Source organism: Dromaius novaehollandiae, unplaced genomic scaffold (genome assembly GCF_036370855.1).
Source record: "Dromaius novaehollandiae isolate bDroNov1 unplaced genomic scaffold, bDroNov1.hap1 HAP1_SCAFFOLD_69, whole genome shotgun sequence".
Taxonomy (NCBI): domain Eukaryota; kingdom Metazoa; phylum Chordata; class Aves; order Casuariiformes; family Dromaiidae; genus Dromaius; species Dromaius novaehollandiae.
Genome location: NW_026991326.1, coordinates 141,525 through 213,613, shown reverse-complemented (window position 1 = coordinate 213,613; position 72,089 = coordinate 141,525). Strand labels below are relative to the sequence as shown.

Below are 72,089 nucleotides of genomic sequence, written 5' to 3'. Positions count from 1 at the left end.
TAGGACCCTTTTGGAGGAAGCTCCCAGCACAAAGGGGCAGGGCACTCGGGGACGGTCACAGCGGTGGTGGGTACCCAAGGTAGGTAGGAGATCCTGGGGACAAGCGGAGCTGGAGGCAGCAGCGTGACCCGGCAGCACGGCCGGCCCCGCACCCCAGCTGTGTTAGCAGAGGGCAGCCAGCAGGGCGAGGGAAGGCATTGCTCCCCTTGGCTCGGCCTGGGAGAGACCATGTGTGGGAACAGGGTCCAGTTTGGGCTACCCAGCCCCAGACAGACACAGACACACTGGCGCGAGCCCAGCGGAGGCCCCTGAGCCGGTGGGGAGCTGGAGCATGGGACGTATGAGGCGAGGCCAAGGGCACTGGGTGTGTTCAGCTGGGAGAAGGGAAGGTGCAGGGGGATCTGGCTGCTGCCTGCAGCTGCCAAGGGCAGGGTGGGGAGAGGATGGAGCCAGAGGATGGAGCCAGCGCATCCGCGAGGTGCCTGGGGCCAGGACGAGGGGCAAGGACACAAGGGGCAGCAGAGAAAATTCCCATCTGAGAGTGCCAAAAGCCTTTGAAGCCTAAGGGTGCTCCAACAGAGAGAGTCCGAGCTCTGCCAGGCCCTGGGAAACCCCCTCTGGCTGCCACCCCTTGCGGCAGGAGCTTGGAGCAGAGACCTCCAGAAGCCCCTTCCCACCCCAGCTGCTCTGGGACTCTTTGACTGCTTGAATGGGTTTCCCTCCAGACCTGACTGGCTTCATTGGCGTTGCCTGCACTAGTTTTCCTCTGGAGATGTGCCCAACACCAAGTAACATGGGCAGAAAAAGCTTCCCAGGGTTTTTTATTCGAAGCAGGCAATGGCTGTCACCGGCTAGGGCTTGTGAGAGCTGTGGCAGCATTTCTGTAGCACCCAGGACAGAGTCTCCAGAGTCTCCGTCGCTCTTGCTCTCTGCTCTGCGCCAGCCCCGATCTCAGGGGACCTGCCCGGCACTTGCACCCGCACGCCGTTCCTCTCGCTGCCCCGTGACACAGCGGCAGCAGAAAGCTCTGCGCAGAGCCCGAAGTGCTGTGCTGAGCCGTGAGGGCCATCGCCTGGGCGCTGCAGCATGCGGGAGGGTGGCGTTGCCTGTGGCGGGAAGGAGAGCCGCGTGTGAGGGGCAGCGAGGGCGCAGGACCGGCACCTGCCTGTCCCCTGCCACCAAGGGCTTTCCCGCGGGGTCGTGGCCTCGGCACAGCCAGCTCCCGAGGGCTTCCTGCTGCCGGCCTCGGTGCCCCTTGCTGTGCCGGCACAGGCCCCCCGTCCCCAGAAGGGCTCTTGACTTGGGTACGTACCTGGGTCAGCCTCTGGTGTGTGCCTGAAGGAAGAGGATGACTTCTGCTCGCCTTTGGGCTCAGAGGCAACCTGCATGGGCAGAGCAAGAACACACACCCGCGTGCCATCAGCTGGCGATGCTCAGGATACTGGTGCCCCGGGATGGACGGGGGAAAGGGCTTGGGGTCGGGGGATGCTGCCACCAGCTGCGAGTCCCAAGGGGAGGGAGCTGCGGCTGGCACAGCAATGGCACAAGGCCGTAGCAGCAGGGCTGGGCTGGCTGGGGGCTGCGATGGGCAGGAGCAAATGGAGGTGGCCGGGTGCATGGCAGAAGTGGGGGTCGCTCACCGGGTGTGGGAGGGGGCTGCTGCTGGGGCCGCCCCTCCCCTCCTTGCTCAGCATCCATGCCCCAGGGCCGAATGCAGCACAAGGGGTGGAGGGCACGTCAGCCCTGTGCCTTTGGCACTTTGAAACAGAGAGGAGCAGGCATCTCCCCCATGGGAGACATTGCAGAGGGTAAATGGCTGGGGGTGACCGCTTGGCACCATGGCCGGGGGGTGCCACGCGATGGGGCAGCTCTCTGCCCCCACCCTGCACACCACAGACACAGCTCACACAGCAGCTCCCTCTCATCATGGGTGCCAATGGCGTGCTCGTTGCTCACCTGGTGAGGAGGGCCTCCAGCCAAGGCAGAGGTCGCTGGTGGTGTTTCCTTGGGCAATGGCTGTTGGAGAGGCAGGCTGTTGCTCTCAGCCCAAGTGCCTGCGGCCAAGGGAGAGGCCTGTGGCACAGCTTCTGCAGGAACTGATGGAGTCAGAGGTGCATTTTCCCCCACATCCGGAGGGATGCTGGGTGCAGGGGAGGCCTCCTCCGGCTTCGTTCCTGCGCTCAGAAATGCTGATGGGGCGAGAGACGCGCTGTCCCCCGCGTCCTGAAAGCCATCGGCCAAAGCAGGTGCCGCTGCCTCGGCTCCTCTGGGCACTGCTGGGGCGAGAGGCGTGCTCTGCAGGTCGCCCGTTGCCTCCCCGGTAGCGTCTCTGGCCTTGCCGTTGGGAGAGCAGGGCACCTTCTGGGGGCACGTCTCTGTGTCTGTGAAGAGGCTCCTGAGGCTAGGTCTGACCCAGGTCATGCACAAGGAGGGCTTTCCCTCCAGCTCCTCCCCTTCGCCAGCGGCAGGAACAGCATCGGTAAAATGCCTCTGAGGTCACTTCAGCCTGGTCAGCTGTTTGTAGCAGGAACACGGCTGTGAAATTGCTTGTGAGGATGCTTCTGATTGATAGTCCAGAAACGCGCTGGACTTGCAGGGTGTTCGCTGCTGGGCTGGGGCACTCCAAGGAGGCCTGAGCCGCCCCCAGGCTGCCTTGGGCAGGGGGGGTTGTGCCAGGCCCCCACACAGCAGGTGCCTGGAGTCCACTGAATAGACTCATCACTCAGTTCATGCAAGGAGGAATTTGGTAGGTTTGCTTGGGATTTTTTCTGCACACTGAAATAGAGACTGCTGTTGCATTTAGAAACAAAGACTTATCAGCTGGTACCAATGAACCACATACCACACAGAACTCTGAAAACACAGTTCGTGCAATTGTGTGGGGACTCTGTTGTTCTACGCAAGTGCTCCGTTATGAAACATATGTATATATGCATATACGCATATATACGTATACACCTATCTCTGTGTATTGTTTGGGTATCTAGGAACTACAGAAGGTGTTCCTGGTGATCGGCTATCTTTATTCTTAGGAGAATAGGTGTGTTCACCACTGCAGAAACAGGCAAATCGTGGTATTCAGGAGTGCTCTGTAGAGACTGGTACAGTCTCCTTAGATGCTTGGTAGGATGAAGTTCTAAGCAAATAGTGTGTTCCCATTAAATCAAGAAATGCAAGATGATGTATTTCAGCACTGATTTAGAAGCTGTACTAATGCAAGTGAGGGATATGGACTATTCAGAGAAGTGAACAAAGATCTCTGGTCTTTCAGATAGTATAAATGCTACCATAAAAGAAGAGGCAATGGATAGTGATGAGGAGTCACCTTCAGGCTTTGAAGATGAGTTATCTCATCAAACGCCTAGTAGACAAAAGGAAACATCCCCTGACTGCAACAGGTAAATGTCTGTGTCCTTTTGAGTCAAATTCTTCAGAGTGCTGGGTCTTTCTCAACAGTCTTGGCTGTTGTAAGTGTGAGGGGACGTAGAGGAGGGAGTAAAGAAAAGATTTTCAGGGAGGGAGGGTTATATCAATACATGCAAGAAGTAAGCAAGCACAAAGATAAAACTAGGTATTAAAGTTCCAGTAAAGTACATTGTTATTACTGATCAAATTGAAGGACCCAGCCTTCTTTTCCTGCACATAAAAGATCCACAGACTCTTTGGGTGTGTTGATTTAAAACACGGTATGCCTTAAAAGATTAAGGACCAAAGAAATATGTTGTCTATCCTTTTAGATAGAAGAACCTATATGGGCTTGTCTAGCCATCTTTGCCCTTCCATTTCCAGGATTGTTAGAACAGCAGTGAATTGTGTAGTGGGCATAAAACTGAGCAAGGGTTTGTTAAAACAGCATAAGAAAAAACACAACGTCGGCATTTGTTACTGTGAACGCAAGGCGGGCAAGAGACGGTCGGACGCTGGCCGAGAGAGCCACTCAAAGTTCATGAGGGGTTAAACAGGACAGATTTAATCAAAGACTTGCACTCCAAGCTGCACAGGGAGCCCAGGGAGCCACGCAGAGGGGTCACTGAGAGGGGGATGCTGGACACACGGGTTGGACGCCCAGGCAGGACTCCCCCTGTGTAACCCAAGGGCCCCCTTTTATCTACTAGAACTATTTCCTTACCTCAGCTGTGCTAACCTTGAGTAGCGACTGTCTGGGAAGCACCAGACATTGCTGACAAAACAGAACACGCCTGGCCCTGAGGGGAACTTGGTCCGTGTGTAGTTTCACACACTGGGCCTGCTACCACCTACTCTGCCAGTCACTGACTCCTTGCCAGATCTTCCACAGGTGTTCTCACTACATTGACCTTTCAGCCAGCTTATGTTAATCTCTTGCTCTTTCAGTGTGAAAATCATGTAAACCCACAGATGAAAAGTGAGGTTAGGTTGTCCCAGTTGGGTCAGTCACTTTTCTCAATTCCTGTTCCTGTGTTGGTCAGGAAATCTCCTGAACTACTAAACTCAGTTATGGCACTAGGATCTTTGGCTTGAGGCAGTATATAAGGTACTGCAGTGCTGTGGTGGCAAAAAGAAATGGTGTCCGCAGATGTATTTCCTAATACTAGAGCAGGATAACTAGAAAGTTTATTTGCAGTCTAGGTTAGTAATCAACTCACAAGGAAAGATAAAATCAGTGGGATGGCTGAACAAAATAAGTATCTCACATGCACTTATGGTACTGCTGTAACTTCACCCATCCAATTTGCACTTCTTTAGATACAGCTCCTGTGTTTCAAAGTTCATGTTTTTTTCTAAAAATGTTATTCTGCTCCTTCTTCCCTTCCCACCTTCTTTGATAACTGCTGACCAGTTCCAGCGGAACATGACAAATGTAGAGCTCTCAGTGTTTCGGAAGTCCTGGCATCACAAAAATTAGTGCCTGTATGGCGAGGAGAACATGTCACATGTATGCTGAGAGAGAAAGCTGCAATGCTACCCCATATCAGCTAACTGACACCTTGCCCTGCGTGCATTTGGCTGGCCAGTGCCCATGTGTGATGTGAGACCCATCACTTGCCCAGCCAACATGGTGGGGACCAGCAGGCATGGTGGGGATCAGCAGGATTGCTTAGGGGAGGTATGGTACGAGTCATCAAGAACATGGGCTTTGGTAGTCATCCTGACCGCAGAACAGCTTATTCCTTGCTGGAGAATGGAGGGTTTTAAGCAATTAAAATAAATAAATAAATAAAGTGGTGAGAAGGGGGAAAGAAAGAAAAAAACCGTTAACATCTTTGTCTTTCTTGGTAATTTTATTTTTAAAATTCTTACTTTTGAATTATTGTTGTAGAAATGCTTATTATCAGCCACCATAGTACAGGCCGGGGCTCTAAACAGCTGCAGAGCCACGATACAGGCAAAGGCCTCCCTTGGAGCCTGCAGGAATACATGCTCGGGAAAAGTTTGCAGTTCATACCCCGGGCCTGTCAGGTCTATTTGTTAGCACCACATCCCCTGAAGAAAGATGCAGTTACCTTCTTCCTTCTTTAATCTCATAGGATGAATAGACTCAAATGAGGTAGGTGGAACTCATTGTTATGGAGGTGGCCTGGTTTGGTGCGCTTCCTATTATTTCTGTCTGGATATCCACATTTCTTCTAGATTGAATGACATCAAATGACAATGTTGTACATGATCATATCTTCCACTCCAAATTAAACAGTCAGGATGTTGCTGGCAGCTCAGGGAGCTGGAAGATGCTGCTCATAAACCTCTCTCAGTGGCAAGAACTCCTGCTGACCTCAGTGGGATTCAGACCGTGGTTTTCATCACCTCTTAAGATTCTGTAGCTCCTGGTAGAGCTCCATCAGTCTGATGGCATGTCATGCGCTTTTTCTAGCTTCTTTTATTTTTATAATGGTGTATTGCAACAAAGGATTTTTTGAGCAAACATCTGGGGTTTTTTCCTGTTGTTGTACTGAGGAGGAAATATTATAACACACTTGGTTAATATAAACATTTCCTGTAGCTGAGTACATTTACCAAGTGTAGACAACACCACAGCCTGTAATGCTGCATTGTAGGCACTAAAAGCATTTCAACTCTCAGAATACTTCTATCTGCAAATGTGTGTCTTTTTCTGAATGCGAAAAAGCATAAACAGACTCAGTGCTGTTTTGTTCCTTTCTACTTTTGGGCAGGAAATCCATTCTGTTGTTTGGCATCCCTATATTACAGCATCTGGAGCTTTAGTAGAAGCATTTGAGAGCTGTGACAGTATGGGCAGACACGTTACATGGCTGAGTGCTCATCTGTCCCATAAGAGGAAGATCTGCATTTGGGTTGTTTGATGGTTGCCTCTGTGGTCATCTACCAATAATGTCTAGTCAGTGCCCACATGTACCGACAGCATGTACTAATGTGCCTGAGGCACCACGTACAGGCAATGGCTTGTGATGTTCCTGAGCAAGAAACTTGGTCTGAAGGAACCTCTGGAAATGAGGCAGCAGGCTGTGAGCTGGGGAGCTCTTCAGACAGGTTGAAGGCTGGTCACCTCTTACAAAATGACCTTCTGTGATTCAAAACCAGGCTTCTAGGACAGTGCCTGCCCTCAGTTTTCCTGCCTATGTCGTGCTACTTGTGCTCCAGACTGACTTGGGCACAAGCCCATCCTGAACTGAAACCTCTGCAGTCACATGACCACATGAATCCAGCTGTGAGGCTTCTTAGGAGTGATCTTACATCTCAGTAGCTCTGAAGTCAGGCAGAGATTAAGGTCTAATTCTGTCTGTGGAGCTAGGTCTGTAATGTAATCAAAGTAGATTTTTTTCACCTACCAAGACAAACAAATATCTTAATGGAAGGGGTTTTCTGACACTTAGTACTATCTGGCTGATAAACAGTTTGCAGTTTACATCCTGTTTACATGTGTTAGTTCGCATAGATACATAGTTACTAGCTACATAGCAGCCCATTCTACCTGGCTCAATATTCTCTTGATATGTATTCAACTTCCTTTTCACTAGCAGGCGGGAAGAGCAGAGGACAGCACCAACTATCATTTATATTCCACATGTCCGTGTATGGTGGGAGGCTGTTGGAGTCTCACTGGAAGCTACATTAACCACATTATTACAGAAGGGTCCAGCATCTGCACCAGCTGTTTTGCTTGCATGATACATGGATGGATGGATACATGTATTTTCCAGTTTCATTTCATTATCCTTTTCCAGTTTCATTTTCATTTATGTGCCCTTGAAGCCCCTGAATGCTGTGCTTTCCCAAGCAACTGGATACTGTTATCACGAGGGCACCCTACCTGAAGCTCTTTAGACTGAAAACATTTGTCTAAAGCCTTCTCTGAGTCAAGAGATTCACTTGGACCCAGCCTTCCCCACGTTCTCACAACCATAGGGTTATTAGACAGATCTGTAAGTGTAAGTTTGCCTAGGAGAATAACTCCAGTGACTCTGAGATGACTGTTTATATCTTGAGTCAAGTGTATGCAATGCACTCAATGTAAAAGGCAATCAAGATGTGTTCACTAAACGCATACCTTCCGACAGTCTGCCATTGAACAGTATGGTTGTTGCATTGTTCATAAGAGAAATCAATTGAGCATTTCAATAACTTAACTGCAAGGTCAGTTCTTTCTTCATAAAGGCCAAAGCTTGAAAAATTAGGAAGCTAAATCCCATCTTGTTCTTCAGTGACTTTAGGACGACAACTACCTCGATTTCCAGCAGCAGACTTCCGTTAGGAGTACAGCCTTCACTTTCCAGACTTCTGAGAGCTGGCATTAAAAGAAGGTGTTTAAAAGATGAAACAAGTTGCTCTCCAGTGGATAATGTTTTCCTGAATATGGAAACAAAAATCTTGACTACGTGTGTTTACCACCAAGTGCTTTCAAACTACATGACTTGGATAGTGTTGGTAAATCCCTTCTAAAACTGAATACTGAAATTCCAGCATGTCAACTGTTTCTGGCATCAAGGCAGGTCCCTTTTCCGACAGAAGGCTCCAGTAGCTCAGAGCTAAGCCCCCAGCTCAGGGGTCAGCGCTGGCCCTAGAAACAATCCTCCATTTCCTCAGGATCAGGGTAGCCACGTCAGGCTCTGATGTCCAGTAGCCATGGTGCAGAGATTCAACCTTATCTTTCCAAAGAGGATGAGAAAAAATGGATTTAAGATGTAATAGTTAACACAGGCCTTGTCAGAGAGTTCAAAGCCCTTCACACCAAGTAGCAGTACCTCAAACACTGATATGTTTGAGTCTCTGCCTGAAGCCATTTTTGCAGTTCCTTCAAATGATATCATAATATATGCTGTCCTGCTGTCTAAAGCCTCGCAGCTTCTCCCCAAACTTTTGCTGCTTCCCCATACTCCTTCTGCCTCCTCCCATTTCCATTTCATATCTTTAGCAGTTCACAAGAACTCAGTCCACTGGTCCATGGATTTGATCTATCTCCAGATAAACAGGCAGGACTTGATAGTAAAGCCTTTCATTCCTTCTTAAAAAGTTGTAACTTATTGGATTTTGTCTCTCAGAATTGGTCGGCAGTAGCTGAGGAGAAAGTCTAAAGCTGGGAGGAAGAAAAAGGTATTCTGTATTTCCAGATAATACTTAAATATCAAGTAGAAAGGCTAAGCTACCATTGTTTAGAAGAGAATGCCAATGAATAAAGCAGCAAAACATTTGAAGGTTTTTCTTATTTGCAGTACTTTTAACCTTCTTGAAAGAGAAGAATTTAAAGTTCTATTTCCTCATGCTGTGAACTGAGTTTTGCTGATAGGGAATATATACAGCTAACTATTAAATCTACAGACATTGCGCCCATAAAGGGAAATGCCTGGTCTTTCAAGCAAACAATTGCAATTGACTTCCAACAGACAAACCTCTCCAGCTTATAAAGTAATCAGGTTCTCAGGTATGTAAAAAAAATCATAGATGACAAAACTCCCAAACCACCTTTTTAAACCAGGACATGTTTTGAGTATACTTTCCGCTTATCACACAAGACACTAAGCCTTTAACTATGGCAAGCAATCCCCTATACTTTGAATCTATGTATATTCTGGATTTCATCTGTTCTTAAGAAATTACTTTTTACTGCTACTATAAAAGCTCAGTAATGGCAGAAGCTTTTCAAGCACACAAATGTATTGATGTCTCAGTTTACCTAAAGATAAATCCAACAGAACCCATGTCCTGGGTTTAAGAAAGGCAAAGAAACCCCATCGCTGCCTCTATTTATAAATTTTCTGTTGGGGGGGGGGGGGGTTCTTTCTGAATAGCCTACTGTAAAGCAGAGGGGCAGTAGAATTTTACATTAAAATATTTAGAGTTTATGCCTAACACCTTCAAAGAAATCCAATTGCTTTTAAAAAGTCTAAAAATCCAATTGCAGAGAGCCCCCTTAGAGCCACCAGTGCCAGTAAGTTACATACTATGCTAATGGATTAAATATTGCCACCGTTTAGAGTCTGCATAGGAGCAGGGAGGAGAACACTTCACACCAAAAATCAAGTGAAGCCTCCTCCAGAATGTACTGTGAGAGCTAAGAAGTTTCCAGCCCATTATCTGTATTCCTCGTGCATCTGATTTCAAACTGCATTACACGTTTCCCCTTGTGAGAGCAAAATTCAGTCTTTGCTGGGAAGGTAAAATGTTTAACCAGTTTACAATCAAAATTCAGCTACAAGTTGTTCAAATCTGTAATCAGACACACAGAGCACCCAGTTTCACTGAGCATTAAGTATCCACTCTGTAAAACATAAGCCCTTTGCATGTATTGAATCATCGCTCTTCCAAAACTGAGGCCCCCTCTTCTTTCCTAAACTGACTGCTCTAAAGAATGTCAAAGTGTTCTTATCAAGCAATAGATAGCTTTCTCCAAGCTCCAAGTGCTTACAGCATCCAAAACAACCTTTCTCACCACAATCGCCATTAACACTTCTTTATGGAATTTTTCTTGTTTAAGAGTACTTCTACAGAGAAATAATCCAAGAGGAAATTAGTATTGCCATCTGAGTGATTAGAAAAGCACCCGGTACTTACATGCACCTTGACTTTGGCACACAGTATGCCAGAGCCTTGCAAAGTAACTGTATTTGTGAATCTATTCCCCCTGATTTCCTCTGAACTTCATGTTCACAGATGTGACCAAAACAGCAGGACAGATCAAGAAGGGCGCTCCTGAGAGAGCTTCAATTAATTATGATGCATGCAGGAAGATAATTATGAGGCACACATAATTATGAGGCACACCTCCTTTGGCTTGAAGCTTTTTATACATTTTTATTCTCCTTGTTCAAGTCTTGCACAGGCTGCGGAACATGGGCGAGGTACTGCCTTCACGAGCTATTGCATAATTACATCTCTTCCTCAAGGCATGATCAGCTCAACTACTGCAACATCCTCTTCCGTCCTGAAATACAGCCTTACCCCACTCAGATCCATTCAGAAAGTGGCTCTAAAGATCATATGCTGAACTTATTCCCTTAATCACAAAGAGCATTCTCCTGAAAGCCGTCAAGTTTCTTCCCTCACAGCAAACAAAGTTGCTAGAGCCTTTCACCAATTACCCTCATTCCCACATTATTTCCCACTGAGTGCCCAGAGGAGAGCTCTGAATTCCAGGCCGGCACTGACAGCAGCACCTACTGACTAACTCCTCAGTACAAAAATGCAGCAGCACAAGAATTTCTGCTCTAAACCAAGGCTCAGTAAATGTGGAGGTTGCTGCAAATTCTTATCCAGATACAAAATGGAGCGTATCAGCTAATCAACTACTAATCCACCAGTAGAATCATGAAAAAAGCAATAGTTCCTCAGCAGCCACAGAACTGTTCATACTGTCACTTGAGAGATATCATACAAAATAGCGTGAGCAAATCTGGTCTCATTTGAAAAAAGGGAACTGAGATTCAAACGAAAAGTGACAAAGGCAAGCTATGAAGATGCTCCAAAAATGAAGTGCCAATCATTCAAAAGCACACTAGGAGAATGTAATTTGACATAGCAAAACTAAGACAGAGGAAATATGATTGTTACATATAATAGAAGTTGCTCTAGGGACAGAGAACCAGTTACACCCACAAGTAATGCTGGTACAAGAACAAATACTCATAAACTTGCCCCCAGTTGTGGTGGTCTGATTCACGGACTCCGATGTGCTGGATCAGAATCAACTGTATTCAAGCAAGCAAGCCCTATATATAAGCTCTAGCCCGGATTGGTACTTTCCCACAGTGATTTACGGTACTTTCTCTTCTCCTTGCAAGCGCCACGTTATACCTTCCCAAAGGTCATGTTCCTATCATCACTCCCTCATTCTGTGCGGTTACTCCCTGTGTTCCCATACTGCTATCTATTCAGCCCATGGCCTTCGGCTCCTTATTTCTATCTTGTCCGATCCCTCGCTGTCTGCCCCTACACCCAATAAATGCAGTTCCCTAAAAAGGAAATCCTGGAAGTGACTCTCAATGAAAGGAATATATTACAAAGGAGCTTAAGTCAATTTATAAAAATGATTCTGCGATCCTTTTGCCTATAACAGGCAACTAAACTACAGCACCCAGGAGATTCTTTGGGAGGTGAGGAGATGTCAAGGAAAAACAGGAATCCAAATCTCAGCCACAGGGACAAGCACAGGACACTAAGCAGTGCCTTTTAGCCTGTAGGCTAACCACGCTGCCCAGGCAAACAGCATTCTTTTGTGCATGTGGAACAATAAGATTCAGGAGCTGAGGAGTAAAATCACAAAAGCTTAACAGCTTAGTTGTGCCTAGGCAATGGAAGGCATCACACAGTCTTCTTGCATATTTCAACCCCAGCCATTATTTCTGATAAGTTTTAAAGTGGAAAAACAAGCCCTGAAGCAGCTGTTTGTAAGCAGAGTATCTATACAAAAATCACAAAAAGGCAATTCAGAGAATGCAGCATAAAGCGTATATACTGACTGCTCACCGTTATTTCACATTTTCTGAGGAAGAAGATCATCATCCGCTGGCTTGCAATACTGCTTCTGCGGGACTGACAGAAAGCTGCACACACAAGAGCAAAGAAAACCAAGTGTCAAAATGGTTGGACACAATGCATACAAGCAGCAGGACATCTCAGTGTGGAGTGCACATAACGACAGACTCAAATTAACACTTAGCCAGGTTCTTCAAAACTAAAAGAAAGTTAGTTCAAATGTTTGCTTTGTACAGAGCGGTTTAAGAACAAGTGCTTGAGACTCTGCAATCACACTGCACTGAGGTTCATTTTCCCTCCCCCGAATACAGTGAAAAATCCACTTTTGTAGGAGAAAAAGAGAAATTCTAAAGGTCATAGTCAGACATGAGAAAGAAATTATGGCAGACGTTAACAGCACTTGAACTGCTCTGCAGGACAGCAGGAAGCCCTTTGCAGCTAACAGCCTCCCCCAGACCCAGCGGCTCTCTGTTCCTAACTGGGGTGCAAACCGCGGGCGTTGCTCCATGGCGGCACACGTCGGACAGGCCACCCCGCGGCGGCCCCACGCTGCAGCTCCCCCAGGAGACAGCGCCAGCCTGGGCTGCCCGAGGGCCGCGTCGGGAAGGAGGCTGCAGGCAGAACCGCAGGAACGTCAGGACTCCTCGGGGCAGGCTGCGGTCCCTCTGCCCCCGTGTCCGGACTCGCCCCACGCACGAACCGCATTTCGATGCGCCTCAGCCTGGAGCAGCAGCTCGTCAGCGCTCGAGGGGCCTCTCACCCCGCAGCCGCCACTAAGATGGCGCCGTCCCGCCCGGGTCACGTGGCCACAGCATTGCCATGGCAACACCCCTGGTGCGGCCCTGCTGTTGGCCGGCAAGAGGAGGTGGGCGGGTCTGGGTGGGACTGACAGCTCTATCAACCAATCAGAGTCCAGCATGCAGGGTCCTCGGGGAGGGGAGGAAGGGGTGGGGCCTGACCTGGGGGAGAGAAGCGAGCGGGAGAGAGAGAGCGGGTGGGGGTGGGTCTGGTGGGGGCTGTGGATGTGTTCAGATGCGGGCGGGTGCCCTCCCGCTGGGGCGGGGCAGTGGTGCTGCCGACGGGGCTGCTTCCTGCCGGAGCTGCAGCAGGTCAAACCCTGAACTAGGAGAAGGCTTCTTGTCCTGGGTGTGCAGAGCGTTTGCTGATTGCCGAGTTGTGGGAAGGCCTCTCACCCTGATGGCACAGGAGGCCCTACTGTCCTCAGCTCCGTGATCGCTGCTCCCATGCAATGCTCCCATTAGAAAATGTTGCCAAGAAATCCGGGCTGTTCTCCACTTCCTAAGTGTCATAGGCTGGGTGTAGGTAATACATGGGCAAAAGCTGATCTTTTGGGGGGTAGTAACTGGTACATCATGGGTGTTTTGCTGCACTCTGAGCACTGCGAAGCCACGAGGTGACTCAGGGAGGCTGTTGAGGAGCTGGCTCAGCCCTGGGGGGGGGGGGGGAGGGCAGGGGGAGCTGCAGGCGACAACAGGCACGTGGTGAGGGTGTGGGTAGTGAGGTCACCACTGTGTGTGAGAGCTATGCCAGGAAATCACCGGTGTCACATGAATTCTTTGTGAGTAGCTGATAGGCCTGGAGGAGGCACGTGGCTCGGCTGTTGATTGTGAGGTCACTTCTGACTGCTGAACTGATTGGATAGCAGCAGCCGTGTGGCTGGTGACGGTGACTGTGAGGTCACTTCTACCTGAGCGGTTGATAGGGCAGCAGCAGGTACATGGCTGGGATAGATGTTTTTGAGACCAGTTCTGCCCGTGCAGCTGCTAGGTCAGCATTTTTCTCGCGGCTGGGGAACTTGCAGTGAGGTAACTTTTTTCTCAGAGGCTTCTAGGCCAGTAACAAGCCCACGGCTGTGAAGTGACTGTGAGGTCATCTCTTTCTGAGTCCCTGGTAGGCCAGCAGCAAGCGCATGGCTGGGAATCGACTTTGAGGTCACTCCTGTCCCAGCAGCATACAGGCCTGCAGCATTAGTAATCTCTGATTTCCAGGGTCTGTGTGCTGTAGAAATTACCCCTGTCCATCAGCAGGGAGCTTGTGAGCTTTTCCTGCAAGGTCTGTACTGGGTCTCTGTTCTTCATGTGTACACCTGCTTTAATATCACCTTTGGGACTGTAGCATGTGAGAGGTCACCGATTCTCTGTCCAGGTATGTTCTGATTGGAGAATGGGTGCAAAGGCTCTTGGAGGAGGCAGAGGTAATGTCACCCCCAAGGAAAGGCATGAGAAAAATGTCCACAGAGGCCTCTTTTTGGCAGGAAAATAGGCACAAGAGAGAGAAGAGATTTGGCCAGGTGAAGCCCCTTGGGACCGCTTCATCTGCTTCCTTGAGGTGGGAACTGAACGTGAGCAGGGCTGAAAATGGATGTTCCAAGAAAGTCCATTTTTAAAGCCTTTAGGGGATTAAAAGCAGCTTCCAGGGATGGAGAGTTGGCCTTGCTGTGTTTTTGGGCTTTTGGGGTGCTCTGCCTGCTGCCATGTCTAGTTGTGGCCCCTCTGTGTCCCTGATGCACCATGCTGAGGCAGCAGTGACCTCAGAATCAAGATCCAAGCCATGTGCCTGCTCCTGGCCTATGAGGTACTCAGGCAGCAGTGACCTCACAATCAACACACAAGCCAAGTGCCTGCTGCTAGCCTATCAGGGGCTCTGGGAGAAGTGACCTCAAAATCAACATCCAAGCCCTGCGTCTGCTGCTGGCCTGTGAGGTGTTCAGGGAGCAGTGACCTGGCAGTCGGCATTCAAGCCGTGTGCCTGCTGCTGGCTTATCAGTTACTGCAGCAGGAATGACCCCAAAAGCACGTGTCCCACCCATGTGCCTGTTGGGGACCAAAACAGAATGGCACTGTGTAAGACAGCAGAGAATCTCTAAGACAGAAAGTGATGATGTGGTAACTATGATCTGTGGCCAGAATGTGTGCATGTGAGTTGCCAGTGATCATGATGTGCCTTCCTCCCTGTGTACCAGCAGCCATGATGAGCCTTCTTCCCTGCGTACCAGCAGTCACGGTGTGCCTTCCTGCCTATGTGTCAGCAGCTACGGTGGGCCTGTCCTGCTGGCCTGCCTGCCTGCCAGGGATCAGGAGATGTCTTCCTACCTATCACAAGATGCCACAATGCTTAGGAGATACTTGGAGGAGTGGCTGGGCTTGATTGCTATGTAACCAGCCATTGTGTTTTCAATAAAGGATCTTTGCACTACCCTACCTCAGGTCCGTGTCGTTATATGCCACGTGTGCCTACTGTTGACCTCTCAGGCACTTAGGCATCAGTGATCTCACAGTCAGTATCCAAGCCCTGTGCCTGCTGGGAAGGGAAGGGAAGGTAAATAAATTAAATGCAAAGTGCTCCTGAGAGGATAAGGACAACATCCCATGGAAGGGCAACATAATAGAGTAATGTGAAAAAAGAGAGCCACAATAATATTTGAAGAGCCTAATACAATGCTCACGCCTTTCTCAATAGAAAACCACTGAGTAAGTACAAAAGTAAAATACATAACCATATGTGAAAGTCTAATGGCATTGAAATGTATGAAAGTGTGCAATAGCAGCATGGTGGGATGCTGTGAGATGCCGTATCGCTTGTGTGAAACTGCAATGAAATGTGTGTGCTGTTCTGCATAAATGGTGGTGTGCGATGGACAGGAGTTAGAGAGATGGAGAGATGCTGGGTGCCAGTGGCCCTGGGCTGCAGTAGTGCTGTGAGCTGCGAGCACTGTGCCCCTGCAGCACAGGAGACATCCATCCCCCTGCTCAGCTCTGAGCATGGGGGCTGGGGAGTGTTTTGGTCACCTGCAGAGAAAAATCCCCCTCTAGGACCTGTGCCCAGCACCTGTGTCTGCAAAGGCAGCAGGAGCAGCCCCTGCGGCCCCATCCCTGGGAGCAGGTTTGGGGCTGGAGCAGGCACAGTGGCTACGTGCAGTGACACTGCTTGGGGAACCAGGCCCAGAGAGAAACCACCGTCTTCCTGGCTCGGGCGCTGCTGCAGGGAGAGCGCGGCGCAGGCTGCCGAGGTCACGTGGGCTGTGGTTTGTGCACCTGCAGGCGAGGCTTTGATCTCCCGCTCAGCCCCGGCGAGGGAATAAGGGGCTCTTGGTGAACACCGGGGAGGGTGAGGGGGGGTCTGAGTGCCTGGGCTGCCCTGTCTGCTGTCAGAGCAGTGACATGCCCCAGCTCCCTGCTCCTGACCAAGGCACCCACCGCGGGGCGGGCCAGGAAGGGACTGACAAGCCCGCGCTCACGGGATGTGGCTCTGGCCATGGCAAAGAGGGCTTTCACCGCTGCTGCTCCCGGCACAGCAGGGCTGTAGCGGGGTCAGGGGCTGTTTCTGTTTCCTTCCCCTCCTGACACAGCCCGTCCCAGGGGCAATCCCAGCTCCACGGTTCCCATGGTGTGGGGACAGCTGGACACTCACACCTTGGGCACGTGGGCAAACAAGAGTATGAGATGCCCAAAGCTCCCTGTCCCCACAGTGGGATACGAGGGGCGACAGACCCATTTTCCCCCCATGGTCTGCCCTGTCCCACTGGGATGGGCCCCATGACGATGCCCCAGAGCAGCGACCGTGACATCCGCAGTGGAGCCGTGCCTCATATATGGTCATGAACGGTGCTGGAGAAGTTCATTGGAGGGCTGGGCTGTGTCAGACGGGAGATGACGCCTGATAATGTCTAAAAAGGTGCCTGCTGCTTCGATTGGCTCCTCCTGCAGCTGGGCCAGCACCTGCAGATATATATTAGCCTCCCATCTTTGTTGTCCTGCGCGAGTCCCCAGGAGCTGTGTCAGGGAGTGGGGTGCAGCAGGGCAGTGCCGTCGGGGCAGGAGGCTGCGGATGGAGGCAGAGGGCCTCCTCGTCCCTCGGGTGCTGTGGCTGCTCCTCTGGGTGCAGCTCTGCAGGGGTAAGTGCCTGCTTCCTTGTCCCACAGCCCTGGGGCCACTGGGCACCAGCAGGGTCATGGGGATCCCTCTGGAAAAGGGGTTTCATCCCACAAAGCAGTGAGACAAGGGTCAGAAGGTGCTCAAGTCCATCGACCCTGTGCCGCTCTGGGTGGGAGAAGGGCGTTTGTGCTTCCAGGGCTCCTGTGCTTATGGCAGTCGGTGCCTGGGTGTGCTTCTAGACACCTCGTCCTTGGGCACCCTTTGGGGACCCCCTGTGCCCCCAGTGCTGTGCCCCGGAGCTGGCGGTGGGTCAGCTGGTGACTGCAGAGCTCAGCAATCCCCAGGGCACAGCCAACCCCCCGGGTGCCCAGGAGGGTTTCTGTGCTGCTCGCTGCCCCATTTCAGGGTGAGCCTGGCCCAAGCAGGGGCAGTTTGTGCCCCGCAGAGAGAAGGGGACCAGGGCATCTGCGTCCACAGCCCGGCAGAGAGGTGTCCTTCCTGGGGGCCCTGGCCAGGGGCAGGGGCTGGGCTCATCCCCATGGGCGAGGAGGGGATGTGGGTTGGGAGGGATTGTGGGGATCATCTTGGTGCGGAAAGCCCTGTGGGATGCGGGTGGGTTTGGGTGGTGCCCAGGGCAGGTGGTGGGCAGGGGGCTGGGATCCTGGGGGGGGAGGGCAGCAGTGTGTGGGGAGGCCTGGGGGTTCAGGGCTGCTCGTGGGGCACCAGGCTGGGGAGGAGCGGGTGCCCTGTGCAGAGCCTGGCAGGGTGTCCGGGTGGGCATGGGCAGGGTGCAGGGGGCTGATGGGGTGCGGGGAGGTGCCGAGGGCTCTGGGGTGGGAATGGCCCAGCAGGATGGGAGCTGGGCATCCCCCAGCACAGCCCAGTGCAGCCTGTGGGGAGAGGAGGGACCCGGCACTGCCGCAGGACAGCGCGGAGGGGAGAGGGCTCACACCCTGGTGCCTGGGACTTGGCCCCAGGCAGGGGACCGCGCACAGCCACAGCGCTGGGGCTCGGTGCTCCCCTAACCTGCCCTGTGTCTGTGTTTGAAGGTGCTGCGGAGGTGAGGCTGGAGGCTGGAGGCAGGCGCTGTGCTGGGAGAGTGGAGGTGAAACACCAGGACCAGTGGGGGACGGTGTGTGGCCATGGCTGGGACATGAAAGATGCTGCTGTAGTTTGTAAGCAGCTGGACTGTGGATCTGCTCTCCAAGCCCCTCAGTATGGATATTTTGGGCCAGGATCTGGGCCGATTTGGCTGAGCTATCTTGAGTGTGATGGCACCGAGGCTGCCCTGTCCGAGTGCAGTCATGATGGTTGGGGTGAACATGACTGCATTCATGCTTGGGATGCTGCAGTGGTTTGTTCGGGTAAGGAGTCAGGCAGTGCCTCACCTTTGGGGTCGGGCCTGGGATCAGAGCACTAACCGGGCTGTGCCCTGAAGGAGAAATGCGTGGGTACCAGCGCAGGCCCTGACGTGGCTGCTCTCGCTGCCAAGCTGGGACTGTTGCTGCTGCTGTCCCTGGGGAAAGCCCGGGTGAGCCCATCCCCGGGTGCACAGACCCCGTGAGGGTCCTGGGGGCTCAGCCCACTCCCAGGTGGTGCCTCATGCTGGGAGATGAATCCCCCACACTGCCCCGTGGGGTCTCTTGGTCTCCATCGATCTCCTCCCATTCTGCCAGGACCCGGCTGGCAGTGCTGGGGGTTCCTGTGCCCTAGACCCCAGGGATGACTTGCTCAGTACCCCATGGCCGGGATAGGGCATGAGATGGCCGTGGCCCCTCGGCTCATTCCCCTCAAACGCAAGTCCCTCGGCTGAGCCAAAGGGGCTTTTCAGAGAGGAGAAGAGCAGGGCCTGGGCAGAGGAGCAGGGCAGCAGGCAACACCTCGCACCCCGTGCCCAGGGCCACCCTGCGAGGACCAGCCCCATGTGGGCTCGGGGCTTGGTGGCTGCGGGGCCGCTGGCTGCTCCCTCCCGTGTCACTGCACGCTCAGGCCAGCCCTGCAGGTCCCCGGGGCTGTCACCGCCCCGTGGGGAACACGGCCCGTCCAGGCAGCACTGTCCAGCTGCTCCTGCCGGCCCCGGCTCCCCACACTGCCCCGTGCCACAGGGCTTTGCCAGCACTCGCTGACCCTCATCCACACCTGCTTTTGCAGTGCGCGATGGTGTCAGCCCAGGCTGCACACGGGTCTCCTGCTCCTCTGCCCGGTCGCTGGCCTGCGACGTGCTGTGGCCCTGCCTGGGGACACCCCTCCCCGGGCTCACGTCGGAGGGGGCAGCTGGCCCAGGCACCGACCCGGTTACAGCTGCACCACTTCTGTGCCTGGGACGTGTCACCCCTCACAGACACCCCGACACCCCAGGACAGCCCCGGGAACAGGGCGCGTTTTGGGCTGCTCTGAGGCAGCTCCCCAGCCTGGCCCTGAGCCCTGAGCTCTGCAGGGGCTGAGCAGGCTGCAGCAGCCGTGAGCGCCTGGGCAGCTTCTCCTGGTCCAGGTGCTGCAGTGCTGGGGCCTGCGCTGGGCAGTGCCGGGCCTCTGGGGCAGCAGCATTTCCCTCAGCAGTGCCTGTGGCTGTGGGTCCAGGACAGACACAAGCCCCGGGGCGCTGTGTGGGTGTGAGAGGAGGTGCAGGGGGCCCTGGAGGGTTTGTCATCAAAACCCACTGACAGCTGCTGCCAGGATGTTCACAGGGCATTTTGGATGTGGCTGCCATAGAAATTGTGTGGGATGCAGGTGTGTAACTGCTGGAAGCCCCTGGGAACTCCCCATCGTTGGTGTTTTTTCCAGGATTTGTCCAGCTGGTTGGAGGAGACAGCCCCTGCTCAGGACGTGTGGAGATCAGAGATGGAGACCAGTGGAGACCAGTCTGTGACCCTCACTTTGGTCTCAAAGCTGCCGATGTTATCTGCAGGGAGCTGCAGTGTGGCACAGCCCTGTCCGTCCCCGGAGGAGCTCACTTTGGAGAGGGGGTCGGGCCCACCTGGAACGGAGAGCTGCAGTGTGTGGGGAGTGAATCCCTCCTCTCCTCCTGCCCCAGGATGTCCCTCAGCAACCAGACCTGCACCCATGCGAACGATGCTGGTGTCACCTGCACACGTGAGCATTTGGGGAGGAGGTGTGAAATGCCTCCCACGAGCTGTGTGCCGTGGGGCAGGGGAGCAGGGAAGTGACCGTGCTGAGCATGGTGTGAGCACAGGAGGGCTGGAGTCATTGTAATCTTAAAATGCTGTGGAAGGAGCAGGAAGGGCTGCTATGCCTTTGGTGTCTCCTTCAACACCTGAGGGTGCAAGAGCACAAAGCCATCCTCACTTTTCCTCCTCTTTCCCCAGAGTACACAGGATTCAGGCTGGTGAATGGCAGCACGGTGTGTTCGGGGCGGGTGGAGATCCAGGTGCTGGGAACCTGGGGAAGCCTCTGTGACTCTCGCTGGGACGTCGCCGATGCCCACGTTCTCTGCCATCAACTCAACTGTGGATTTGCTGAGTCCGTTCCTGGAGGAGGGCATTTTGGGAGAGGAACCGGCCCTGTCTGGAGAGACAGCTTCCACTGCAACGGGACTGAATCCCATTTGGGACAGTGCTCTGTGACTGCCGTGGGGGCCTCCCCATGCTCACATGACAATAGTGCTGGTGTTTTTTGCTCAGGTGAGTGCAGGGAAAATGCAGGATTAACTGAACTTGCCCCTTGTGTGTCACATGGCAACCCGAAGCTGGGGAACCCATGGCAATGACAAACTGAATTTCTTCCTGGAGAAACTGTGGTTCCCCGTGGAGGGACTGAAAGGGCTTTGCCTGTTCAGGCAGACCTCTTTGCCTTGTGAGAAATGAGGAGTGAGCACGGAGGAGACATCTCTGCCTCCCCAGGGCAGCTGGTTCAGGCCCCAGGGGCCACCACCAGGCCTGGGCTCCTCTGCTCCCCTCCTGCAGCTCAGGCTCAGGACAGGGCTGTGGGACACAGCTCCACTCACTGCAGCTGTGAAGGACCCTCTGCTCCCTCCTGCATCACACAGCCCCATCTCAGACTGCAGAGAGCCCCGCAGACCCTGATCCCACCACCGGCAGGGGCTGCCGTGGGTTCGCCTAGCAGGAGCAATCCCTGGGGCTGAGCTGCAGAGTGGGGCTGGGATTTGCCCTTGCTTCTTGTCAGTATGAACCCAAACTCGTCCTGTTTTATCAGAAAGGCCCTTGGCCGTCTGCTTCCTGCCAAGGACACCAGCTCCCAGGCCCCGATCCATAGGGATGCAGAGGGGGAGAGACGTGTGGGCTCTCCCCTGGCTGTCTCAGCAGAGGCCAGTCCCAGAGCAGGGACGGGAGCAAGGCTTGGCCTTGTCCTGTCCATCACCCAGGCCTTGCACAGGCCCCTGCTTCCTCCTGCTGGAGCTGCTCCAGATTCATCATTAAGGACGTAGCTGGTGTCTCTGGGATTTGCGCTGACCTCCCACACTTTTCCATCTCTGTCCCTTCCTGAGAAACAGCAACATTTGTACTCAGCAAGGTTTAGTGAGTGGAGAAAAAGAAATCCCTGGGAAAACTCCCATCCTTGAGCTCCTTACTGTGAGCTGGATACAGCTGGGTGAGCCCCAGGGTGTCTGAGGACAGCAGAAATGGGAGACACACGGGAGGGTGCAGGGCTGTGCAGTGTCACAGAGGGTCCAGGGCATTTCCCTCTCTCCGGGCAGGACCCTCTGAATCCCTGCGGCTGGTGGACGGAGGGAGCCGGTGTGACGGGCGAGTGGAGATGTCCCTGCACGGGGCGTGGGGCAGAGTCCTGGATGACCAGTGGGACATGGACGATGCCAGCGTGGTGTGCCGGCAGCTCCAGTGCAGAGAGGCAGAGCGAGCCTACAACCCGCCGAAGCCTGAGCGAGGGACGGGCCCTGTGGGGCTGAGAAGGGTCCGGTGTGCAGGGGAGGAGACTCGCCTGGCCCTCTGCAACACCTCCCTGCTGGAGGCAGCGCCGGCAGGAATTGCTGAGGACGTGGGGGTGGTTTGCTCGGGTGAGTCGCTCTGACGGTCCCCGACGTGCTGTGCTCCCCAGGGCTGCGAACCTCTGACAGCCGGGGTTTCTCCTGTCTGCAGGGAGCCGGCGGGTCCGGCTGGTGAACGGGACAAGGCGCTGTGCCGGGAGAGTGGAGATCTACTACCGGGGCACCTGGGGGACCGTCTGCGATGACTCCTGGGACCTGTCTGACGCCACCGTGGTTTGCCACCAGCTGGGCTGTGGGGTGGCTGTGGAGGCGGCCGGCTCTGCTCGTTATGGGGAAGGCTCCGGGCAGATCTGGCTGGACGACGTGAACTGCTCCGGGGGTGAAGCTGCTCTCTGGGACTGCCCTGCCGGGGCCTGGGGGCAGCACAACTGCAGGCACAAAGAGGACGCAGGAGTCGTCTGCTCAGGTCTGTGCAGGGAGCGGTGGTGGGAGCCTGGTGCCTGAGGAGGTAGGGACGAGGGGAGAGCAGGGCATGGTGAGACTGTCCCTGGCTGCCCTGAGCCCCCTTCCTGCCCCCGACCTGGGGACACTCGTGCACACTCCCCATCAGACTGTTACAGGGAGAGCACAGCTGTCTCCAGGGGTTAGAGGGGAGGGCACTGCTGCATCCCAGGGACTTCTCTACTCCCTTGGTGAAACAGTGACTTGCTGGCAGTGTCCTCTTCCTGTCTGAGCCCAGGGGTGCCCAGGAGGGTCCCTGCTTCTTGGAGTAACTCTCCTCGCCCTTGGCTACTGCAGGGGGGATTGTCAGGGATGGCTGCAGTTTCTCTGTCCTCACCCCAGGACTAGCTTGATCCCCCCAACTTTGTGCCTTTCCTTCCAGAGTTTGTGGCCCTGAGGCTGGAGAACAGCGACGGCTGCTCTGGGCGCCTGCGGGTTTTCTACAACGGGACGTGGGGGAGTGTTTGCTCCAACTCGATGACTCCTGACACCGTGTCTCTGGTGTGCAAAGAGCTGGGCTGTGGAGATGGAGGGTTCATTGAAACACATCTGGTGTATGGCAAGGTATCTGGCCCCGCATGGCTGGATTATGTTCAATGTGGGAAGATGAACAGCTCCTTTTGGCAGTGCCCCTCTGCTCCCTGGGACCCGCAATCTTGTGATGACCAACGAGAAGAGACTCACATCACCTGCAATGGTAATGCTGGAGGCACCTGAGCACAAAGGTTCACAGCAGGTTTTGCTCCCTGTTCAGCAAGGTGCAAGGCAGAGAAAGAGCTTGGAGTGGCTTTTACTTTCCATTTGAGACCATTCTGCTGTCAGTGACACAAACATGCCTTCAGCGCTTGGAGGGACACGTGTCCATCAGCAGTAGCTGTTCTGACCTCCCGGCATAGCCCAAGGAGGGGCAGAGGCACCTCTAGGCAATGTCTCCTCCATCTCCCCTTGGACACCTCTCCGAGCTGCCTGTTGCTCTCTGTCGCCCGTAGACAGGCTCCAGACAACCTCCTTTTAGCTTGGGAAGTCCATGCAGAGCATCCTGCTTGTGGCTGTGGTTTGCTGAGGGACTGGGAAGAGGGAGAGTGAAATCAGTCCTGGTGGCTGAGGGCTGTGCAGAAAACAGGCACTGCCTAGAGCACTTGTTGCACCAGAGCTCAGAAAAGCCTCCCCTCTGGGAACATCCTTCTGCTCCTCTGCTAACCAGGGATGCTTTGGGGGTGAGCAGCCAGGGGTAACCCTGGAGTGCAGCAGTGTTGTACACTGCATTACTGGGGGCTGCAGCTGTGTGCATGACCAAGGAGGCACTGGGAGGTTCAAGCACAGGTCAGTCCTGCTCCCACCTGTGTGGCCCCCACGGAGCAGCCCCTTCACCGCAGCATTTCCTTCTGCAGGGAGACGACCAGAAACGCCCCCAGCCCCGGTGGCCGAGTGCCCCAACTCTACAAGCTGCACAGGTAGCTGCTCCTCCGTGTGCCCTTCTTGCCTGGCTGGGCTCTCCCAGCTGCCCCAGTGACAGGGGGTTTCTGCCTTTTCCAGAGACGGAGAAGATTCGTGCCGTGGGAGGAGAGGACGGGTGCTCGGGCAGAGTGGAGGTTTGGCACCGCGGCTCCTGGGGGACAGTGTGCGACGACTCCTGGGACCTGAAGGACGCTGAGGTGGCGTGCAGGCAGCTGGGCTGCGGCCCCGCGGTGTCTGCCCTGGGGGAGGCTGCGTTTGGGGAGGGGACGGGTCCCATCTGGCTGGAGCAGGTGGAGTGCCGAGGGACGGAGCGGTCTCTCTGGGACTGCTGGGCCCAGCCCGGGAGCGGTGCCTGCCAGCACAAGGAAGATGCTGCCGTGAATTGCTCCGGTGAGTGGCAGTGCTTTGTCTCCTTGCTCCAGGACATGTTTCCCCAGCTGGGTCCTCACATGGCCCCAGAGCTCCTCAGAGCAGGGATGTCCCTGGGGAGGTCAGGTGTCTGGTGCCAGGTGGGGAGCAGCTGTTGTGGGGCTGGGTGTCCTCAGGCCTCTGCCTGTGGGATCCTGCAGCCCCCTGGGTGCATCCCCTGGGCTGCCTGTGCTGTCCTCCCCACAGCCCAGAGCAGAGGGCCCTGAGCCTGTCACAGGGACCCAGAGAAGGACAGTTCAGGTGGGACTTGTAGGGGACATCTGCGCGCGCGCACACACACACACACACACACACCCCTCTCTCTCTCTCTCTGCTCCACAGCTGCACCCAGGACGACAACGTCACCCCCCCGAGCAGGTAACCTCCCCTCCTCCCTGGGGCTGGGTCTCCCTGGGGCCAGGCTGTGGGCTGCAGCCCCAGGGAAGGGGCTCTGTGCTGGGGTGCAGAGCCCCAGAGAGGAGGCCCTGGGGTGGGAGTGGGTGGCTTTGGGGAGGGCTGTGATTCACCCAGCAGTGTGGGAGCTGCCCCGTGACCCACCCCTGTGCCCCCATCCCTGCTGCCACATGTGGGGGTCAGGACTGGGGTGTCCCTGGGGCCCCCCTCCCCCAGGCCAGGGGCTGCCTCATCCATGTCCCTGCCCATGCAGATCCCACCCAGGGCCGTGCGAGGGACAGCGGGAGAGTCTCGGTGCCTGTCGTCATCTGCATCGTCCTGGGGGCCCTGCTCTTGCTGCTCCTGGCCCTCCTGGTGGGGCAAGTGCGAAGTGCCAGGGCTCAGCGCAGAGGTGGGTCCTTCCCCATCGGTCCCAGGGTGGGCGATGCCTCTTGGCAGCCCCGCGGGTGCTGTGGGGTGTCTGTGAGGGGCGCAGATGGAGCTGGGGTGGGGGTGCTGCCTCCTGCCCTATTCACTGCCCCTTCACTGTCTGTCTGTGGGACACCAGCAACCAGGGGTGGAGAGAGTGCAGACGCAGGAGGAGATGGTGGTGGGTGAGGAGAGAAATGGCAGCGAGGGGCCGGGGGAGCCAGGAGCGGTGGGAGATGTCTGAGGATGCTGCTGGCCATGCTGTGGGCAGCGCTGGCGGGGATGCTGTGGGGCAGGAGTGGTGCCGGGAGGAGCACAGGGCAGGGGGTCTCTCAGTGCAGGTGTCCGGTCCCCAGGCTGCTCCCTCTGTCCATCCCTGCCCACCCGTGGCAGGGCAGGGCCGCGTTACGGACCCGTCTGGCAGAGAGTGGGGAGCTCTCCAGGGAGAGGAGCCACGGGAGCTGCTCCAGGGTCAGACCAGGGACTGAGTCGGGGCCAAAAGGGGCATTGAGCTGTCTCTGAAGGGACAGCGTGAGGGTGACATTGCCCCAGGCCATCTCCACAGGGACATTGCTGTCACTGGAGATGTGATAGTGGTACCTGGACAGAGCAGTGGGGCTGGGCGGTGGGGTCAGTGCTGGCCTGGCCCTGGGGAAGGGCTGGGTGACCACATCAGGCTCATTCTCCATGTCCCTGTGCTGACTCTGCCTCTGTCCCCAGGCTCGAGGAGGTCTCTGGAGCCCTTCTCTGAGGCCGTGTACCAGGAGATCGACTACAGCCTGACGTGGGAGAAGCAGGCGAGGTTTGGTCGTTCAGGTCTGTGTGGGTCCCTCCTGGGTGGGAGCACGTCTGCAGGGCCCTTTCCTCCGGCCCTGACCCAGGATGGGACCTTGGCAGCCCCCGGGCCAGTGGTCCCCACAGCACTGGGCCATGGAGTCTGTGGGGAGAGCAGCCCCGTGCTGGGCTCAGGAGAGGAGCTTCCTCCCCACCAGCTCTGCCCATCCCAGTCCGGGGCACAGCTCCTCCCTGCCTGCCCCACTGCACCCCAGGGTTGTTCCTGGGGGGTGAGGGAAGGGGCTGTCCCAGGGCAGCTCTGAAAGGCCCTTTGAGATGGGGTTTGTCCCATGGGAGCAGGACGAGCCCCGAGCCCTCTCCCCATGCAGTCCCTGCTGTGTGGGTCCCTGTCCCCAGCAGCGCTGGCCATGAGCAGGGTCAGCAGGGCTCACCCCGATAACACCCGCTGCTCCTCTCGCCAGGCTCCTCTTCAGAGGGGTCCCTGACCAAGCTGCATCCTGACCCCAGGGACAGTGAGGAGGAGGACGGTCCTGGGTCAGCCCCAGGTAATGGAGGGGGAGGCAGAGGAAGGGTCGGTCTCTCCTCCCTGTAGCTCTGTGACCGACAGCAGTGTCACTGGGTGTCACCATCGGGGTGGGGAGGAATCGCCCTGAGCAGTGACTCCAGAGCCATGCGGAGCAGGCGAGGGTCGGCCGTACCCATCTGAGCTGGGTGCCTGTAGCCCTGTGCCCCACAGGGGACATGGTCGAGAGGGATCCCCACTGCCGCACACACGCTCCTGAGACTCTGGGGTGGGTGGGCAGGACGCCGGGTCTCCTGTGGCCCTGCCAACACCATCATCTCAGCCCCTTGTTCCTGCACGTCCTTCCTTCCTCTGCTCTGCGGGAGGGCTCTTCTCATTGCCACCAGCTCCCCTCTCCTTTCAGATGGCCTCATCCTGCCCAGAGGTGACCCAGGAGATGGCTATGACGATGCCAGGGACGTCTCTGACCCCGGGGAGGATCTTGTTCCTGGGCAGCAAGATTGGGAAGCGCCCAGGGAAGCAGAGGAGGGAGATGGGCCCAGGGAGGCACAGAGAGGTGAGGGGCAAATGCAGTGCTGCCGGCTCCTGGGGTGCCATCCCCAGTGCTAGGAGAGTCGCTGCGTACTGACAGCCCAACTTCCTGGGATAGGGAGGGAATGTGCCCAGGAGTTTTCCTGGTGGGGAAACTAGGGTGGGAGAACGGGCTGAAGATCTCAGGACATTAAGAGGAGGGAGAGAAAGGGGATTGACAGCCCAGAAGGGGCACGCGCACAGGGATAACTTGCACAATGCACCGGCCTTGCTGCTTCCAGGGGGGAGCCTGCACTCCTGGGGAAGCGATGGGGCCCCTGGAGCTGAGAGAGCCGCCCCATCCCTGCTCCCCGCAGACACGGGATACGATGATGCTGAAGAGGTGTCTCTGGCACATGCCCATGAGGACATCAAGGTTGTGAGACTGGACCCTGGTGCCAAAAGGTCCCTGAGCCCAGGGCCAGGAGAGACCACCCCTGCCATGTGGTTGGGTGCACCTGGGATGGAAGAGAGGTCTGAGCAGCTGGGAGAGCCGTGAGTGCCAGAGACTGGTCTCCCTTCTCCCACTGGTAGCAGAAAGAGCTGGGCATTTCCTCTATTTTCATTCCTCTACTTTTACACCATGCATTGGTATTTGTTGTTATTAAAGCCATTTGGAGGTTTGATCCAGCATTGGTGCTTCCCTGCCCAGGTGTCGGGGTGTCTCCCTGAGGCTGATCAGGGACGGCGAAGCACCAGGAACCAGCAGTGGGGAAGGGACAGGTCTCGGGAGCAGCGGGCTCTGAGACAGGCTGTGTGCCTGCAAGTGCCTCTGGTCCCTGCAGTGCGGGAATAGTGAGCAGTCCAGCTGGAGGATATTCCTGCTGGCAGAGACATTTCCATCCTGCAAACAACACACAGAGCTTCCAGCCAAAATGGGTCTCTCTGCAGGGTCCCGTAATGCCCCTCTGGGCGGGGAGGTCCAGTCTCCTCACCCCAGGAGTGCCCCTGCTTGCTCTGTTCCTGGGGGCTCTGCCTGGGCCACCCTGGTCCCAGGCACAGAGGCCACCGCAGAGCTGCAGTGACAGGGTTAACCATGGGCGGTGGCCCCACAGCAGTGAGCCCGGAGCTGCCAGCAGGGCCCTGAACACCCCAGGCAGCCCCAGAGGGGCTCATCGCCTGGGGATCACCTCCCCACAGTGGTTGGGGGCAGCTCTGCTTCCCGCTGCCCCCGCACACGGCGCAGAGCAGCTTGTTTAGGTGCCCAGGGCTGGGATTTCCCCTCCTCTGGCTCTGCAGGGACTCCCATTTCCAGGGGCTGCTCCTGGCTCCCGTGGCCCTCGTGGACTCCTGAGCACTCCTGGCACAGCCAGGGACTGAGGCACCAGGGCCAGGACAGTGCTAGGACCCCCCTCCTGCTCCCATCCTCCCCCACCCCTCTGCCCTGCCGCTGCTGGGCTGCGAGGGCAGAAGAAGGAGCTGCCTCGCCTGGGGCACCAGGTTGGGTCTGTGCAGGGGAACATCTGTGTGCAGGGCGCAGGGGACGGGAGCAGGCAGCCACAGGAGGGGACGTTTCCTTCAGCAGGGTGGGAGGCAGAAGAGGGAGAGGGCAGTGGGCTGGAGAAGGGAGCCCCACAACACGCAGGCTCCAGCCCAAAGTCACGGTTCAGCCCCTGGCCTTGTGACAGGCCCATCCCTGAGGATGCTCACAAGGGCATATTTCCATGATAAGATTTTTTTTCCTGGCTTTTTTTCCTTCCTACACTGCAGTTATTTATGTTCCCTGCTTTTTCCTTTGCATTTTTTTCTTTCCTTCCTTTTCTCTTCCCCCTCACCCTACCACTTATGCATCCCTCCCTCCACTTGTTTACTGATTGCAGCCTTCCCAGCCACAGGAAAGCATGGGGCCATGCGACTGCCATCAGCTCTCCCTGCCCAGCTGCCCCAGCACAGCTCGCCTCTCCCCCCGCAATGGGCACCGTCAGGCCAGGAGACAAAATCAGACCTCTCGGGGAGGCAGAGGATAATGCTCCCAGCCCCAGTGCTGCCCAGCGCTGGCTCTGCTTCGCAGGAAGGTTTCAGCTCTGGGTCCCAGGAGGGGCAGCTCTCTTTGGCCCCAGTAGCCAAGCCACTGCCTGGCAGTGGGGCTGTGTGAGCCCCCTGCACCCCCCAGCTGGGGCAGGGCAAAGCCGGGCTCCCTGCTGGGAACAGCCATGGCTTAACACTGATGGTGACAATGGTGGTGTCAGCAGCACATCCCTGAAGCAGTGGGGCAGGGCTGGGGTGACTCTGGGAGTTCTGAGGGGAGCCGGGGCTCAGGCACCACCTCCAGCCCCAGGACCTGGAGCCTCCCTGACGGCAGCCCCTGCCCCGAGACAGCCCCCTCCCTCCCAGCTCCTGGCCCATCTCTCCCTGTGGGAGAGGCAGGGCTGAAGCCTGAGCCCCAGCAGGAGCAGGGGTTTCCCGTGGGGACGGGAGTTGTGTTTGCAGCACCCATGTGCATTACCCACCTTCATGGGGTCTCACTCTGTGAATGCTTTTCTCCCACTGGCTTCCAGCAGTCGGGGTACAGAAGAGCAATGCAGCTCTGCTCAGCCCCACAGCCCCTCCGCTGTGGGCTGAGCACCTTCTCAGCCAGCCCCAGGGCTGCGCCAGCCCCTGCCCTGCCCTACAGGGAGATGTGAGGCCGGGCTCAGCCCTCAACCGAAGAACACACTCTCCCTGAGGGCTGCCACAGGGACCCCTATGCTCAGCTACAGAAATGTCACTACACAGACACACATAGATTTGGGCCAGAGATGGCCCAAGAGCGACAACATGATGACATGGCCCTGTTCCATCACCAGGATGATGTCCCTGGGATCCCCAGGAGATGTTTGCCAGGCTCCAGACCAGACCCACAATCCAATCTCTTGCCTTGGCTGTAGGAAACTCTACACCTGCTCTGAAGGTCCAGGTAGAGCACACAACAGGGGCACAACACAAGAGCCCAGGGCCATAACAAGAAGGTGATGGATCAAAGTGATCCATGTGCTTCAGAGACGTTCATGGTCAGAGTGTTGGTCTAAAACAAACGTCTAATTCTTTGGGATCTTTTGCTTAGGGTGATGCTCATGTGGGGAATCCAAACCTCTTGGACAGGATTGCTGGTTGCTTTCCAGATGCTGATGGTAGTCTCTATCACAGATATCCTTGCAACAGCATCTTCAGCTGGATTGGGTGGGAATCCTTGAATGGGATTGTTTCATGGCATCCTTATAATCCAGCTGGCCCAGGGTCCTACATGACTCCTCCAAAGCATGCATGATCCGTTTCTGTTGATATAGGAGCATATCGGACAAATCTGAACATCATCCTTGTATCACAGCTGTAACTTTACTTCCAAAGATCTTACCACAGTGCAAAAGAAGTGACATCATCATTCCAGCATTGTTCCTCTTTACCTGCCTGTCCCTCTCCCCTCCCCTGAGCTCTCCTTTGCGTGGGGAACATTTTCTGACCTGCTTCATGACCTCACAGTGCCTGCCTGCCACCCGATCAGATTGCTGCAATAGAAGTGACTTCACAAGAAAAGGTCCCAGCCATGTCACCTCTGCCATCTTCAAGAGCTCTCCTCTCCCCTGGGAGGCTTTCTCATCACCTTGATGACCTCAGAGTGCCTACCTACCTGCTGCTGGCCAACCAGGCTGCAGTCACAGAGGTGACCTCACAACCACTATGCCAGCAGTGCCACAGTCACCTGCCTCTCCCTCCTTCCAGGCTCTCCCCTCTACCTTATGGGCTTTGTCATGCCCTTGATGACCTCACATGCCTGCCCACCTGCTGCTGGCCAATCAGCTGCTGTGAAAGGAGAGACCTCACAATCAAACCCACCAATGCCACCTTCACCTCCTCCTCCCTCTCACCTCCTCCCAAGCTCTCCTTGCTGCTGGGCAGCATCTGTGATGCTGTTGATGACCTCATAATGCCAGCCTGCCCTCTTCTGGCCAATCAGGTAAGTGTAATGGAAGTGACCTCACAAACAATGCACCAGCCATTATGCTTTTGCCTGCCTCTCCCACTCCCGCTTCCACCTCCCCAGCTGCTGAATCAGCTCCCACCACGCATGGTGACCCCAGTGCCTGCTCCCCTGCTGCTGGCTGGGGCTGCTGGGACAGGAGCGATTCACCAGCACTGTCCTAGCAGTGACCTCCCCCTGCCTCCCCTCTCTCCTCCTGCTGCGCTCTCACCTCCCATGGTCAGGGGCATCTGATGTGCCTGATGCCCTCACAGCACCTGCCTGCTTGCCCAGGGCAGTTCTGCTGCTGCAGCTAAAATAACCGAAGCCGACGCAGAGACCAGCAGGTCTGCGAGGAAGCTCGGAAAGTGCTGTCACCCCTCTCTGCCCACGGGCAGCACCAGCAGCACCTTTGCTGGCTCCACTAGGCCTGGTGTCACCTTCGGCCTGGAGCCACCACAAGCCCAGCTGCACCCGCACCCTCCCCTCACAGCTGGGATGGTGCTGAGAAATGGCCGCCGCAGCCGGCACCGAGCCACGGGGCCACCAGCAGAAGGGGCGCAAGAGCTGGGGGCTCCCGCAGGGCCGGAGGCGGCCCAGGCCGGCCGGGCCTTCCCCAGCAGATGCTCACACCCAGCCGGGCTGCGGCGGCTCCAGCCGCCCCACGCGCACAGCCGCTTGCTCTGCCCAGCCCCAGCCCACGGGTGCTGGTGGCTGCTGCTCAGGGAACTGGGGCGACGCTGCGGCCCGGCACGTGCTTGTGCGCCTGGAGCCGGCGTATATACGTGTATTTATATATATATATATATATATATATATATATATATACACACACACACACACATATATATACACACACACACACATATAGTAAATTATAGTATGTATGCACATAAAACTAATCAGCCCAGAAGACCAGGAGCATAATGTGTTTTCCCCATAGTCGTAAATTTGACAGAGTCACTGCCAGGGGTTGTCCTGTGCTGATTCTTCGGACTTTACATTGTGTAGTATTTGGGGTAGGCATATTCATCAGGTCACGGTTCTCTGGGCAAGAGTCTCCTAGAGAGGACATAGACTGGGACACTTTCCCCTTTGATTAGTACCAGGTGGGGATCTCCTGGCCTGTCAGCAAAGATTTCCCCTTCCAGCTGTCTGGGTTTAGTCGGATCATGCACCCACACAGCATGCCCTGTAGACCCGAAACCACCTGGCTGCTGGGTGGATGCATGATCTGAACTCTTACCTCTGCAAGGTAGTTTGAGTCAATGCCTTGATGTCCACCCCCCTGGAGAGCTAAACTATTATGGGGCTCGATGGATTCCCCTTTGAAACGAGCATATGGGGTAGAGCCATGCAGTGGTTGGGCACTGAGGCAGGCAGTTGCGTGATGAACATTTTTGCTCCAACTCGTGAGGTACCAGCAGGGGACAATTTGCACAGCTGCTCTTTGAGCAGCCGTTCATTCGCTCTATCAATCCCATCCCTCGTGGATGGTAGGGTATGTGATATGTCCAGGCTATTCCTCACTCTCCAGACCAATTTTGAATGTCATTCTCTGTAAAAAGAGTACCCTGATCACTTTGGATTTCCACCGGGGAACCATATAACCCAATCAAGTCTTCTAATGCCTTAATGGTGTGAGCCTGTGTAGCTGCAGTGCAGGAGTGGATGTATAATGGACCAGAGCAGGTATCTACAGTGGTCAGAATATATCTGTGCTGCTGGTTCTCTGGTAAGCGTCCGATATAATCAGTCTGCCACACCTCCCCAGGCTTTTGTCCTCTGTGGATATAAGGCTTTTTCTTCTGCAACTGCCGTGGAGCTAAGTGGGTACAACACAGGCAATGCTGCCTGGCCCCTGCTTGTGCCACTGGCAGCTCCCCTCTGTGCATGCTGCTGATGGGGCAGTGGGTGTCCTGGGTCCCCCGCTCTCTCCAGGCTGCTCGCCACGCTCCCCGGGGGCTATGTGTGTTGCTCCAGCTGGAGCTGCAGCCGCCACTTGAGCAGCTCCGTGCTGGGTTTACCATCCACCTCCCCCCGGCACACCGGCTCGCAGCAGGTCTTGGAACGTAGTGCCATGACTGACTCTTTTTTCCTTTTTCACGTTTACCTGCCTGTTTCCTGACTTCCTGTCTCTGCTAACAGAGGACGTCACTGCTAACTGAGATAGCAGTACTGCCACTCCCCCACCATACCCACCCCCATCGCAAGTAGCACCATTGCTTTAAGATGGGGGTGGCAGTTCGCAGCATCTTAGTTCGGATGGTTTTGCTCATGGAGATCAGATCCGGTTCTGTAAACTCGGGGAAATAATGCTGAACAACATTCCCAGTTGCCGTAGATGGTTTATTCTGCTGCGATAGTAGTCCACCCAGTGAACCCATCGTTGATGTCTGTGGCAGTCAGCCAGGTTAACCGCGCTGTGCCCGTCACCCACTCCATTAGGGACGGGGAAACATTTAGGTTTTGCTGCTGCAGGGTGCGGAGGGTGTTGCGCAGCCTGGGATCCTGGTGCAAAGCCCCCTTCTTATCAAGTTCCCTGCTAGTAAAATAAACCGCATCTGCTCCATTATCCCACAGGCTTAACAGCCACTCTAATAACCCTCCGCGGGGCTGCTGCCTGTAGCGCCCCTCATAGCCTGCAGTTATCATGCTTTAAAATCACTCACTGTTGCGGTCCCTTCAAATTGACTGCATTCAGTCCAGTAAGCCACTGCTCTGCCACTGGCCAGACAGCTGCCTCGCCCTCATGCTCTGGGTCTGACTCCGAACCAGGGAGTTCGTCAAAGTCCCAGACATTTCCACCCAAATATTCATTCACCACTTCTAATTTTTCAAATGTATTTCAGAAAGGAAAGAGAGGAATCTTTTCCAAAGTATTCATAAATGCACTTTATAATGCTGAATATACCCTTTTTGATTAAAAGAAATGAAAAATGGAAAAGCTACATCTCTGATTACTATGGTATACTGAACCAAAGTTAATGCAAGTCTGTACTACGTATAGACTGACAGCATATGAAGCAAAAGAAACCCATGCCTTTCTGTTTAATGGTAACTCCTTTATACAACTAAAATTGGAGACCATAAAAACAAGCACTCAGAGGTACCACCTTCTGCAGTTGAAGTATAGGCTATCTGAGAAAGAAAACGCATGGAAGCTAATATCAAAGGTAATTCACAGGTGGTGGGTAATACAAAGAGCAGTGAAATAAATTTTAGCATTTACAGAATGCTTTGTCTTTTTTTTATATGTGTGTATATATATATACATTCTCCATGATTTCCATCCCTTATTTGATTTGGGCTTTCCTATCCCACAAGCTGATGCTTAACCAAAGATATAAGATACTCCAGACCTCTTGTGAAATATATATAAATATGCAGCTTAAATTATTTAGATCATAATAAGTCATTTTTCAGGAAGGGTCCCTTGGAGGAGTTTATTGAAGATAACACTTCTGAGATCTGTTGAATCTCACGTTTTCTTAGACTAGAGGCATAGCAGTTGCCTCTCTCTCCTGTTAATAAAGGCTTATTGGGAGGTACTAGCAATAAATAATTGGTGTGGAGACTCTTTTCTTCTAATATGGTAGTACTCCAGAAACCGTTTGTTTGTAATGCAGTAATATGCCCTACTTTGCAGTTAATTAGCCATCCAAGTAACTCTCCAATGCAGTGAAATAAGGCGGGAGCAAGGTCCTGATCTCTCCCTGCCAAAGGGCTCGCTCCTTGGTGATCTCTGCTGCAACCTGCACACTGCGTACTGCCCCGGGCACCAAAACAGGACATCCAGGGGCTGGCATCCAGGAGGAGACCAGAGAGTACAGTTTTGATGCAGTGGGACTTTTTTCTCTGACATAGTTAACAAGGAAGTGGTCTCATCATGACAGAGCGCTCAGAGGTACTCTTGTGAGCAGCAGTGCCACAGTCGTTACCTTTCAAAATGGGAAAATAAGGAAAACTTCCAAAGACAAAGTATTTCTTCAGGAAATAATTGGCCTCTTATAACCACTTTTCCCAGATGCTCATACTACAGAGTGCTGTTTCAAGGGCTCAGAGCTTTTTTTTGTGCTGAAAACAAAGAAAATGACAACATTGCTTTTGGACCCTGAAAATACTCACCTGATGCTCAAGCACTTTCCTGTAAGTCATCAAGAAATACTTGTAGGGTCATAGCTGAGGATCAGCTTGCAAAGTTGAAGTTGTTTCATGCAAATAACTCTGCAAGGCCCCCGAGAGTCCTCACCTTTGCACATGCTCCTCTCTTCCTTAAGGGAGTCATTTCTAACCTGACAGTTCAGGTGTCCATCTCAGCTGAGCACATTTTGCCATGTGTCACTAGGTTGGTTGAGGCCTGCAGCTTGTGAAACTCTTGCCAGGATCTCCTGCCAGGATGCTAACTAAAACCCCAGGTTCAGCTGATCAGATACAAGGAACATCACAATCAGCGTCCAAGCCACGTGCCTGCTGCTGGTCTGTCAGCTGCTAAGGCAGGAGTGACCTCACATGCACCTGCCCCAGCCATGAGCCTGCTGCTAGCCTATCAGAGTCTAACTGTCTCTTTACCCTACTCCCTAGTTGTGTTTCTATCTATCCTTTTCTATCTATTTGTCAAAAACATTTCAAGGAATGTTATTCCATGTAGAAAGTGGACCTCACTGGAGGCAGCTTGGGCTTAACATGTACTTGAATAGTGTATTCTACTTTTTATTAAACTGTATCATATTTTGTTTTTGTTTGCTTGCAATTAAGAAAAATCCTCCTGTGTCTGCAAGTAGTTGTCTAAGGAAAGCAGATGGGAATTGGTGTATAGGAGCTGTATATATAGACTTAAGCGGAAAAAGGTTAGATTCTAACAGGAGTGATGTAAGTCCCCAGTGGCTGATGAGAGAAATGGCAGGGCTGGGGAGGTGAGAAGGAAGGTTGGCCATACATGTCTCTTATCAAAAATGCTGTTTTTCCCACATGTCCATACTTGATTAGGAGACGCTCTGGATCAGCATGAATTGGGGAGTGTGGATATCAGTTATTCTGAAAGCTGAAAAATAAAGCTTAAAAAGCAGAAATCCTTTCTTTTTCAGGTGCTCATTGAAATCTTCCTCTTGTAAATACACTCCTGAAACCTCTCCAATCAGCCACACAAGAATTGAAGAACTGAAGAAAATTATGGAGAGTGACATGGGTTGTTAGGGCTTTTGGCATTTTAATGACCCCTTGGGTGTATTTGGTGCTGAGTCCATGAACCTCAGATACTGAGAGGAGATTGAACAAACCACTCAAGAAGTTAAAGTCAGAAGTAAACGCCAAAGTTTCTTGGAGCTTTGATGGGTCCCACTGAGGACCATTACCAACAAAGCCTCCCTGGAGGCTGATTAGAGCAGAAAGTTGGAGACATTGATTGCAGGTAGGCAAAGGAAATGTGCAGTTGGCTCTAATGCCAAGTAAACTTTGATAGGTTTTATCAAGCAGATTGGACAGGCATTGACACCCAGCCCCTGGGTAGGGTGATCTTTTCCCTCATGCTTTGCTTGGGGCTCTGCACGGGGGCAGTGGGAGTGTGCAATGCCGAGTGCAGGCCAACGATACGACACCTCCTGGGCTCCCTGGAGGGGAGAAGGCAGTGAGGCTGTGCTTTAAGGAGATGGCATTTTTGGTAGGCCTCAGTGGCAGTGACAATAGCCATAGCCAAGAGGACAAAAACATCAGTTCTGTCAGAGGCTTTCAGCCTTGGCGGTGCCCTTGGCTGACTCCACCACAGGCCGTCCCATGCTGTCCCATGCCTGTGCCTGTTTCCTTGCAGACTGCAGACATCCAGCCTGCTTCCCCACCTTGCTCTCACCCATGGATCTGCCTCCCTTCAGTGATGTCTCTCTGTCCTTGCTTGCTTTTCCTTGAAACGCAAAGCCATGGACTGATCACAGACTCCCTCTGGGTGACCTGTAGCACCACAGCACTGCCCTTCAAGTGACATTCTCTTTTCCTAATGTTACATCTGAACACCACAAGGTGCTCTTTGTGGCTGTTTACCATTCTCGTGCTCTTTCCCATTACCAAGAGAAGCTCCATCATCTCTGAAACCACCCTTCAAGCACTCGCAGGCTACTACTCTACTGCCTTGCACCTCCACTTCAGCAGCATAAAGAAGCCCAGGGCCCTCAACCTCTCCTCAGGGATGCGGTTATTCCCCCCCAGTTGCAGGACTTGACACTTCTCTTGTAAATCTTCATGAGGTGTCTGTTGTCCAAATCACCCAAGTTTCTCAAGGTCCCTCTGGACTGAAGCTCCTCTGTGTCAAAAACAAAAGAAAACAATTCAAAACAGCGCCAATAGGGAAAGGGTAAGCAGGGGTGGGCATGCGAGGGGATCAGGATGGTAAAAGACACAAACTTAGAAAGAGGGAAAGAAAAAAAAAAGGAAATTAAAAGTGAAGCAAAGGATTGATCAGGGCTGTGTTGGGCATTCCTGCCAAGAAGCCCTGCATCTGCACAACCCTGACTGGAAGCCGACAAGAAAGCTGACCTACTTCCACTGTCACAGGGAACCTGTATGTTTTCTGTGACAGCAAAGAGTGAAGACCCAGAGGGGGAAGAATCACAGACACCTTCAGGGTGGAAGGGACCTCAGGAGGTCTCTAGCCCAATCTCCTTGCTCACACCAAGGTCAGCTCTGGCATCGAACCAGGTCGCTCTGGGCTTGATCCAGTCTGCCCTTGGAAACCTCCAAGCAAGGAGACTGCACAGCCTCTCTGGGCAACCAGCTCCAGTGCTTGACCATCCTCTTAGTGGAAAACCTTTTCCTCATCTCCTGCATGAACGTCCCTTCTTTCAGCTTATGCCCATTGTCTCTTGTCCTCCCACCATGGTGAAGAGCCTGGCTCCATCTTCTTGATGACCTCGTTGTAGCCATCAGAAGGCTGCTATGAGATCCCTCCAAAGCCATGTCTTCTCCAGGTTGAACAAGCCCCATTTCCTCAGAAAGCAAATGCTCCAGCTCCCTGGTGATCTTGAGGGCCTTTCACAAACTCAGTCTCAGTTATCGACCTCCTTCATTTTTCTTGGGATTCTATACATGGTCTAATGAGTGCTGATTAGAAGAGGATCATCATTTCCCTCAAACTCCTGGCTGTGCTCCTGGTCCTACAGACCCAGATCCTTTCAGTCGTCTTTGCTGCCACGGAATGGTCCTGGCTCATATTTTGCCTCCTGTCCACCAGGACCTTCAGGTTCTTTTCTGCAAAGCCACTCCCCAGGCACTCAGCCCCCAGCCTGTAACACTGCGGAGTGTTGGCCTACTCCAGGTGCAAGACCTGGCATTTGTCCTTGTGGAATTTCATGAGGTTCCTAACAGCCCCTTCCTCCTGCCTGTCTAGGTCCCTCTGAATGGCAGCCTCAAGCATAAAACTGGTCTCCCACACCTCCAGTTTAGGGTCATCTACAAGCATGATGAGTGTTGCCTCCTCCATGTCACTACTAAAGAAGATAAACAGGAACAAGCTATTGGCGACATCAGTGGTGCTCCACTTCTCCCTGACCAGCAGGATGAGTACTGCTACACATTCACCGCTGCCCTCCAAGCCTCATCATCCAAGCAGCTTTCAACCCATCTGTTGTCTACCCCTCTAAAATGTAGCATTCTAACTTGCATACAAGAATATTGTGGAAGACAGTGTCAAACACCTAGCTAAAGTCTAAGGAAAAGACATTTACTCTTCTCCATCCACAAATACGTTATTTAATCATAGAAGGCGATCAGGTTGGTGAGGCACAATTTACCCTGGGTAAATCCGTGCTGACTGTTCCCTATCCCCTTCTTCTCTCTCATCTGCCCAGAAATGTGATGTGAGAGGATTCACTCCATTGCACACTCCTCACCAAAGTGAGGCTGAACTGCCTGCAGCTCCCCAGGTTGTCCTGTTGGCCTTTTTTGAAGACAGATGTAACATTTGCCTTTCTCCAGTCATTGTGATCTTGCCTCATCTCCACAACCTTTCAAATATGTTAGAGAATGGTCTTGCTATGGCAGCAGTCAGCTCTCACAGCACCCTCATATGCAGCCCATCCAACTCCATTGACTTGTATAGTTTGAGTTCTCACAAGTAATCCCTCTCTCATCCAGTCTTGGTTGCTTTTCTCCTCAGGAGTCCTGACTCAAGACACAACAGCCTGGGAGACCTTGTGGGTGAAGACTGAAGCTAACAAGGTGTTGAGTTCCTCAGGCCTATCTGCATCTGCTGTTACTAGATTCCCTGCCCCATTCAGCAGTGAGACCACCTTTTCCTTTTTATTCTTACCGAAGCAGTAGCAGCTCATTTTCATGCCCTTAACATCCCCTGAAAGTGTCTATCCTAGGGGTGCTTTGTCTTCCCTAACACCATGCCTACAATGCTGGACAATATTTCTGAATTCCTCCTTTGCAGCCTTTCCCTCCTCCCCCCTCCCATATGTTGCCTTATTGCCCTGGAGCTCAAGCAGAAGTTCCTGGTTTAGCCAAGCTGGTCCCCTGAGATAACTGCTAGTTTTACTGAGTATCGTTAGGAACCATCCTTGTGTTTGGCAGGTGCTTTTCTTAAAGATCTTCCAGCTTTCCTGAGCTCCATTGCCCTTCAGAGCTGCCTGCTATGGGATCCCCCACCAGTCCCCTGCAGAAGCCAAGGTCTGTTTCTCTGAAGTCCAGCATCTATACTCTGCTTCTGTCCTTCCTCAAGATCTGGCACTCCACGATTTCATGGTCATTGCAACCAAGGTTTCCACTGATGATCACATTCCTGATCAGTTCTTCCTTGTTTGCAAGCGCCAGAGCTAGGTAAGCATCACCCTCACTGGCCCTTGTTGGCAGGTGTGCTAAAAAGTTGTCCCTGACACCCTCCAGAAACCTCCTGGACTGCTTGCACCCTCCTGTTTGTCCTTCCACTGAATGTCAGGGAGATCAAATCCCCCCCATAAGAGCCAGGGTCTGTGACATAAAGACTTCCTCAGGTTGCTTAAAGGAGACTGTGTCCACCTCCTCACCCTGACTGGGTGGTCTGTAACTCCACCATAACGTCACCCTTACTCTGATGCGCACCCACAAGCTCTCACACAGCCCCCTGTCTGTCCCACGGAAGAGCTCCATACCTCTGAGCTGTCCTGTCACATTAAGGGCATTCTCCTGCCTCATCTTCTCTGACAGTCTCTCCTGAAGAGTCTGTACCCTGCTATTGCAGCCCTCCTGTTGTATGAGTGATCCCACCACAGGGCTACTAAGATAATGAACGGACTGGAGTATCCCTCTTACGAGGAAAGGCTGAGAGAGCTGGGCCTGTTCAGCCTGCAGAAGAGAAGAATGAGGGGGCATCTTATCAATGCGTCTAAATATCTGAAGGGAGGGTGTAAAGAGGATGGGGCCAGACTCTTTTCAGCGGTGCCCACTGACAGGACGAGAAGCAATGGGCACAAACTGAGACACAGAAAGTTCCATCTGAACATGAGGAAAAAATTCTTTACTGTGAGAGTAACAGAGCACTGGAACAGGCTGCCCAGAGAGGTTGTGGAGTCTCCATCCTTGGAGATATTCAAAATCCATCTGGACCGGATCCTGTGCAGCCTGCTCTAGGTTACCCTGCTTGAGCAGGGGAGGTGGACTAGATGGTCTCCAGAGGTCCTTTTCAACCTCAACCATTCTGCGATTCTGTGATAGCAGTATAGGTCTCTAGGATCATTTCAGATGGCCGAAGAAATTCCCCAGCTGGCTCCCACCTGATGCTCTAGAAGGATGTGGGTCTTACCATTGCTCCGTCAGAGCAAACAGACACTGGCACAGGACCACTTCTGTCTCTTCAGATATCACCAGCTGTTTGTCTGTGACCAATTGACTCCCACCCTCTACCTCCATTGATTATAATGGGAGCTTAGACAAGGAGCTCGCATGCAGACATCCACATTGTGCACACTTCAGCTTGGGCAAGCTCCCACCTCCTGTGTGTTTGTGGTGTTCACGGGAGGGATATGAATCCCACTCCACCCCATGGGTTTTTAACTTGGCATGAGATGTCCAGATTGGCTCATTCGAATCAACACCTGAACCATGGGAAAATGAACTCCCTTCTTGTTGCTGTCTAGGTGTCCTGCCTAGGTAAGAGATGGGAATAGGGGCATCTAGACTGGGATGTTTGCACCTCTCTTAGATAACCATCCTATGATGAGACAAATTGCAATGCTGGAATCAGCCTGTCTCCACTGTTTAGAGAGAGATCATAGATGATTATTTTAGTCTACCTCAGCGAACATCTCCCAGGAGGAGGGAACACAAGGGACAGAGAAATTCATGGCTTCAGATGGGTCTGTGCTCCTGAGCTGGGCCAGGCTCCTGGGATGGAGGGAGCTCATAGCAATCTGGCAGAGCTGATGGGAGACAGCTCTGTCCAGGAGCAGCTCCCCTGTGAAGAGCAGCAGGGCTCCAGCACTGCCTGCTCTTGCAGACATAACATGAGAGAAGACCGAGGGAAGTGAAAGGCAGTCTGGAGTGGGAAGACAGAGGAAAGCTCATTGTGAGAGAAATCTCCATAGCCCTTTACGCCGTAAGTCTCCGGCTGTAGAGCAATGCTACTGAGGTTCTTGGAGGGACCTTCTGAACCCAGCCTATCTCATGACCGATAGGGTTGTAAGGCTCACTCTCCTGGCTTCTCCAGTGCGGAGGAGGAGGAGGTGCGTCAGAACAAGGGTTCCCTGCCACACTGTCACAGGGACAGGGAATGCTGCTACCTTTTCCCAGAGACAACTGCAGGGGTGTGAAGCTGGGGTGTGCACAGAGGTCTGCCCAGGACTGTAATTCGGAGCAGTGTCCCTGTGTCCCAGGGTGCCGTGTGCCTGGGGCAGTGACTCTGCTGCCCGTGAGGGTCAGCATTCAGCCTGCCCGGGGAGCTGCCCAGGGGTCTGTGGGAAGAAGCTCTGGGTGGAAGGAGTGACCCTGGCAGGGCAGGTTCATTCTCCTGTTGAGAGGGTGCTCTGTGAGTCGGGGCTGCTCGCAGCTCCATCTCACCCTGAGAACATTTCTGGAGGAGATTTTCCAAAAGGAAGATCAAGTCAGGGATGCCTGAAAGGGAAGGAGCTTTCATGAGACTGTGCTTTCAGTTTTATTCTCTTTGGGTGGGATGAAATCTTATTGGATCTGTTAGGGTTAAACAAGGGATTGCGATTCCAAAACATGACAATGAGAGAGGAACCGTTCTGGGAGGAACTCAGCAAATCCCTTCATCCACCCCTCAGCCTACAGACAGAACCAGCATCACCTTTCCAGCCTCATCAAGGTTTGTTTCACCTGCTCCTTAGCCCCTGCAAACACGCAGGTGCCCCTGTGCAGTGGCCTGCACCCGGGAGGTTTCTGCAGGGCAGAGCTGAGCGCCCAGTGGGTGGGATGGGGTCTGTGAGCACTGACATGACATGGGGGACATAGAAATAGCTCCCTTCAGGGACAGCTCCAGGCAGCAGAGTCATGGTCAAAGTGTGAGTGGAAACTACAAACTTCAGTGCCTCCCCTCCTCTCCCACCCAGCACAGCCCTCAGTCCTCAAGGCTGTGGGGTCTAGCGCATGAGTCATTTCTTTGGCAGCCAGATATCCAGAGGAGGAGAAAATCCTGAGTGCCCATCTGTCTCTCTGTGTCCCTACCCCCCCTGCATTGATCCGTGTGTCCCCACCTGTCTGTGCTGTTCTTGTCCCTCCCCTTGGACTCTCTGGGCAAGGGGGTTTCAGATGCAGTTCAGACAATGAACCCGCGGGACCTGCCATGCAGACGTGTCTTTGACAATGAGGTGCCCCTCTGACCTGTGGGGCTCTGGGCAATGCAGTGGCGGGTAGGGAGGGCTGGCTGGGAATGAGCCAAATCTCTCTTCAGGACACCCCATCCGTAGGACATTCGACCATTTGCCTCTGGGGTGTCTGGCTGGGCTGCAAGCCAAGATGGGGAGAGGTGATGTCTGCTTTTGGAGGAGGGCAGAGTTGTAAGAAACAGAAATTTTTGCTCAGAGAAGTCTGTCCTAACTTGTTGATGTCTTTCCCTCCTTGGACAGTCCCCCATGCCCAAAGGAAGCAAATGTCCAGTGGCAGCTCCTTCAATGAGTTCCTCCTCCTGGCATTCACAGACACGCGTGAACTGCAGCTCTTGCACTTCATACTGTTCCTGGGGATCTGCCTGGCTGCCCTGCTGGGCAACGGCCTCATCGTCAGAGCTGTAACCTGTGACCACCGCCTCCACACTCCCATGTGCTTCTTCCTCCTCAACCACTCCCTCCTTGAGCCTCGCTTGGCTCCATCTCCATCACTGTCCCCAAATCCATGGCCAGTTCCCTGTGGGACACCAGGGCCATTTCATACTTGGGATGTGCTGCCCAAGTCTTTTTCCTTGTCTTTCTCATTTTGGCGGAGTACTTTCTTCTCACAATCATGGCCTAGGACCGCTTTGTGGCCATCTGCAGACCCCTGCACTACAGGACCCTCATGGACAGCAGAGTTTGTGTCAAAATGGCAGCAGCTGCCTGGGCCGGTGGTTTTCTCCATGCTGTGCTGCACACTGGGAACACATTTTCAATACCACTCTGTCAAGGCAATGTCCTAGAGCAGTTCTCCTGTGCACTTCCCCAGCTCCTCAGACTCTCCTGCTCAGACGCCTACCTCAGGGAAGCCGGATTTACTGTGGTTAGTGCCTGTTTAGCCTTTGGGTGTTTCATTGTCATTGTGCTGTCCTACGTACAGATCTTCACTGCTGTGCTGAGGATCCCCTCTGAGCAGGGCCGGCACAAAGCCTTTTCCACGTGCCTCCCTCACCGGGCTGTGGTCTCCCTGTTTGTCAGCACTATCGTATTTGCCCACCTGAAGCCTCCGTCCGTCTCCTCCCCAGCTCTGGATCTGATGATTGCAGTTCTGTATGTGGTGGTGCCTCCAGCAGTGAACCCCATCATCTATAGCATGAGGAACAAGGAGCTGAGAGATGCAGGGAGGAAACTGATCCAATGGGTACAATGTACACACCAGTAACTATCCCATGTGCATCTGCTCCCCATTCCCAGGGTATTTGGGATCAAAGATATGTGTTGTTCATTCATTTCTTTCTTACTGGGCTCCAGGGGATGAGCTCAGAGTCCCAGTGTGATCTGTTAGGGACCGAAGGCGGGATTCAGGGTTCATTTCTCTGCGACCACTGCCAGTAGAGATGGTGAATGGTCTCTGAATTGTCTGCCTCAGGGCTGTCGCACAGGTGACAGTGCTGATGAGAGATGCCCATCCTTCTGGAAGGGAATCTGAGCCCCCAGGAGAGCTCAGGGCATCTCCAGGAACAGCATGTGCCTGGGGGTGGGCAGGGAGTGGAGCTTCAGGAAGTGAGGGACTGTCCATGGTGGAGTCACCAGAAGGTAAAGCACTGAAACCTGGTATGCACAGGGAAAGGAGGACTCTGCAATCCCCAGAGAGGCAGTGGGGACCCAGGAAGCCCAGAGAAGGGGGACTGGAGAATGATTCATGCACCCACAGTGAAACACCACAGACCAGAGTGAGTGCACACCCAAACACATCTTGTACCATTGCAAACGCCCTGGGGTCACTCTGAGCACCAGCCATGAGCACAGACATGTGCCAGTGGGGTTGAGCCATGTCTGCCTGGATCTGCTTCCTGCCCCAATTAGCACTGCCAGTGAGGAGTCAGGAGTCACCCCGTGGTCCCACGGCCTACTTGCACCGCAGAGAAGCACCAGTCCAAGGCCCTGCGGGGAGCACTGAGGAGGGGCGCAGGAATGGCCAGCCAGCCAGCACAAATGTACTCACCTGGAGAAAGGCTCTCTGGGGAGCAGGAATGTCCCAGGAGCAAAGCAGGGCAGCATTCAGAGATAGCAAGCGAGAACAAGAAACAGGTTTCTGTGTGCCCCAGCTCGGGGCAGGCTGCTCTGTCCCTGGGGCAGCAGAAGCTGCTGGAGGGGCTGCAGGGCCAGGGCTCTCAGGCTGTCCTGAGCAGCGGGGTGGGCGTGGAGGAGCTGCAGGCAGACAGGGAGGGGGAGATCTCCTGGACACGAGAGCAGGGCAGACGGAGAGTGACCAGCCTCACTGGGGGGTCCTCCTCCCCTTTGCCGGGGAGCTGCTTCCGTTGTCCTTGGGCCTGGCCTGAGTTACGCTGTGGACACGCCTGTGCCTGGCCCTGCACCTCTCGGGTCCTGCCCTGACCCTGTCCCCGTCCTGCTGACCTGATTCCCAGTCTCTGCCTCAGACCTGCCTCCACACTGTAATAAAAAAGCCTTGGCAAGGGAAGCTGGGATCTTAGCAGATCCCGGAGAAGGTTGTAGGTACAAATGGTGACCATACATGAACAGCAGCAACTCTTGCCTGACAGCCAATTTAAAGGTGTAAGGAGTGCTTCGGGTTTGGACACCCTACCCAGGTAACACTGCAAGCAGAGTCTTGGCTGGATAGAAGAAGCTAGGGCAGCCACTTGGGTCTGATTTTACGATGGGTAGTTGGGAGAGCAGGTCTTTCTGTATTCAGATCAATTGGTTATGCACCATTTATGACTGGGTTGCTATTACAAAGAGTATATTGTTGGGTGCAGCAAGAACCAGGCTGCTCTGCATAGGAAGGGGCATTGGGAGCCAAGGGTGCTGGCAAGGCAGGCAGGGCAGTGCCCCACTGATGAGAGGTGCCGTCCCGCAGTGCCTGGACAAGAGGGGCAGAGCAGGTTTGGGGATGGTAACTGGCATCACGCACATTCCAGGAACTGCCAGACAAGACTGTAGGACTCTGACCAGCCCTGCCTTGTGCGGGGGATTGGACTGGAGACCTCCAGGGGTCTGATCCCACTGAAACTCCTCTGCAACTCCATGAATAGAAAGACCTCAGGCTGGGGGGAAGAGGGTGTCCCACTGCCTGGCTGGGTTTGGATCCTCAGCTTGGGGAGAGGAGGGGAGGACTGGGGACTGGGGAGCTGAAGTATGGTGGCTGTATGGTGCCTTCGCCTCCCTTGGCAGCTGTCACGGTCACCTGCTTTGCAAAAGGTCCCGCGCTGCCCCTGGGCAGACACAGGCTGTTCCCCCCTTCCAGTGCTGCCGTCCCAGCAGGACAGGACACGCAGAGGGGCTCAGCCTGCCCCGTGCTCAGGGCCAGCTCCCCGGGGCTGGCACAGCTTGTCCTGAGGCACCTCCAGCTCCTCGGCCTCTGCTCCAGCACGGCTGGCATAGGGATGAGAGCTCCTCGGGCAGGGCAGAACAAGCCTGGCTGGCAGAGTGTCGGGGGGAAGATCCAAAGGTCCCTGGCTCAGCCGTGGGCTCTGGAAAACTCCCTCACGCACCCCGAGATGGTCCATCTGCCTCTTCCACCCTGACCTGTGCTCCCCTCCCATCGGCCAAAGTGGAGTCCAGCATTGCTTGGGGACTCTCTTCTCCATGGGGAGGGGAGGGAGGACCTTCACCAGCCCCACACTGATGTTTCTACTCCCAGCCTTTGCAGTTGCACGTGCCTGGGTCTGCCCACTCACCTTCGCCACAGTCACGGATGCACTGGACACCAACGAAAACGCCAGTGTCCCACGCTGAACCTGGAGCCCGGCTGGCCACAGAGGCATCAGCCATCCAGTGCCCTGGCCGTGCAGCCAAGGGCAGGGGGCTTCCTCCCAACTTCCCTGCTCCTCCCCCTGCTCCCGGCACTGCTGCTGCTGTGCCCATGTCAAACCCTCTTGCTGCCAGATGGCCCCAGGGCCCAAGGCAGCTCCAGCTCCCTCCAGGGCTGCATTGAAGCCTTTTAGGAGCAGGCTGAGGTGGGGCTGGCTGCACCGGGGTGGGTTGGGAGAGGGCAGCTCCCCTCTGCTATGCTGGGGCTGGGGCTCGGCACAGCTTTTCCCAGGGGAGCTCCCTCAAGAGTTGCTCTGGGACATCCTCCATCTCTGCCCTGGCAGCAGCACCAGTGCTCAGGGTGCCAAGGTGGAGGTAGACATATACACCTCCTTGTCGGACCTTGTCCATGCATGCAGGGATAGAGTGAAGAAAGCCAGAGCTCGGCTGGAACTGGAACCAGCGAGGGAAGGGGAGGGCAATGAGAAAGCTTCCTGCCAGTGCATCCACAGCAAAGGGAAGGCAGCTAAGGGAAATATGGGCCTGCTGCTCAGTGGGGCAGGGGCCCTAGTGACCTCAGGCATGGAAAGGGCTGCCTTTTTGCCTCAGCTTTCATTGGTAAGCTTCTACCTGAGGCCTCCAAGTTCCCCAACCCTCCCAGCAGAGTTTAGGGATGCTGAGCACCCAGCCCATGCCCAGCCAGGGCTGTGCCCTGCGTGGGTGTTAGCAGACAGCCGTGCTCTGGGATCTGCCATGGTCTGGTGCAGAAGAGAGGCCGTGCAAGGCTGCCCTTTTCCCCGCTGTCAGGATACAGAGACCTGCAGGAGGACACAGCTGGCCACGGATCACTCCACAGCTGATGTGGGAAGTCAGTGCTGGAAATGGGCGATGTGAAGGGCTGGCCTGGGATGATGTCTCTGAGACAGCTTCCCCAGTGTGTCCATACAACACAGAGAACAATGTGGGCTCTTGTCTTCTGCACCCGCCATGTCCTGGTGCCTTTCCCAGGAGACCTGCATGTGCCCTGCAAGAAACCTGGTGTGCGATCCCACACAGGGTTCACACACAGGAGCTTTCTGCTCATATTTTCCGCTCCCAGGCCCTTTCCAGCCCAGCCCAGCCCCTTCCCAGCTCTCCTCATCTCCCCTGCCCTCTCTCCAGACCAGACCAGCAGAGCAGCCCAGGCTGGCGGTGGCCCCATAGCAGTGCCTGCTGCAGGGTGCTGCCGAGGGCTGGGCACTCACCCGACAGCCTCAGCTCCTCTGAAGGGCACAGGGGCTCTTGGGGGTGGGGTGGGAGATGGGGTGTCAGGCTCTCCGTCACCCCCAGCTCTGGGGGCCAGCAATGGCAGGAGGAAATGTGGTTCAGAGACTCTCTGCCTGCCCTGCTCTCATGGCCATGAGATCCCCAACCCCAGAAAATCTGTGGCCCCTCCATGCCCAGACCCCCTTGTGTGGGCCCCTGCCCAGGACAGCACAAGAGTCCTGACCCCAAAGCTCCTCAGGCAGATCCTGCTGCCCAGCAACAAAGACGCTTGCCCCAATCTGGTGCACACAGGAAGGGTTTCTCTTTCTCTTCCTCCCCTGCACACACATGCACCCCTACTCCTCCCCTGGATGGCCCTGCTCCCCAGAGAGCCTTTCCCCAGGGGTGCGTGTCCATGCTGGCCCGGCCAGCCATTCCTGCACCCCTTCCCTGTGCTCCTCGCAGGGCCTGGGCTGGCGGTGCTATTCTGCAGCGTGAGCAGGCTGTGGGGCCAGGGAGTGACTCCACAGTGGCCGTGCTGGTCAGCGCTGGAAGCAGACCCAGCCAGACTGGGATCCCTCTTGCTGAGCCCCTTTCTCTCATCCCCTACCTGATGGTCCGTGGCCATGGAATGTGCTTGGATGGACCATGGGCTGTCACTAACGGTACAAGAGGCATTTCGGTGCTGCACTAGATCCAGCCTGTGATGTTTCAAAGAGGGTGCCATGATTCATTCTCCAGTCTTTCTTCTCTTTACATGCTGGGTCCTCACAGCCTCTCCTGGCATTTCAGAGCCCTCCTTAGCCTGTGAATTCCGTGGGTTAGCCCTTTTCCTTTGGAGAAGTCCACCTTGGGCTGTCTCGTCTTGTGAGGCCTCACTCACTATCCACTCAGGTTCACAAGATACCCTGGGAGATCCCCTGAAACCTCGTGGGAACTCCAGTTTCTTCTCTAGGAAGGGCACCTGCCATCAGCCCTATTGCACGTGGGGGGCAGTCCCAAGCAGATAAGCCAGAGACCATTTGCTTTCTGCTTGGACATTTGCCACAAATGTCCAGTTCCTGGTCCCTAATGGATCACACTGGAACTTTGAGTTCATCCCCCTAAACCCATGGAGAAACCCAGAAAAGCAAGTGGCCCTTTTAGGGTGCAATTTATTGGCTGTATTCATGACACCAGCTTTGGAAGAGGAGTCCAGACTCCTGGCATAGCACTGAGGAGAGCCCTTTTTATTACAGTAGTGCTTGTAGGGAGGTCAGCTCTGATGTGGTGGTTCACATTGCCTATTCCTGCCTGTAGTCACAGAAATGTGACTGTAGACACAGTAGTACTGTCACCAAGGTACAAGAGGCCTTAGGGCTGACACAAGTACAAGGTCACAACAGGACAGCGCACAAGTGAAAAGAGAGCAGCTCTGAAAAGACCAAATCCTGCTGCTGTCAATGGATGGGGCTCGAGGAAAGCAACAGCCTCAACTTGAAGGCTGAGGAAAGGATTTGCCTGCTGAGGCAGTGAGGGACATCCCAGAGAGCCACAGGGGTTGTGCCTCCATGCCCTGCCTGGACACTCCACCCCTCAATCACTTCTGCATACTAGGGCTGCTCCCTGTGCTCCAGAGAAGGTAGCATGGGCATGAGCCAAGACCAGTGATTTTCTGCTTGTTCCTTTATTTTGTTTGATAATGCAGTGAGCCATGTTTCCCATGTACATGAGAGAGTTGGGTCTGAAGAACAAACAAACAAACAAAAAAATGCACAGATGCTTGAGAAGAAGTAGGATGGATAATTAATAAACATTTGGGAATAAATTTATCACAAGTATAACAAATAAAGAAAAAAAAAAAGAAGGTACATATGAACAAAAGATAGACTTGGCTTTTCTTGAGATACCTTGGGAGTCATTGAGGAAGATGCTGAAATATTGTGTATTCAAATAGTTTCCTCAGCCCATCTTTGAACTCCTTGTTCCTCATGCTGTAGCTGAGTGGATTCACTGTTGGAGGCACCACCACGTACAGAACAGCCACCACCAGATCCAGAACTTGGGAGGAGATGGGGGCGGGGGGGGGCTTTAGATGGGAAAAAAATGAGATGCTGATAAATAGGGAGATGACAGCCTGGTGAGGGAGGCAGATGGAAAAGGCTTTGTGCCAGCCCTGCTTAAAGGTGATTCTCAGAACAGCAGTGAAGATCTGTACATAAGACAGCACAATAAAACCAAACACCCAAAGACTAAGCAGCCACTAACAACAAGAAACCCAGCTTCCCTGAGTTAGGAGTCTGAGCAGGAGAGATTGAGGATCTGGGGAAACTCACAGAAGAACTGCTCCATGGCATTGCCTTGGCAGAGTGGTATTTAAAATGTGCTCCCAGTGTGCAGCACAGCATAGAGAAAACCACTGGCCCAGGCAGCTGCTGCCATTTTGAAACAAGCTGCTCAGAAGGGTTCCGTAGCGCAGGGGTTTGCAGATGGCCACAAAGCGCTCATAGGCCATGACAGTGAGAAGGGAACACTCTGCTGAAAATAAGAAAAAGAGACAAAAGATCTGTGCAGCACATCCCAAGTGTGTGGAACACCTTGTGTTCCAAAGGGAATTGGCTATGGATTTGGGGCTAGTGACACAGATGGAGCCAAGGTCAAGGATGGAGGGATTGAGGAGGAAGAAGTACATGGGAGTGTGGAGGCGGTGGTTGCAGGCTACGGCTGTGATGATCACCATGTTCGAAGGTAACGTTCAAAGCACCCACGTCACGTACGAAGTCCAGACGTCACGCCCACGTCACGTTCTAAGCCCCCATGTCACACCCACGTACGTTCGAATGACCCAGGTCACACCCACGTCAGATATAAAGTACCGACGACACGTCCACGTCACGATCGAAGCCCCCACGTGACGCCCAGGTAATTTTAAACACGCACGTTACGCCCACGTCACGTTCGATGCCCCCACGTCACACCCACGTCACCTTCAAATCACCCACGTGACGCCCACGTCACATTCGATGCCCCCACGTCACACCCACGTCACGTTCCAATCACCCAGGTCACGCCCATGTGACATTCGATGCCCCCACGTGACGCCCACGTGACTTTCGAAGCCCCCAAGTCACCCCCACGTCACGTTCGAGTCATGCACGTCACACCCACGTCACATTCAAAGTACCGACGTCACGCCCACGTCAGTTTGGAAACACCTACGTCACGTTCGATACCCCCACGTCACACCCACGTCCCGATCGAATCGGCCACGTCACACCCACGTCACGTTCAAAGCCCCCACGTCACACCCACGTCCCGTTCGAAGCCCCCACGATACGCCCACGTCACATTCGAAGCACCCATGTCACACCCATGTCACGTTCGAAACACCAACGTCACATTCGAAGCATCCACGTCACACCCACGTCACGTTCGAAGCCCCCACGTCACACCTACGTCATGTTCGAATGACCCACGTCACGCCCAGCTCACATTTAAAACACCCACCTCACATTCGAACCATGCACGTCACACCCACGTCACATTCAACATACCGACGTCACACCCACGTCAGTTTGGAAACACCTACGTCACGTTCGATACCCCTACGTCACACCCACGTTAGTTTTGAAACACCCACGTCACGTTCGAAGCCCACACGTCACACGTACATCACGTTCGAATGACCCACGTCACACCCACGTCACATTCAAAGTACCGACGTCACGCCCACGTCACGTTCGAAACACCCACGTCACACCCAGGTCACGTTCGAAGCCCCCACGTCACGCCCACGTCACGTTCGAATCACCGACGTCATGCCCACGTCACGTTCGAATCACCGACGTCACACCCACGTCACGTTCAATGCCCCCACGTCACGCCCACGTCACGTTCGAATCACCCACGTCATGCCCACGTCACTTTCGAAGCCCCCACGTCACGCCCACGTCATGTTCGAAGCCCCACGTCACGTTGGAATCACCCACGTCACGCCCACGTCACGTTCCAATCACGCAGGTCACGCCCATGTCAAACTCGATGCCCCCACGTGAAGCTCACGTGGCGTTCGAAGCCCCCACGTCACGCCCACGTCACATTCGAATCACCCACGTCACGCCCACGTCACGTTCAAAGCCCCACGTCACGTTGGAATCACCCACGTCACGCCCACGTCACGTTCAAATGACCCACGTCACACCCACGTCACTTTCGAAGCCCCCACGTCACACCCACCTCAGGTTCGAAGCCCCCACGTTACACCCACGTCACATTCGAAGCACCCATGTCACACCCATGTCACGTTCGAAACACCAACGTCACATTCGAAGCATCCACGTCACGCCCACGTCACGTCCGAAACACCCACGTCACACCTACGTCATGTTCGAATGACCCACGTCACGCCCAGCTCACATTTAAAACACCCACCTCACGTTTGAACCATGCACGTCACACCCACATCACATTCAACATACCGACGTCACACCCATGTCAGTTTGGAAACACCTACGTCACGTTCGATACCCCTACGTCACACCCACGTTAGTTTTGAAACACCCACGTCACGTTCAAAGCCCACACGTCACACGTACATCACGTTCGAATGACCCACGTCACACCCACGTCACATTCAAAGTACCGACGTCACGCCCACGTCACGTTCGAAACACCCACGTCACACCCACGTCACGTTCGATGCCCCCACGTCACGCCCACGTCACGTTCGAATCACCGACGTCATGCCCACGTCATGTTCGAATCACCGACGTCATGCCCACGTCACGTTCGAAGCCCCCACGTCACGCCCACGTCACGTTCGATGCCCCCACGTCACGCCCACGTCACGTTCGAATCACCCACGTCATGCCCACGTCACGTTCGAAGCCCCCACGTCACACCCACGTCACGTTCGAATGACCCACGTCACACCCCCATCAGGTATAAAGTACCGACGTCACGTCCACATCACGATCGATGCCCCCACGTCACACCCACGTCATGTTCGAAGCCCCCACGTTACGCCCACGTCAGGTCCGAAGCACCCACGTCACACCGAAGTCAAGTTCGAAACACCAACGTCACGTTCGAAACACCCACGTCACACCCACGTCATGTTCGAAGCCCCCACGTCACACCCACGTCACATTCCAATCACCCAGGTCACACCCACGTCACGTTCGAAGCCCCACGTCACGTTGGAATCACCCACGTCACATGTACGTCACGTTCGAATGACCCAGGTCACACCAACCTCAAATTGAAAGTACCGACGTCACGTCCACGTCACGTTCGATGCCCCACGTGACACCCACGTCACGTTGAAACCACACACGTCACGCCCACGTCATGATCGAAGCGCCTATGTCACACCCACGTCACGTTCGAAGCACCCACGTCACACCCACGTCACGTTCGAAACACCAACGTCACGTTCGAAGCATCCACGTCACGCCCACGTCACGTCCGAAACACCCACGTCACACCGACGTCACTTTCGAATCACCCACGTCACGCCCACGTCACGTTCGAAACACCCACGTCACACCCACGTCACGTTCTAAGCACCCATGTCACCCTTACGTCACGTTCCATGCCCCCACGTCACTCCCACGTCACGTTCCAATGACCCAGGTCACACCCACGTCACATTCAAAGTTCCGACGTCACGCCCACGTCACGTTCGAATCACCCACGTCACGCCCACATCACGTTTGAAGCCCCCACGTCACACCCACATCACCTTCGAATCACCCACGTCATGCCCACGTCACTTTCGAAGCCCACCCGTGACGCCCACGTCACGTTGAAACCACCCACGTCACGTCCACGTCACGTTCCAATCACCCAGGTCACGCCCACGTGACGTTTGAAGCCCCCACGTCACGCCCACGTGACATTCGAAGCCCCCACGTCACGTTGGAATCCCCCACGTCACGCCCACGTCACGTTCTAAGCACCCATGTCACCCTTACGTCACGTTCGAAGCCCCCACGTCACTCCCACGTCACGTTCAAATGACCCAGGTCACACCCACGTCACTTTCAAAGTACCGACGTCACGCCCACGTCACGTTGGAATCACCCACCTCACACCCACGTCACGTTCCATGCCCCCACGTCACGCCCACGTCACCTTCGAATCACCCACGTCATGCCCACGTCACGTTCGAAGCCCACCCGTGACGCCCACGTCACGTTGAAACCACACACGTCACGCCCACGTCACGTTCGATGCCCCACGTGACACCCACGTCACGTTGAAAACACCCACGTCACGTCCACGTCATGTTCCAATCACCCAGGTCACGCCCACGTCACGATCGAAGCCCCCAAGTCACGCCCACGTGACGTTCGAAGCACCCACGTCACACTGACGTCACTTTCGAATCACCCACCTCACGCCCACGTCACCTACCAATCACCCACGTCAAGCCCACGTCACGTTCGAAGCCCCACGTCACGTTGGAAGCCCCCACGTCACGCCCACGTCACGTTCTAAGCACCCATGTCACCCTTACGTCACGTTTGAAGCCCCCACGTCACTCCCACGTCACGTTCAAATGACCCAGGTCACACCCACGTCACTTTCAAAGTACCGACGTCACGCCCACGTCACGCTCGAATCACCCACGTCACGCCCACGTCTCGTTCGAAACCCCCACGTCACGTTGGAATCACCCACGTGACGCCCACGTCACGTTCTAAGCACCCATGTCGCCCTTACGTCACGTTCGAAGCCCCCACGTCACTCCCACGTCACGTTCTAAGCACCCATGTCACCCTTATGTCACGTTCGATGCCCCCACATCACTCCCACGTCACGTTCCAATGACCCAGGTCACACCCACGTCACATTCAAAGTACCGACGTCACGCCCACGTCACGTTCAAAACACCCACGTCATGCCCACGTCACGTTCGAAGCCCCCACGTCACACCCATGTCACCTTTGAATCACCGACGTCATGCCCACGTCACTTTCGAATCACCCACGTCACGCCCACGTCACGTTCGAAGCCCCACGTCACGTTGGAATCACCCACGTCACGCCCACGTCACGTCCAAATGACCCACGTCACACCCACGTCACTTTCGAAGCCCCCACGTCACACCCACCTCAGGTTCGAAGCCCCCACGTTACGCCCACGTCACGTTCGAAGCACCCATGTCACACCCATGTCACGTTCGAAACACCAACGTCACATTCGAAGCATCCACGTCACGCCCACGTCACGTTCGAAGCCCCCACGTCACACCTATGTCATGTTCGAATGACCCACATCACGCCCAGCTCACATTTAAAACACCCACCTCACGTTCGAACCATGCACGTCACACCCACGTCACATTCAACATACCGACGTCACACCCACGTCAGTTTGGAAACACCTACGTCACGTTCGATACCCCTACGTCACACCCACGTTAGTTTTGAAACACCCACGTCACGTTCGAAGCCCACACGTCACACGTACATCACGTTCGAATGACCCACGTCACACCCACGTCACATTCAAAGTACCGACGTCACGCCCACGTCACGTTCGAAACACCCACGTCACACCCAGGTCACGTTCGATGCCCCCACGTCACACCCACGTCACGTTCGAATCACCGACATCATGCCCACGTCACGTTCGAATCACCGACGTCATGCCCACGTCACGTTCGAAGCCCCCACGTCACACCCACGTCACGTTCGATGCCCCCACGTCACGCCCACGTCACGTTCGAATCACCCACGTCATGCCCACGTCACGTTCGAAGCCCCCACGTCACACCCACGTCACGTTCGAATGACCCACGTCACACCCCCATCAGGTATAAAGTACCGACGTCACGTCCACGTCACGATCGATGCCCCCACGTCACACCCCCGTCATGTTCGAAGCCCCCACGTGACGCCCACGTCACGTTCCAAGCACCCACGTCACACCCATGTCACGTTCGAAACACCAACGTCGCATTCGAAGCATCCACGTCACACCCGCGTAATGTTCGTAGCCCCCACGTTATGCCCACGTCACGTCCGATGCACCCACGTCACACCCACGTCACGTTCGAAATACCAACATCAGGTTCGAAACACCCACGTCACACCCACGTCACGTTCGAAGCCCCCACGTCACACCCACGTCACGGTCCAATCACCCAGGTCACGCCCACGTCACGTTCGATGCCCCCACGTGACGCCCACGTGACGTTCGAAGCACCCACGTCACGCCCACGTCACATTCGAATCACCCACGTCACGCCCACGTCACTTTCAAAGTACCGACGTCACGCCCACGTCACGCTCGAATCACCCACGTCACGCCCACGTCACGTTCGAAACCCCCACGTCACGTTCGATGCCCCCACGTCACGCCCACGTCACGTTTGAAGCACCCATGTCGCCCTTACGTCACGTTCGAAGCCCCCAGGTCACACCCACGTCACTTTCAAAGTACCGACGTCACGCCCACGTCACTTTCGAATCACCCACGTCATGCCCACGTCACGTTCGAAGCCCCCACGTCACACCCACGTCACGTTGGAATCACCAACGTCACGTTCCAATCACCCACGTCACGCCCATGTCACATTCGAAGCCCCACGTCACGTTGGAATCACCCGCATCACGCCCACGTCACGTTCTAAGCACCCATGTCACCCTTATGTCACGTTCGAAGCCCCCACGTCACTCCCACGTCACGTTCCAATGACCCAGGTCACACCCACGTCACATTCAAAGTTCCGATGTCACGCCCACGTCACGTTCGAAGCCCCCACGTCACACCCACGTCACCTTCGAATCACCCACGTCATGCCCACGTCACTTTCGAAGACCCCACGTGAGGCCGACGTCACCTCCGAAGCCCCCACGTGACGCCCACGTCACGTTGAAACCACCCACGTCACGTCCACGTCATGTTCCAATCACCCAGGTCACGCCCACGTGACGTTTGAAGCCCCCACGTCACGCCCACGTCACGTTCGAAGCCCCCACGTCACGTTGGAATCCCCCACGTCACGCCCACGTCACCTTCTAAGCACCCATGTCACACTTACGTCACGTTCGAAGCCCCCACGTCACTCCCACGTCACGTTCAAATGACCCAGGTCACACCCACGTCACATTGAAAGTACCGACGTCACGCCCACGTCACGTTGGAATCACCCACCTCACACCCACGTCACGTTCCATGCCCCCACGTCACGCCCACGTCACCTTCGAATCACCCACGTCATGCCCACGTCACGTTCGAAGCCCACCCGTGACGCCCACGTCACGTTGAAACCACACACGTCACGCCCACGTCACGTTCGATGCCCCACGTGACACCCACGTCACGTTGAAACCACCCACGTCACGTCCACGTCACGTTCCAATCACCCAGGTCACGCCCACGTCACGATCGAAGCCCCCAAGTCACGCCCACGTGATGTTCGAAGCACCCACGTCACACTGACGTCACTTTCGAATCACCCACCTCACGCCCACGTCACCTACCAATCACCCACGTCAAGCCCACGTCACGTTCGAAGCCCCACGTCACGTTGGAAGCCCCCACGTCACGCCCACGTCACGTTCTAAGCACCCATGTCACCCTTACGTCACGTTTGAAGCCCCCACGTCACTCCCACGTCACGTTCAAATGACCCAGGTCACACCCACGTCACTTTCAAAGTACTGACGTCACGCCCACGTCACGCTCGAATCACCCACGTCACGCCCACGACATGTTCGAAACCCCCACGTCACGCTGGAATCACCCACGTGACGCCCACGTCACGTTCTAAGCACCCATGTCGCCCTTACGTCACGTTCGAAGCCCCCACGTCACTCCCACGTCACGTTCTAAGCACCCATGTCACCCTTATGTCACGTTCGATGCCCCCACGTCACTCCCACGTCACGTTCCAATGACCCAGGTCACACCCACGTCACATTCAAAGTACTGACGTCACGCCCACGTCACGTTCGAAACAGCCACGTCACACCCACGTCACGTTCGAAGCCCCCACGTCACACCCATGTCACCTTCGAATCACCGACGTCATGCCCACGTCACTTTCGAATCACCCACGTCACGCCCACGTCATGTTCGAAGCCCCACGTCACGTTGGAATCACCCACGTCTCGCCCACGTCACGTCCAAATGACCCACGTCACACCCACGTCACTTTCGAAGCCAGCACGTCACACCCACGTCAGGTTCGAAGCCCCCACGTTACGCCCACGTCACGTTCGAAGCACCCATGTCACACCCATGTCACGTTCGAAACACCAACGTCACATTCGAAGCATCCACGTCACGCCCACGTCACGTTCGAAGCCTCCAGGTCACACCTATGTCATGTTCGAATGACCCACGTCACGCCCAGCTCACATTTAAAACACCCACCTCACATTCGAACCATGCACGTCACACCCACGTCACATTCAACATACCGACGTCACACCCACGTCAGTTTGGAAACACCTACGTCACGTTCGATACCCCTACGTCACACCCACGTTAGTTTTGAAACACCCACGTCACGTTCAAAGCCCACACGTCACACGTACATCACGTTCGAATGACCCACGTCACACCCAGGTCACATTCAAAGTACCGACGTCACGCCCACGTCACGTTCGAAACACCCACGTCACACCCAGGTCACGTTCGAAGCCCCCACGTCACGCCCACGTCACGTTCGATGCCCCCACGTCACACCCACGTCACGTTCGAATCACCGACGTCATGCCCACGTCACCTTCGAATCACCGACGTCACACCCACGTCACGTTCGAAGCCCCCACGTCACACCCACGTCACGTTCGATGCCCCCACGTCACGCCCACGTCACGTTCGAATCACCCACGTCATGCCCACGTCACGTTCGAAGCCCCCACGTCACGCCCACGTCACGTTCGAATGACCCACGTCACACCCCCATCAGGTATAAAGTACCGACGTCACGTCCACGTCACGATCGATGCCCCCACGTCACACCCCCGTCATGTTCGAAGCCCCCACGTGACGCCCACGTCACGTTCCAAGCACCCACGTCACACCCATGTCACGTTCGAAACACCAACGTCGCATTCGAAGCATCCACGTCACACCCGCGTAATGTTCGTAGCCCCCACGTTACGCCCACGTCACGTCCGATGCACCCACGTCACACCCACGTCACGTTCGAAATACCAACGTCAGGTTCGAAACACCCACGTCACACCCACGTCACGTTCGAAGCCCCCACGTCACACCCACGTCACGTTCGATTGACCCAGGTCACACCCACGTCAAATGTAAAGTACCACGTCACGTCCACGTCACGTTCGAAACTCCCACGTCACGCCCACGTCACGTTCGATGCCCCCACGTCACACCCACATCATTTTCGAAGCCCCCACGTCATGCCCACGTCACGTCCGAAGCACCCATGTCACCCTTACGTCACGTTTGGGGCCCCCACGTCACTCCCACGTCACTTTCAAAGTACCGACGTCACTCCCACGTCACGTTCCAATCACCCACGTCACGCCCACGTCACATTCGAAGCCCCACGTCACGTTGGAATCACCCACGTCACACCCACATCACGTTCTAAGCACCCATGTCACCCTTACGTCACGTTCGATGCCCCCACGTCACTCCCACGTCACGTTCCAATGACCCAGGTCACACCCACGTCACATTCAAAGTACCGACGTCACGCCCACGTCACGTTCGAATCACCCACGTCACGCCCACGTCACGTTCGAAGCCCCCACGTCACACCCACGTCACCTTCGAATCACCCACGTCTTGCCCACGTCACTTTTGAAGACCCCACGTGACGCCCAAGTCATGTTCGAGGACCCCACGTGACGCTCACGTCACGTTGAAACCACCCACGTCACGTCCACGTCACGTTCCAATCACCCAGGTCACGCCCACGTCACGTTTGAAGCCCCCACGTCACGCCCACGTGACGTTCGAAGCCCCCACGTCACGCCCAAGTGACATTCGAATCACCCACATCACGCCCACGTCACGTTCGAAGCCCCACGTCACGTTGGAATCGCCCACGTCACGCCCACGTCACCTTCTAAGCACCCATGTCACACTTACATCACGTTCGAAGCCCCCACGTCACTCCCACGTCACGATCAAATGACCCAGGTCACACCCACGTCACATTCAAAGTACCGACGTCACGCCCACGTCACGTTGGAATCACCCACCTCACACCCACGTCACGTTCCATGCCCCCACGTCACGCCCACGTCACCTTTGAATCACCCACGTCATGCCCACGTCACGTTCGAAGCCCACCCGTGACGCCCACGTCACGTTGAAACCACACACGTCACGCCCACGTCACGTTCGATGCCCCACGTGACACCCACGTCACGTTGAAACCACCCACGTCACGTCCACGTCACGTTCCAATCACCCAGGTCACGCCCACGTCACGATCGAAGCCCCCGAGTCACGCCCACGTGACGTTCGAAGCCCCCACGTCACACCGACGTCACTTTCGAATGACCCACCTCACGCCCACGTCACCTACCAATCACCCACGTCAAGCCCACGTCACGTTCGAAGCCTCACGTCACGTTGGAATCCCCCACGTCACGCCCACGTCACGTTCTAAGCACCCATGTCACCCTTACGTCACGTTTGAAGCCCCCACGTCACACCCACGTCACGTTCAAATGACCCAGGTCACACCCACGTCACTTTCAAAGTACCGACGTCACGCCCACGTCACGTTCCAATCACCCACCTCACACCCACGTCACATTCGAAGCCCCACGTCACGTTGGAATCACCCGCATCACGCCCACGTCACGTTCTAAGCACCCATGTCACCATTATGTCACGTTCGAAGCCCCCACGTCACTCCCACGTCACGTTCCAATGACCCAGGTCACACCCACGTCACATTCAAAGTTCCGACGTCACGCCCACGTCACGTTCGAAGCCCCCACGTCACACCCACGTTAGTTTTGAAACACCCACATCACGTTCGAAGCCCCAACGTCACACATACATCACGCTCGAATGACCCAGGTCACACCAACCTCAAATTGAAAGTACCGACGCCACGTCCACGTCACGTTCGATGCCCCAAGTGACACCCACGTCACGTTGAAACCACACACGTCACGCCCACGTCATGATCGAAGCGCCTATGTCACGCCCACGTCACGTTCGAAGCACCCACGTCACACCCACGTCACGTCCGAAACACCCACGTCACAGCGACGTCGCTTTCGAATCACCCACATCACGCCCACGTCACGTTCCAATCACCCACGTCACGCCCACGTCACGTTCTAAGCACCCATGTCACCCTTACGTCACGTTTGAAGCCCCCACGTCACTCCCACGTCACGTTCAAATGACCCAGGTCACACCCACGTCACTTTCAAAGTACCGACGTCACGCCCACGTCACGTTCGAAGCCCCACGTCACACCCACGTTAGATTTGAAACACCCACATCACGTTCGAAGCCCCCACGTCACACGTACGTCACGTTCAAATGACCCAGGTCACACCCACGTCACATTCAAAGTACCGACGTCACGCCCACGTCACGTTCGAAACACCCACGAAATGCCCACGTAACGTTCGAAACACCCACGTCACACCCACGTCACGTTCGCATGACCCAGGTCACACCCACATCACATTCAAAGTACTGACGTCACGCCCACGTCACCTTCGAAACACCCACGTCACACCCAGGTCACGCTTGAAGCCCCCACGTCACGCCCACGTCACGTTCGAATCACCCACGTGAAGCTCACGTCACGTTCGAAGCCCCCATGTCACGCCCACGTCACGTTCGAATCACCCACGTCATGCCCACGTCACGTTCGAAGCCCCCACGTCACACCCACGTCACGTTCGATGCCCCCACGTCACGCCCACGTCACGTTCGAATCACCCACGTCATGCCCACGTCACGTTCGAAGCCCCCACGTCACGCCCACGTCACGTTCGAATGACCCACGTCACACCCCCATCAGGTATAAAGTACCGACGTCACGTCCACGTCACGATCGATGCCCCCACGTCACACCCACGTCATGTTCGAAGCCCCCACGTGACGCCCACGTCACGTTCCAAGCACCCACGTCACACCCATGTCACGAGCGAAACACCAACGTCGCATTCGAAGCATCCACGTCACACCCGCGTAATGTTCGTAGCCCCCACGTTATGCCCACGTCACGTCCGATGCACCCACGTCACACCCACGTCACGTTCGAAATACCAACGTCAGGTTCGAAACACCCACGTCACACCCACGTCACGTTCGAAGCCCCCACGTGACGCCCACGTCACGTTAGAATCACCCACGTCACGCCCACGTCACGTTCGAAGCCCCCACGTCACACACACGTCACGTTCGAATCACCCACGTCACGCCCACATCACATTCGAAGCCCCCACGTCACACCCACGTCACGTTCGATTGACCCAGGTCACACCCACGTCAAATGTAAAGTACCACGTCACGTCCACGTCACGTTCGAAACTCCCACGTCACGCCCACGTCACGTTCGATGCCCCCACGTCACACCCACATCATTTTCGAAGCCCCCACGTCACGCCCACGTCACGTTCGATGCCCCCACGTCACACCCACATCATTTTCGAAGCCCCGACGTCACGCCCACGTCACGTCCGAAGCACCCACCTCACATCCACGTCATGTTCGAAGCCCCCACGTGACGCCCACGTCAGGTCCGAAGCACCCACGTCACACCGAAGTCAAGTTCGAAACACCAACGTCACGTTCGAAACACCCACGTCACACCCACGTCACGTTCGAAGCCCCCACGTCACGCCCACGTCACGTTCCAATCACCCAGGTCACACCCACGTCACGTTCGAAGCCCCACGTCACGTTGGAATCACCCACGTCACATGTACGTCACGTTCGAATGACCCAGGTCACACCAACCTCAAATTGAAAGTACCGACGTCACGTCCACGTCACGTTCGATGCCCCACGTGACGCCCACGTCACGTTGAAACCACACACGGCACGCCCACGTCACGTTCGATGCCCCACGTGACACCCACGACACGTTGAAACCACACACGTCACGCCCACGTCATGATCGAAACTCCCACGTGACGCCCACGTCACTTTCGAATCACCCACGTCATGCCCACGTCACGTTCGAAGCCCCCACGTCACACCCACGTCACGTTCGAAACACCCACGTCATGCCCATGTCACGTTCGAAGCCCCCACGTCACGTTGGAATCACCCACGTCACGCCCACGTCACATTCTAAGCACCTATATCGCCCTTACGTCACGTTCGAAGCCGCCAGGTCACACCCACGTCACTTTCAAAGTACCGACGTCACGCCCACGTCACGTTCCAATCACCCACCTCACGCCCACGTCACATTCGAAGCCCCACGTCACGTTGGAATCACCCACGTCACGCCCTTGTCACGTTCTAAGCACCCATGTCACCCTTATGTCACGTTTGAAGCCCCCACGTCACTCCCACGTCACGTTCCAATGACCCAGGTCACACCCACGTCACATTCAAAGTTCCGACGTCACGCCCACGTCACGTTCGAAGCCCCCACGTCACACCCACGTTAGTTTTGAAACACCCACATCACGTTCGAAGCCCCAACGTCACACGTACGTCACGCTCGAATGACCCAGGTTACACCAACCTCAAATTGAAAGTACCGACGCCACGTCCACGTCACGTTCGATGCCCCACGTGACACCCACGTCACGTTGAAACCACACACGTCACGCCCACGTCATGATCGAAGCGCCTATGTCACGCCCACGTCACGTTCGAAGCACCCACGTCACACCCACGTCACGTTCGAAGCACCCACGTCACACCCACGTCACGTCCGAAACACCCACGTCACACCGACGTCGCTTTCGAATCACCCACCTCACGCCCACGTCACGTTCCAATCACCCACGTCACGCCCACGTCACGTTCTAAGCGCCCATGTCACCCTTACGTCACGTTTGAAGCCCCCACGTCACTCCCACGTCACGTTCAAATGACCCAGGTCACACCCACGTCACTTTCAAAGTACCGACGTCACGCCCACGTCACGTTCGAAGCCCCCACGTCACACCCACGTTAGATTTCAAACACCCACATCACGTTCGAAGCCCCCACGTCACACGTACGTCACGTTCAAATGACCCAGGTCACACCCACGTCACATTCAAAGTACCGACGTCACGCCCACGTCACGTTCGAAACACCCACGAAATGCCCACGTCACGTTCGAAACACCCACGTCACACCCACGTCACGTTCGCATGACCCAGGTCACACCCACGTCACGTTCAAAGTACTGACGTCACGCCCACGTCACCTTCGAAACACCCACGTCACACCCACGTCACGCTTGAAGCCCCCACGTCACGCCCACGTCACGTTCGATGCCCCCACGTGAAGCTCACGTGGCGTTCGAAGCCCCCACGTCACGCCCACGTCACATTCGAATCACCCACGTCACGCCCACGTCACGTTCAAAGCCCCACGTCACGTTGGAATCACCCACGTCACGCCCACGTCACGTTCAAATGACCCACGTCACACCCACGTCACTTTCGAAGCCCCCACGTCACACCCACGTCAGGTTCGAAGCCCCCACGTGACGCCCACGTCACATTCGAAGCACCCATGTCACACCCATGTCACGTTCGAAACACCAACGTCACATTCGAAGCATCCACGTCACACCCACGTCACGTTCGAAGCCCCCAGGTCACACCTATGTCATGTTCGAATGACGCACGTCACGCCCAGCTCACATTTAAAACACCCACCTCACGTTCGAACCATGCACGTCACACCCACGTCACATTCAACATACCGACGTCACACCCACGTCAGTTTGGAAACACCTACGTCACGTTCGATACCCCTACGTCACACCCACGTTAGTTTTGAAACACCCACGTCACGTTCGAAGCCCACACGTCACACGTACATCACGTTCGAATGACCCACGTCACACCCACGTCACATTCAAAGTACCGACGTCACGCCCACGTCACGTTCGAAGCCACCACGTCACACCCACGTCACGTTCGAATCACCGACGTCATGCCCACGCCACGTTCGAATCACCGACGTCATGCCCACGCCACGTTCGAATCACCGACGTCATGCCCACGTCACGTTCGAAGCCCCCACGTCACACCCACGTCACGTTCGATGCCCCCACGTCACGCCCACGTCACGTTCGAATCACCCACGTCATGCCCACGTCACGTTCGAAGCCCCCACGTCACACCCACGTCACATTCGAATGACCCAGGTCACACCCCCATCAGGTATAAAGTACCGACGTCACGTCCACGTCACGATCGATGCCCCCACGTCACACCCCCGTCATGTTCGAAGCCCCCACGTGACGCCCACGTCACGTTCCAAGCACCCACGTCACACCCATGTCACGTTCGAAACACCAACGTTGCATTCGAAGCATCCACGTCACACCCGCGTAATGTTCGTAGCCCCCACGTTACGCCCACGTCACGTCCGATGCACCCACGTCACACCCACGTCACGTTCGAAATACCAACGTCAGGTTCGAAACACCCACGTCACACCCACGTCACGTTCGAAGCCCCCACGTCACACCCACGTCACGTTCGATTGACCCAGGTCACACCCACGTCAAATGTAAAGTACCACGTCATGTCCACGTCACGTTCGAAACTCCCACGTCACGCCCACGTCACGTTCGATGCCCCCACGTCACACCCACATCAATTTCGAAGCCCCCACGTCATGCCCACGTCACGTCCGAAGCACCCATGTCACCCTTACGTCACGTTTGAAGCCCCCACGTCACTCCCACGTCACTTTCAAAGTACCGACGTCACGCCCACGTCACGTTCCAATCACCCACGTCACGCCCACGTCACGTTCGAAGCCCCACGTCACGTTGGAATCACCCACGTCACACCCACGTCACGTTCTAAGCACCCATGTCACCCTTACGTCACGTTCGATGCCCCCACGTCAATCCCACGTCACGATCAAATGACCCAGGTCACACCCACGTCACATTCAAAGTTCCGACGTCACGCCCACGTCACGTTCCAATCACCCACGTCACGCCCACGTCTCGTTTGAAGCCCCCACGTCACACCCACGTCACCTTCGAATCACCCACGTCATGCCCACGCCACTTTCGAAGACCCCACGTGACGCCCAAGTCACGTTCGAGGACGCCACGTGACGCTCACGTCACGTTGAAACCACCCACGTCACGTCCACGTCACGTTCCAATCACCCAGGTCACGCCCACGTCACGTTTGAAGCCCCCACGTCACGCCCACGTGACGTTCGAAGCCCCCACGTCACGCCCAAGTGACATTCGAATCACCCACCTCACGCACACGTCACCTACCAATCACCCAGGTCATGCCCACGTCACGTTCGAAGCCCCCACGTCACACCCACGTCACGTTCGAATGACCCACGTCACACCCCCATCAGGTATAAAGTACCGACGTCACGTCCACGTCACGATCGATGCCCCCACGTCACACCCCCGTCATGTTCGAAGCCCCCACGTGACGCCCACGTCACGTTCCAAGCACCCACGTCACACCCATGTCACGTTCGAAACACCAACGTCGCATTCGAAGCATCCACGTCACACCCGCGTAATGTTCGTAGCCCCCACGTTACGCCCACGTCACGTCCGATGCACCCACGTCACACCCACGTCACGTTCGATTGACCCAGGTCACACCCACGTCAAATGTAAAGTACCACGTCATGTCCACGTCACGTTCGAAACTCCCACGTCACGCCCACGTCACGTTCGATGCCCCCACGTCACACCCACATCAATTTCGAAGCCCCCACGTCATGCCCACGTCACGTCCGAAGCACCCATGTCACCCTTACGTCACGTTTGAAGCCCCCACGTCACTCCCACGTCACTTTCAAAGTACCGACGTCACGCCCACGTCACGTTCCAATCACCCACGTCACGCCCACGTCACGTTCGAAGCCCCACGTCACGTTGGAATCACCCACGTCACACCCACGTCACGTTCTAAGCACCCATGTCACCCTTACGTCACGTTCGATGCCCCCACGTCACTCCCACGTCACGATCAAATGACCCAGGTCACACCCACGTCACATTCAAAGTTCCGACGTCACGCCCACGTCACGTTCGAATCACCCACGTCACACCCACGTCACTTTCGAAGACCCCACGTGACGCCCAAGTCACGTTCGAGGACGCCACGTGACGCTCACGTCACGTTGAAACCACCCACGTCACGTCCACGTCACGTTCCAATCACCCAGGTCACGCCCACGTCACGTTTGAAGCCCCCACGTCACGCCCACGTGACGTTCGAAGCCCCCACGTCACGCCCAAGTTACATTCGAATCACCCACATCACGCCCACGTCACGTTCGAAGCCCCACGTCACGTTGGAATCGCCCACGTCACGCCCACGTCACCTTCTAAGCACCCATGTCACACTTACATCACGTTCGAAGCCCCCACGTCACTCCCACGTCACGATCAAATGACCCAGGTCACACCCACGTCACATTCAAAGTACCGACGTCACGCCCACGTCACGTTGGAATCACCCACCTCACACCCACGTCACGTTCCATGCCCCCACGTCACGCCCACGTCACCTTCGAATCACCCACGTCATGCCCACGTCACGTTCGAAGCCCACCCGTGACGCCCACGTCACGTTGAAACCACACACGTCACGCCCACGTCACGTTCGATGCCCCACGTGACACCCACGTCACGTTGAAACCACCCACGTCACGTCCACGTCACGTTCCAATCACCCAGGTCACGCCCACGTCACGATCGAAGCCCCCGAGTCACGCCCACGTGACGTTCGAAGCACCCACGTCACACCGACGTCACTTTCGAATCACCCACCTCACGCCCACGTCACCTACCAATCACCCACGTCAAGCCCACGTCACGTTCGAAGCCTCACGTCACGTTGGAATCCCCCACGTCACGCCCACGTCACGTTCTAAGCACCCATGTCACCCTTACGTCACGTTTGAAGCCCCCACGTCACTCCCACGTCACGTTCAAATGACCCAGGTCACACCCACGTCACATTCAAAGTACCGACGTCACGCCCACGTCACGTTCCAATCACCCACCTCACGCCCACGTCACATTCGAAGCCCCACGTCACGTTGGAATCACCCGCATCACGCCCACGTCACGTTCTAAGCACCCATGTCACCCTTATGTCACGTTCGAAGCCCCCACGTCACTCCCACGTCACGTTCCAATGACCCAGGTCACACCCACGTCACATTCAAAGTTCCGACGTCACGCACACGTCACGTTCGAAGCCCCCACGTCACACCCACGTCACCTTCGAAGCACCCACGTGACGTCCACGTCACTTTCGAACCCCCCACGTGACGCCCACGTTACGTTCGATGCCCCCACGTGACGCCCACGTCACGTTCGCATCACCCAGGTCACACCCACGTCACATTCAAAGTACTGACGTCACGCCCACGTCACCTTCGAAACACCCACGTCACACCCAGGTCACGCTTGAAGCCCCCACGTCACGCCCACGTCACGTTCGCTGCCCCCACGTGAAGCTCCGTGGCGTTCGAAGCCCCCACGTCACGCCCACGTCACATTCGAATCACCCACGTCACGCCCACGTCACGTTCAAAGCCCCACGTCACGTTGGAATCACCCACGTCACGCCCACGTCACGTTCAAATGACCCACGTCACACCCACGTCACTTTCGAAGCCCCCACGTCACACCCACGTCAGGTTCGAAGCCCCCACGTTACGCCCACGTCACATTCGAAGCACCCATGTCACACCCATGTCACGTTCGAAACACCAACGTCTCATTCGAAGCATCCACGTCACGCCCACGTCACGTTCGAAGCCCCCACGTCACACCTACGTCATGTTCGAATGACCCACGTCACGCCCAGCTCACATTTAAAACACCCACCTCACGTTCAAACCATGCACGTCACACCCACGTCACATTCAACATACCGACGTCACACCCACGTCAGTTTGGAAACACCTACGTCACGTTCAATATCCCTACGTCACACCCACGTTAGTTTTGAAACACCCACGTCACGTTCGAAGCCCACACGTCACACGTACATCACGTTCGAATGACCCACGTCACACCCACGTCACATTCAAAGTACCGACGTCACGCCCACGTCACGTTCGAAACACCCACGTCACACCCAGGTCACGTTCGAAGCCCCCACGTCACGCCCACGTCACGTTCGATGCCCCCACGTCACGCCCACGTCACGTTCGAATCACCCACGTCATGCCCACGTCACGTTCGAAGCCCCCACGTCACACCCACGTCACATTCGAATGACCCACGTCACACCCCCATCAGGTATAAACTACCGACGTCACGTCCACGTCACGATTGATGCCCCCACGTCACACCCATGTCACGTTCGAAACACCAACGTTGCATTCGAAGCATCCACGTCACACCCGCGTAATGTTCGTAGCCCCCACGTTACGCCCACGTCACGTCCGATGCACCCACGTCACACCCACGTCACGTTCGAAATACCAACGTCAGGTTTGAAACACCCACGTCACACCCACGTCACGTTCGATTGACCCAGGTCACACCCACGTCAAATGTAAAGTACCACGTCACGTCCACGTCACGTTCGAAACTCCCACGTCACGCCCACGTCACGTTCGATGCCCCCACGTCACACCCACATCATTTTCGAAGCACCCACGTCATGCCCACGTCACGTTCGATGCCCCCACCTCACATCCACGTCATGTTCGAAGCCCCCACGTGACGCCCACGTCACGTTCGAAGCACCCACGTCACGCCCACGTCACGTTCGAAACACCAACGTCACATTCGAAACACCCACGTCACACCCACGTCACGTTCGAAGCCCCCACGTCACACCCACTTCACGTTCCAATCACCCAGGTCACGCCCACGTCAACTTCGATGCCCCCACGTGGCGCTCACGTCACGTTCGAAGACCCCACGTCACGCCCACGTCACGTTGGAATCACCCACGTCACGCCCACGTCACGTTCGACGCCCCACGTCACGTTGGAATCACCCACGTCACTCCCACGTCACGTTCGAATGACCCAGGTCACACCAACCTCAAATTGAAAGTACCGACGTCACGTCAACGTCACGTTCGATGCCCCACGTGACACCCACGTCACGTTGAAACCACACACGTCACGCCCACGTCATGATCGAAACTCCCACGTGACGCCCACGTCACTTTCGAATCACCCACGTCATGCCCACGTCACGTTCGAAGCCCCCACGTCACACCCACGTCACGTTGGAAACACCAACGTCACGTTGAAACCACCCACGTCACGCCCATGTCACGTTCGAAGCCCCCACGTCACGTTGGAATCACCCACATCACGCCCACGTCACGTTCTAAGCACCCATGTCACCCTTATGTCACGTTCGAAGCCCCCACGTCACTCCCACGTCATGTTCCAATGACCCAGGTCACACCCACGTCACATTCAAAGTTCCGACGTCACGCCCACGTCACGTTCCAATCACCCACCTCACGCCCACGTCACATTCGAAGCCCCACGTCACGTTGGAATCACCCACGTCACGCCCACGTCACGTTCTAAGCACCCATGTCACCCTTATGTCACGTTCGAAGCCCCCACGTCACTCCCACGTCACGTTCCAATGACCCAGGTCACACCCACGTCACATTCAAAGTTCCGACGTCACGCCCACGTCACGTTCGAAGCCCCCACGTCACACCCATGTTAGTTTTGAAACAGCCACATCACGTTCGAAGCCCCAACGTCACACGTACGTCACGCTCGAATGACCCAGGTCACACCAACCTCAAATTGAAAGTACCGACGCCACGTCCACGTCACGTTCGATGCCCCAAGTGACACCCACGTCACGTTGAAACCACACACGTCACGCCCACGTCATGATCGAAGCGCCTATGTCACGCCCACGTCACGTTCGAAGCACCCACGTCACACCCACGTCACGTCCGAAACACCCACGTCACAGCGACGTCGCTTTCGAATCACCCACCTCACGCCCACGTCACGTTCCAATCACCCACGTCACGCCCACGTCACGTTCTAAGCGCCCATGTCACCCTTACGTCACGTTTGAAGCCCCCACGTCACTCCCACGTCACGTTCAAATGACCCAGGTCACACCCACGTCACTTTCAAAGTACCGACGTCACGCCCACGTCACGTTCGAAGCCCCCACGTCACACCCACGTTAGATTTCAAACACCCACATCACGTTCGAAGCCCCCACGTCACACGTACGTCACGTTCAAATGACCCAGGTCACACCCACGTCACATTCAAAGTACCGACGTCACGCCCACGTCACGTTCGAAACACCCACGAAATGCCCACGTAACGTTCGAAACACCCACGTCACACCCACGTCACGTTCGCATGACCCAGGTCACACCCACGTCACGTTCAAAGTACTGACATCACGCCCACGTCACCTTCGAAACACCCACGTCACACCCAGGTCACGCTTGAAGCCCCCACGTCACGCCCACGTCACGTTCGAAGCCCCCACGTGAAGCTCACGTGGCGTTCGAAGCCCCCACGTCACGCCCACGTCACATTCGAATCACCCACGTCACGCCCACGTCACGTTCTAAGCCCCACGTCACGTTGGAATCACCCACGTCACGCCCACGTCACGTTCAAATGACCCACGTCACACCCACGTCACGTTCGATGCCCCACGTGACACCCACGTTAGTTTTGAAACACCCACATCACGTTCGAAGCCCCAACGTCACACGTACGTCACGCTCGAATGACCCAGGTCACACCAACCTCAAATTGAAAGTACCGACGCCACGTCCACGTCACGTTCGATGCCCCACGTGACACCCACGTCACGTTGAAACCACACACGTCACGCCCACGTCATGATCGAAGCGCCTATGTCACGCCCACGTCACGTTCGAAGCACCCACGTCACACCCACGTCACGTCCGAAACACCCACGTCACACCGACGTCGCTTTCGAATCACCCACCTCACGCCCACGTCACGTTCCAATCACCCACGTCACGCCCACGTCACGTTCTAAGCGCCCATGTCACCCTTACGTCACGTTTGAAGCCCCCATGTCACTCCCACGTCACGTTCAAATGACCCAGGTCACACCCACGTCACTTTCAAAGTACCGACGTCACGCCCACGTCACGTTCCAATCACCCACCTCACGCCCACGTCACGTTCGAAGCCCCCACGTCACGCTGGAATCACCCACGTCACGCCCACGTCACGTTCTAAGCACCCATGTCACCCTTACGTCACGTTTGAAGCCCCCACGTCACTCCCACGTCACATTCAAAGTACCGACGTCACGCCCACGTCACGTTCCAATCACCCACGTCACGCCCACGTCACGTTCGAAGCCCCACGTCACGTTGGAATCACCCACGTCACACCCACGTCACGTTCTAAGCACCCACGTGACGCCCAC

General features: G+C 55.5%; 1 protein-coding gene across 1 annotated transcript; it reads left to right on the top strand.

The window, feature by feature from the left end:
* Window positions 1-16,773: 16,773 nt before the first annotated feature.
* LOC135325798 (scavenger receptor cysteine-rich type 1 protein M130-like) lies at window positions 16,774-50,296 on the top strand (the record flags this gene model as incomplete). The annotated part of the gene is made up of 18 exons (XM_064503785.1): window positions 16,774-16,840; window positions 17,870-18,184; window positions 19,605-19,913; window positions 20,147-20,461; window positions 21,496-21,813; window positions 21,896-22,210; window positions 22,628-22,942; window positions 23,637-23,699; window positions 23,782-24,103; window positions 24,464-24,489; window positions 24,779-24,916; window positions 25,654-25,749; window positions 26,190-26,273; window positions 26,655-26,807; window positions 27,139-27,316; window positions 30,521-30,755; window positions 43,491-43,751; window positions 50,160-50,296. Coding segments are annotated over exons 1-18 (3,647 nt in total), but the record flags the coding sequence as incomplete, so codon positions are not given.
* Between the last annotated feature and the right edge of the window lie 21,793 nt (window positions 50,297-72,089).